Source organism: Oncorhynchus clarkii, chromosome 27, assembly GCF_045791955.1.
Source record: "Oncorhynchus clarkii lewisi isolate Uvic-CL-2024 chromosome 27, UVic_Ocla_1.0, whole genome shotgun sequence".
Classification (NCBI taxonomy): domain Eukaryota; kingdom Metazoa; phylum Chordata; class Actinopteri; order Salmoniformes; family Salmonidae; genus Oncorhynchus; species Oncorhynchus clarkii.
The window spans coordinates 4,783,652-4,844,599 of record NC_092173.1 but is presented as its reverse complement, the minus strand read 5'-3'; the positions used below and the strand labels follow the sequence as shown (position 1 = coordinate 4,844,599).

At 44.2% G+C, this 60,948-nt stretch overlaps 3 protein-coding genes across 8 annotated transcripts in view; all 3 read right to left on the bottom strand.

The window, feature by feature from the left end:
• Positions 1-1,238: 1,238 nt before the first annotated feature.
• On the bottom strand, positions 1,239-18,159 carry LOC139386166 (calpain-9-like). Its single transcript, XM_071131625.1, has 22 exons — positions 17,929-18,159; positions 15,924-15,993; positions 14,886-15,004; positions 12,482-12,615; positions 11,980-12,151; positions 11,434-11,517; positions 11,224-11,309; positions 11,072-11,149; positions 9,133-9,326; positions 8,577-8,779; positions 8,469-8,480; positions 8,170-8,249; positions 7,946-8,068; positions 7,818-7,854; positions 7,653-7,727; positions 7,514-7,559; positions 6,868-6,929; positions 6,548-6,616; positions 5,850-5,928; positions 5,551-5,667; positions 1,769-1,821; positions 1,239-1,380 (listed from the first exon to the last, which is right to left on the bottom strand). The coding sequence occupies exons 1-22, from the start codon at positions 18,124-18,126 to the stop codon at positions 1,354-1,356; spliced, it is 2,118 nt and encodes a 705-aa protein (XP_070987726.1). The 5' UTR covers positions 18,127-18,159; the 3' UTR covers positions 1,239-1,353.
• Positions 18,160-44,264: 26,105 nt separating this feature from the next.
• LOC139386308 (B-cell lymphoma/leukemia 11A-like) lies at positions 44,265-56,727 on the bottom strand. Of its 2 annotated transcripts, none has more exons than XM_071131823.1 (3): positions 56,468-56,727; positions 54,364-54,705; positions 44,265-47,718 (listed from the first exon to the last, which is right to left on the bottom strand). In XM_071131823.1, the coding sequence occupies exons 1-3, from the start codon at positions 56,517-56,519 to the stop codon at positions 45,962-45,964; spliced, it is 2,151 nt and encodes a 716-aa protein (XP_070987924.1). In that variant the 5' UTR covers positions 56,520-56,727; the 3' UTR covers positions 44,265-45,961. The 2 variants fall into 2 exon arrangements, with proteins under 2 accessions (XP_070987924.1, XP_070987925.1); XM_071131824.1 differs by having other exon boundaries at positions 44,265-47,715; positions 56,468-56,671.
• Positions 56,728-58,079: 1,352 nt separating this feature from the next.
• Positions 58,080-60,948, bottom strand: part of LOC139385602 (CLK4-associating serine/arginine rich protein-like) — a 21,601-nt gene continuing 18,732 nt past the window's right edge. For 4 of the 5 annotated variants that reach the window (XR_011628972.1, XR_011628973.1, XM_071130808.1 and 1 more), the window contains exons 16-21: positions 60,442-60,502; positions 60,280-60,338; positions 60,066-60,112; positions 59,894-59,979; positions 59,468-59,492; positions 58,080-58,797 (exon numbers count right to left, since the gene is read on the bottom strand). Coding sequence is in view for 2 of the 5 variants with exons in the window: in XM_071130808.1 (XP_070986909.1) it covers positions 58,755-58,797; positions 59,468-59,492; positions 59,894-59,979; positions 60,066-60,112; positions 60,280-60,338; positions 60,442-60,502 (321 nt within the window). In the remaining 3 variants the exon portion in view is untranslated. Of the gene's footprint in view, positions 58,798-59,467; positions 59,493-59,893; positions 59,980-60,065; positions 60,113-60,274; positions 60,339-60,441; positions 60,503-60,948 lie in introns of those variants that run through there. The other variant, XR_011628974.1, reaches the window with a different exon arrangement.

Here is a 60,948-nt window from a genome sequence, read left to right as displayed (position 1 = left end):
CTGTGCGGTGTCAATGTATCTTTGCTAGATACCGTGTAGAAGAAATGAACAACAATTATTTTTAGCTTGCAAATATAGCTAGCAAGCTAACGAAAATACAGACATTCTCAAGTAGATTCTGTCAACGTTACATACTTTTACGAAGTAACTAGCCAGCTACATTTACTAGTTAAATTAGCTAGGTAGCTAATATGATTGTAGCTAGCTAATGTTACATCTGTAACTGACTTGGTACTCACCTTCATAGTTGTCTATGTAGCTTCCTATATACATCTTGAACCCCTTTTCGTTCTTGCTAGCTGGAGTCTCCGAGGCTGATTTAACAATTCGATGTACACCATTAATATTAATTTGAAGCAAGTCCAGAAGACACATAGTAACAAACTGAGATATAGTGGTAGTAATGTTATATCGTCGATAACAACTAGACTGACTTCCGTTCTATAGTATGCGCCACCGGAAATTGCCACAACGGTAGGAAGTGTGCTTAGAACGTTCAGTCATGGAATGTGCATAAGGGCTATTCAGAGAGAGAGTCACATACACGTCTGTCTACTATGCCCCCTTTCTGTTCCGAGGTGGATGGACTGTTGCCGCGGGCAACCTGTATGTAGTCCCCTAAAGATGAACAGGAAGCTGTGTCTGAGCAAAGCTTCTATTTTTGGAGTATCAGGAGAAAAGACAAGAGCATACATGCTTGTGTGTGTTTTTGTGACTTTGAGAGCACACAGGGTAACAGTGGGAGAAGGAGGCAGATTGTGAGACGGAGTTACTAGAGAGAGCGCGAGGGAGGGCGCAAATGAGGAAGGGAGCAAAGGAGGGAGGGAGCGAGGGAAGTAGCGGAGGAGGCGGCGAGTGCGTGTTGATGCTGTACGAGGCGTCAGTATGATAAGTATAGAGACGGTGTGTGCTGCGCGGCTGAGACATCACCTTCACTCCCTCACCAGGGCAGGCCGTACTCACCGTGTATGTGAGGCTGGGCTGTATTTATAAACACAGAAATAATTTTACATTATCAAAGCGGATTCATTTTTACAACATTTTTTATTTTTGGATACATTTCAACTACAGAGCTTCAACTACATTTTCACTATTTAAAACTCAAATAATGAAAGGTTAAAGAAATACTTGGCTGTAGAACTGAAAATACTTGACTCAATTGCTGAAAATACTTAACTGATATGCGTGGTATCTTATGGTGACAAAGGCCAGGGGCTGTTTGTGTGTGTGTGGTGTGCGCCTGTGTGTGTGTGTGGACGAGGGCGCCGGCAGAGGCATGATGTTATCATATGTTCCTGGTCAGATAGAATGCCCCTGCAGTGCCTACGCATGAACCCCCTTTACAGAGCATGCTCACACGGTCAGGAGTCGGAGCAGCCACTGTAAAAGAACATCAACTATTCAGGGTTAGAGGGCATTAGTAAGGGTATAGTCTGTATTAGAGGTGGGGTCAGGGTCAAGATACTGTACAAGTTAGGCTTGAGGATATGGTCTGGCACAGGACGGGTTTGGGTCAGGTTATGGTTCATGTTAACATATAGGGTTATAGTTAGGGTAAGCGTTAGGTTTAGGGTTGAACCGAGATTTGGACATGGCGCTAGGGTTAGGGTTGTGGTTTAAGCTAGGGTTAGGGTTGTGGTTTAGGCTAGGGTTGTGGTTTAGGTTAGGGTTGTGGTTGAGGGTAGGGATAGGGTTGAACCAGGATGTTGACATGAAGTTAGGCTTAGGGCCAGGGTTTTGGTTGATTTTAAGATCAAGGAGGACTCACAGTATTGATTCCTCCGTCTTTGACCTCAGGGTTGCTCTCTGATTTATACAGGGCTGGGGAGAGGGGACACAAACAAATCAAATCAAATGTTATTAGTCAAATGAGCCGAATACAACAGGATACAACAGGTTCACCTTACAGTGAAATGCTTACTTTACGAGCCCCTAACCAACAATGCAGTTTTTTTTAAACGAGTAAGAATAAGAAATAAAAGTAACAAGTAATTAAAGAGCGGCAGTAAAATAACAATAGCGAGACTATATACAGTGGGGCAAAAAAGTATTTAGTCAGCCACCAATTGTGCAAGTTCTCCCACTTAAAAAGATGAGAGGCCTGTAATTATCATCATACTATGACAGACAAAATGAGAAAAAAAATCCAGAAAATCACATTGTAGGATTTTTAATGAATTTATTTGCAAATTATGGTGGACAATAAGTATTTGGTCACCTACAAACAAGCAAGATTTCTGGCTCTCACAGACCTGTAACTTCTTCTTTAAGAGGCTCCTCTGTCCTCCACTTGTTACCTGTATTAATGGCACCTGTTTGAACTTGTTATCAGTATAAAAGACACCTGTCCACAACCTCAAACAGTCACACTTCAAACTCCACTATGGCCAAGACCAAAGAGCTGTCAAAGGACACCAGAAACAAAATTGTAGACCTGCACCAGGCTGGGAAGACTGAATCTGCAATAGGTAAGCAGCTTGGTTTGAAGAAATCAACTGTGGGAGCAATTATTGGGAAATGGAAGACATACACGACCACTGATAATCTCCCTCGATCTGGGGCTCCACGCAAGATCTCACCCCGTGGGGTCAAAATGATCACAAGAACGGTGAGCAAAAATCCCAAAACCACACGGGGGGACCTAGGGAATTACCTGCAGAGAGCTGGGACCAAAGTAACAAAGCCTACCATCAGTAACACACTACGCCGCCAGGGACTCAAATCCTGCAGTGTCAGACGTGTCCCCCTGCTTAAGCCAGTACATGTCCAGGCCCGTCTGAAGTTTGCTAGAGAGCATTTGGATGATCCAGAAGAAGATTGGGAGAATGTCATATGGTCAGATGAAACCAAAATATAACTTTTTGGTAAAAACTCAACTTGTCATGTTTGGAGGACAAAGAATGCTGAGTTGCATCCAAAGAACACCATACCTACTGTGAAGCATGGGGGTGGAAACATCATGCTTTGGGGCTGTTTTTCTGCAAAGGGACCAGGACGACTGATCCGTGTAAAGGAAAGAATGAATGGGGCCATGTATCGTGAGATTTTGAGTGAAAACCTCCTTCCATCAGCAAGGGCATTGAAGATGAAACGTGGCTGGGTCTTTCAGCATGACAATGATCCCAAACACACCGCCCGGGCAACGAAGTAGTGGCTTCGTAAGAAGCATTTCAAGGTCCTGGAGTGGCCTAGCCAGTCTCCAGATCTTAACCCCATAGAAAATCTTTGGAGGGAGTTGAAAGTCTGTGTTGCCCAGCAACAGCCCCAAAACATCACTGCTCTAGAGGAGATCTGCATGGAGGAATGGGCCAAAATACCAGCAACAGTGTGTGAAAACCTTGTGAAGACTTACAGAAAACGTTTGACCTCTGTTATATACCCTTTGTTGGCAATGACAAAGTATTGAGATAAACTTTTGTTATTGACCAAATACTTATTTTCCACCATAATTTGCAAATAAATTCATAAAAAAATCCTACAATGTGATTTTTTGGATTATTATTATTTTTCCCTCATTTTGTCTGTCATAGTTGAAGTGTACCTATGATGAAAATTACAGGCCTCACTCATATTTTTAAGTGGGAGAACTTGCATAATTGGTGGCTGACTAAATACTTTTTTGCCCCGTACAGAGTCAATGTGCCGGTTAGTTGAGGTAATACAGTGCCTTGCGAAAGTATTCGGCCCCCTTGATTTTTGCGACCTTTTGCCACATTTCAGGCTTCAAACATAAAGATATAAAACTGTATTTTTTTGTGAAGAATCAACAACAAGTGGGACACAATCATGAAGTGGAACGACATTTATTGGATATTTCAAACTTTTTTAACAAATCAAAAACTGAAAAATTGGGCGTGCAAAATTATTCAGCCCCCTTAAGTTAATACTTTGTAGCGCCACCTTTTGCTGCGATTACAGCTGTAAGTCGCTTGGGGTATGTCTCTATCAGTTTTGCACACCGAGAGACTGAAATTGTTTCCCATTCCTCCTTGCAAAACAGCTCGAGCTCAGTGAGGTTGGATGGAGAGCATTTGTGAACAGCAGTTTTCAGTTCTTTCCACAGATTCTCGATTGGATTCAGGTCTGGACTTTGACTTGGCCATTCTAACACCTGGATATGTTTATTTTTGAACCATTCCATTGTAGATTTTGCTTTATGTTTTGGATCATTGTCTTGTTGGAAGACAAATCTCCGTCCCAGTCTCAGGTCTTTTGCAGACTCCATCAGGTTTTCTTCCAGAATGGTCCTGTATTTGGCTCCATCCATCTTCCCATCAATTTTAACCATCTTCCCTGTCCCTGCTGAAGAAAAGCAGGCCCAAACCATGATGCTGCCACCACCATGTTTGACAGTGGGTATGGTGTGTTCAGGGTGATGAGCTGTGTTGCTTTTACGCCAAACATAACGTTTTGCATTGTTGCCAAAAAGTTCAATTTTGGTTTCATCTGACCAGAGCACCTTCTTCCACATGTTTGGTGTGTCTCCCAGGTGGCTTGTGGCAAACTTTAAACAACACTTTTTATGGATATCTTTAAGAAATGGCTTTCTTCTTGCCACTCTTCCATAAAGGCCAGATTTGTGCAATATACGACTGATTGTTGTCCTATGGACAGAGTCTCCCACCTCAGCTGTAGATCTCTGCAGTTCATCCAGAGTGATCATGGGCCTCTTGGCTGCATCTCTGATCAGTCTTCTCCTTGTATGAGCTGAAAGTTTAGAGGCACGGCCAGGTCTTGGTAGATTTGCAGTGGACTGATACTCCTTCCATTTCAATATTATCGCTTGCACAGTGCTCCTTGGGATGTTTAAAGCTTGGAAAATCTTTTTGTATCCAAATCCGGCTTTAAACTTCTTCACAACTGTATCTCGGACCTGCCTGGTGTGTTCCTTGTTCTTCATGATGCTCTCTGCGCTTTTAACGGACCTCTGAGACTATCACAGTGCAGGTGCATTTATACGGAGACTTGATTACACACAGGTGGATTGTATTTATCATCATTAGTCATTTAGGTCAACATTGGATCATTCAGAGATCCTCACTGAACTTCTGGAGAGAGTTTGCTGCACTGAAAGTAAAGGGGCTGAATAATTTTGCACGCCCAATTTTTCAGTTTTTGATTTGTTAAAAAAGTTTGAAATATCCAATAAATGTCGTTCCACTTCATGATTGTGTCCCACTTGTTGTTGATTCTTCACAAAAAAATACAGTTTTATATCTTTATGTTTGAAGCCTGAAATGTGGCAAAAGGTCGCAAAAATCAAGTGGTTCAAGGGGGCCGAATACTTTCGCAAGGCACTGTATATACATGTAGGTCGAGTTATTAAAGTGACTATGCATAGATGATAACACAGAAAGTAGCAGCGGGAAGGGGGGGGGGCAATGCAAATAGTCTGAGTAGCAATTTGATGAGATGTTCAGTCTTATGGCTTGGGGGTAGAAGCACACAATATTAAGGCTGAATATCATAACCTGCAACAAAACATAGCTCAACTAAGTGTGTGTGTGTGTGTGTGTGTGTGTGTGTGTGTGTGTGTGTGTGTTGAAATACCGAATAGCTTGCGCAGCCTGGAGACACAGGTCACAAAGCCATGGAAAGGCAGGTGCAGTTCCCCAGAGCCAAACCTCTCCCACATCAGCTGTATGACCTGGCCATCACACTGCACACCTAGCAGGAAGAAGGAAGAAGAGAGGGGAGGAGAGAATGATGAGGCAGGGATGAGAGGGGAGGAGAGAGAAATGTGATATTATCCATTCAAGAGTGGAGTGGAAGGTAAAATGTGAGTGAGTGTAAGAGGCAGAGAGTGAGAGTGTGTGTGTGTGTGTGTACGTGTGTGTGTGTGTACATACCAGCAGCCTGGAGGGCCAGACTAAGCTCAAAGGGGCTCATAGTCCCTGAAGAGTCCTGATCAAACTTGAAGAAGATGGACTGAAAGAGAGAGAGAGGTCAATGAAGGATGGTTGAGTAGCTGTAGCTAAGTAATATCACTAATTATAAACCGGGTATTTTGGGTCCTGGATGCTGATGGGCTAAAACAGCATTTCAGCCATGTGTATATCAGACAACATACCTTGGGTATGATGCAAGAACACTTTTATGTTGCTAACCAGTTTATAATAGCAACAAGGCACCTCTGTTGTTTGAGGTATATGGCCAATATAGTTTATTTAGTTTAGTTTAGTTTGTTAATTCGACCATTTAAAAAAACAAGCACACATAAAACTTGAAAAAGCCATAGACGCACATAAATACAATCATGGAGGATAACACACAATGAATTCTGGGACTTATTTCCACTGTGGTCCTCTTGAGACAAGATGGCTGGGTAAGATCCAACACAGTACGGCAGTGAAATAATTAAACAAAAACAGAGCAGAAGAACATCTATCTCATCATTCCAGTTACCATGGCTAAGGCCAGTATCCAGGCATTCCCCTTTGCATCGTGCATAACAACAGCCCTTATCCACTGTATATTGGTCAATACACTGCACCCCCTTGGGCTTTATTACTTAACATATTGGGTTTTGTACCTATAGCAGTCGTACCTGCAGACTGCGAAGAGAGGTCAGCACAGGCTCTGTCTGCTCTCGGGTCAGACTGCTACGCCCCCCAGTCTGACACGTGGGTTAGGGACAGCTCTCAGACACAGACAGAGGCGCTCAAAAGTACCAGGGCCCGTATCCACAAAGCAAATCAATGCTGATCTAGGATCAGTTTAGCCTTTTAGATCACAATGAATAAGATTAAATGGACAAATCCTAGATCAGCATTCCTGCTCTTAGATGCTTTGTGGTCCTGGCAAGAAAAACAAAGCCAGTGAGATGTAAGGGGAAACGCTGTGACAACTGGCCAAATAAAAGGATACTTCCTCTCCAAAGATGAGCTGTCTACATGTCTCCAGTGGCAGCTGGTAGTCTTTCTCCAGAACTGAGAGAGAGGGAGAGAGGGGAGGGGTGAACGAGGCAGAGGATTGTAATGGTATATTTAAGCAATAATGCACAAGGGGATGTGGTATACGGCCAATATTAAACGGCTACGGGCTGTTCTTATGTACGACACAACGCTGAGTGCCTGGATGCAGCCCTTAGCCGTGGTATATTGGCCGTATACCGCAAACCCTCAAGGTGCCTTATTGCTATTATAAACTGGTTAGCAACGTAATTAGAACACTAAAAATACATGTTTTGTCATACCGGTGGCATACAGTCTGATATACCACGGCTGTCAGCCAATCAGCATTCAGGGCTCGAAGCACCCAGTTTATAATAGCCATTAGGTTTCGCCTAGAGAAGTCATCTCTGTTTCCACAAAAAGTGTCTACCTGCTAGAGGAAACCTTGCTACTCTGCTCCCCCTACAGCCGTTTACTGGTACTGCACTGTAAGAATATTCCCCTCAAAAGGACCAACATGCAATAGTTGCACCCTTCATTACAGCAGTTTATGGAGTTCTGCAACATGGTTTGACTAAATTAACCTTATAATGACAACCTGAGTTCATGAATGATCTAACCTGAGTTAACCAGCTTCATGAACTCCTTAGCATTCAGCTTGTCATCCTGCCAGGGAGAGAGAACAGGAGGTTAAGACTGTCTAAGGGAGACATTTATCTTCTGTGGTTCAGTTAGATTTAGAGATGAGAGAATTCCTACCGGCCCCGCCACCTCATCAAAGGTCTTCTGTACTCTCTTGCGATCCTCTGGCAAGACTGGTGGCATTGACATGACCTGTGAAGGACACACACGCACAGACAGTTGGCTTGGTGAACTGGAGAGCAGGACTGCAGTAGAAGTAGACTTCAGTAAGGTTTAACTCACCATGAGGAAGCCAGTGGAGCAAGTGAAGTCTTGGGTCCTGGAATACAAGGAGGAGCACCATCAGTCTGTTACTAATTATCGTCATCATCATCATCATCACCCCCCCCCCCCCTCCCCCTCCTCCGTACCCCAGATTGTTGCCAGTCTTGGAGTAGACGCGGAGGAAGAATTCCGCGGGCTGGTTGGGACTGCAGGTGGAGGCCAGGATCACGTAGTGTCCCGGGTCCAGCCTCACCTCCCTCCACACAGCCCTACGGTGACAAAAGGCAAGAAGAAGAGAAGAACTTCTATTGACTGTTTTCGTGAAAATGTGACATATTTGCCGTGAAGACTGGCTGCTGAGGTACAGTACCTGAAAGGCTGGTACACCCCAGAACTCCCCACAGGCTGCTTGAAAGAGAAGAAGCTCTGGTCCAGACACAGGCCCCGGAGCTACGAGAGGGGGAGCGGGGAGAAGAGAGAAGAGAAGGAAAGGGGAAGAGAGGAGAGGAGAAGAGAGGGGAAGGCAGAGATAGAAAAGAGGGAGAGAAGGAGGTAGTGGTGGAGAGAGGGGGGCAGCAGACATGGTTGCTAGATTAAAAGCCATGTCATTGTCTAACTAATGAAAATATGTAGTTAAAAATAAAAAAAACTTTACAATAAAATACTCACCTTTGGAGGAACCTGCAGAAACAGGAAAGATGTCCGATTAACTGAAAATGTAGAACATTCACATTCACAGCACACACAGGGACAACACATTTTCCCTTTCTCTCTCACCCTGTAGATATGGAAGGCGATGTGGAGGAAGTTGATTTTCTCCTTCTTTCTCCGGTCTTTCTGCAGTAGTTCCACCAGCACGGTGCACTGCTTTGCCTTCTCCTTCTGCTTCTCTGCCACCTTCTTCTCCCCCGGGGTCATCTCTATATCATCATCATGCTCGGCAAGGACAAGCTGGAACTGCGGATTCTTCCAGAAGGATCCTACAATAGAGAGAGAGAGAGAGAGAGAGAGAGAGAGAGAGAGAGAGAGAGAGAGAGAGAGAGAGAGAGAGAGAGAGAGAGAGAGAGAGAGAGAGAGAGAGAGAGAGAGAGAGAGAGAGAGAGAGAGAGAGAGAGAGAGAGAGAGAGAGAGAGAGAGAGAGAGAGAGAGAGAGAGAGAGAGAGAGAGAGAGAGAGAGAGAGAGAGAGAGAGAGAGAGAGAGAGAAAGAGAAAGAGAGAGAGAGAGAGAGGGAGAGGGAGGGGTAGAGGAGGGAATGTTGATAAGGAAGGTGGTAAATGACAAGTAGATGAAATGACAAGCATTCTGCTTTTGGAAAAACACACACACACTCACGAGGGTAACTACAGCTCCCCCCTGCAGTGGAGCCCGATACCCAGGAGCCTTTGTGGGAGCTGAGGGTCCAGGCAGAGGGGGGGTCAGCAGGGGAGTCGGGGTCAGTGGATGTGTCCTCTTCCACTATGGGGTCAGGGTCCACACTACACAGCTCCACTGTGTCAAACAGCTTGTTGAAGTCCTCCGCACTGATCCTGACACAGAGCGGACACACACTGTCAGAATGTGTTTGTGTGCTGTTGTTGTAAAGTGTGAAACTAGATGAGATGTAGAGTTAGAGTGAGAAGCATTTATTAAAGTGTCACTTCACAATGATACAGTAGAGATTTTAACAACCACAATTGTGGACCACTCAAACCGTTTTGAGACACGAAAAGCAGTCATAGCCAAACGTGGTACAGTATTTCATTTGGAGTCATCTATAATACGTTCAGTTATTATACACTACGATACATGTATGCATAAACAAAAACAAAGTACAATAGATAAAAGGCGAGATTGGTCGATGTACACTGCCTTCAGAGAGTATTCACACCCTTTGACTTTTTCCACATTTTGTTGTGTTAGAGCCTGAATTTAAAATGGATTAAATGTATGTATTTTTTGTCACTGGCCTAACCACAATACCACATAATGTCAACGTGGAGTTATGTTTTTCTACATTTTAACAAATGAATAAAAAATGAAAAGCTGAAATGTCTTGAGTCAATAAGTATCTTTGTTATGGTCAGCCTAAATAAGTTCAGGAGTAAAAATCTGCTCATCAAGTCACATAATAAGTTGCATCACTGTCAAGTTCACTGTCAATTAGGTTAGTATGTGGAGTAACTACAATGTTGTAGATCCATCCTCCTATCACAGTCATTAAACTCTGTAACTGTTTTAAAGTCACCATTGGCCTCATAGTGAAGTCCTTGAGCGGTTTCCTTCCTCTCTTGCAACTGAGATAGGACGCCTGTGTCTTTGTAGTGACTGGGTGTATTGATACACCATCCAAAGTGTAATTAATAACTTTACCATGCCCAAAGGGATATTACATTTTTACACATCTACCCTTCTTTTTTGTGAGGCATTGGAAAACCTCCCTGGTCTTTGTGGTTGAATCTTTGTTTGAAATTCACTGCTCGACTGAGGGACCTTACAGATAATTGTATGTGTGGGTTACAGAGATGAGGTAGTCATTAAAAAGTAATGTTAAACACTATTGTTGCACACAAAGTGAAAAGAAGGAAGCCTATAGAGGATACAAATATTCCAAATCATGCATCTTGTTTGCAACAAGGCACTAAAGTAATACTGCAAAAAATGTGGCAAAGCAATTCAATACAAAGTGTTATGTTTGGGGTAAGTCCAATACAACACATTACTTAGTACCACTCTCCATATTTTCAAGCTTAGTGGTGGCTGCATCATGTTATGGGTATGCTTGTCATCGTTAAGGTTTGGGAAGTTTTTGAGGATAAAACAATAAATGGAATGGAGCTAAACACAGGCAAAATCCTAGAGGAAAACCTGGTTCAGTCTGCATTCCATCAGACAATAACCTAAAACACAAGGCCAAATCTACGCTGAAGTTGCTTACCAAGAAGAAAGTGAATGTTCCTGAGTGGCTGAATTATAGTGTTGACTTAAATCTGCTTGAAAATCTAAGGCAAGACTTGAAAATGGTTGTCTAGCGATGACCAACAACCAACATTTCTGTATTTCATTTTCAATAAATTTGCACAAAAACAATCAAACATGTTTTCACTTTGTCATTATGGGGTACTGCATGTTGATGGTTGAAAAAAAATAGCTATTTAATCCATTTTGAATTCAGGGTGTAACACAACAAAATGTGGAGTAAGTCAAGGGGTATGAATACTTTCTGAATGCACTGTATGTGTATGTATGTGTTTACGTATGTTTGTGTCTACGTGTGTTTGTAACCAGAACCTACCAGAACTCTCCGTCCTCACTGTTTTTCAGATCAATCCTTTTCTTCTCAGCAGCATCCACATCATCCCAGTCTTTACTCCTGCAATTACACACACAGGATTACATGCCTGTGTAATGACAAAATGAAACACACACACACACACAATTCCTCACTTGTCACTCCAGGGTCCAGAGTACTCCACAAAGCCCCAGGGATTCCTCAGCCTCAGCAACAAGGCCTCACCAGCCGGCTTCTTCACCTGAACCACATAAACACACGCACACACATGCACACGCACACAGACAAACAATTATTTGAGCAAAATGAGAAAGTGGATTGTTTTCTGATGACCTTAGCTTGGTGAAGCACAGTATGCTACATACCGTGTCAGTGTCTGTGATGGCGTAGGCATGGCCCTTCACCAGTCCCTCTGCAGTCACTGTGCCTATCTCACAATAGTTACTAGCCTGTGGAGATACACAGCACATAGAGAGCAACTCACCACAGGTGCTGCATACACAGTAAGAATCACACTTGCCATCACAGTAGCTATTGACGAAGGAGATGTGTGAGGAAGGTATGCAGCTATGTTGGTACAGCATTCATCATAAAGTCTATGAGTCATATTTGTTCCATGGAAAGTGACAAGGGGATACCTAACTGAATGCATTTAACTGAAATGTGTTTTTCGCATTTAACCTAACTCCTCTGAATCAGAGATGTGCGGGGGGCTGCTTTAATCGTCATCGGCGCCTGGGTTAACTGCCTTGCCCAGGAGCAGAACGACAGATTTTTACCTTGTCAGCTCTGGGATTCGATCCAGCAACCTTTCGGTTTCTGTCCCAAAGCTCCTACCTGCCAGGCTACCTGCCGCCCCATCGGGTGTGAGTGTGTGTGTGTGCGTTCCTGTGTGCATGTATGTGCTGTACCTGTATGAAGCAGCTGAGCAGGCTGCCACGGGACAGGGCAGCAGAGAGGGCTTTCCACATGACCCTGGGGGCGCGGGAGGAGACAGGGAGGGAGTAGGCTATGCCCCCTGTAAAATCCTCCATTGCCTCTGAGATATTACCCCCCTTCAAACTCCCATATGACCCGATCAGCCTGCTCCGAGATAGGAGTAGAGGGAGCATGAGAAAGGGGTGTGTGGAGAGAAAGGGGGAGGAGAGAGAGTGGCGTGGGAGGGGAAGGATTTAGAAATGAGGGAGATACATTTTATAGATGTACATGTTCTGTCATTTAGCAGATGCTCCTACTCAAAGAGCTGTACAATAAACACATTCAAATGAGGCTGAGACCTCATAAGAGCAGTGTCAGGCACACAGCCAGACACACACGAACGTTCAAATTATGTACGACATTACACACACACACACACACACACGGGTGCATGGACGCACGCATACACACACACACACACCCCGGTTGACTGACTTGGCATAGGCTTTCTCCACCAGGGCGCTCCAGTACTCGTTGCGGGTACAGGAGTAGCTGAAGAGCAGGCGGCCCTCGCGTACAGGTAGCCTGTCATCCACTACCACCTCCACCCATTCACCATACTGCCAGAACTACATGGGGGGGGTATGGATAGAGAGGCAGGCATAAAGAGGGTGGACGGGGAGGGAGGAAGCATGAGGCGTAAGGAGGAGGATGTAGGGAGAGACGGGAGAGGGAGGGAGAAGGGAAAGAGGGGAGGGGGAGAGACATACATTTGATATCTTGCATAACAGTGGGCAAGTACAAGCCTGCATCACTTGCCCATAAGCAAGGCTGTGTGTGTGTGTGTGTGTGTGTGTGTGTGTGTGTGTGTGTGTGTGTGTGTGTCAGGGTAGTAGTTACCTACAAGTCTGTACTACACTCCCAACATGACCCTTCCAGGTCTACTCATATGTACCCTTTTTCTCCAACCAATGAGTTAAGTCATGCCACACATACTTCACTGAGAGGGCCAAGTCACCTGATAAAATATTAACGCGGTCCGTCAATCTGAATAACACATTTTTACAAATCCCCATCAAAATCTGTCAATTTAAGCTAGTGATATCTGTTTTTTTGCTGATTGTCTGAGTCTCAATCCAACGCATCTGCCGATGTTGCACTTCCACATCTGAGGTGAAAGGTGGCAGAGCTAGAGGGATGTTTTGTCAGACCATGAGACATCCCAGAAATCGGTCTTCTCACGAAAACGTCTATAGCGTCCGAACCGCGCCCTACAAACTAATGTGACCCCCACCGTGGAAAGGGGAGATTCTCACAAACACCATGGTGTTCTCTTTTTTTTCAAAAGTCTGAACGCTCGGATCAACTCTACGCCTCGGCCAGAGCGTCCGGTGTGCACTCGGAACACTCCGAGAGTTTACGAATGGACAATCTGACAACGCTCTGGGTGTACTCTGAGTGTACTCTGGCACTCCAGATTGAATTCACGAATACACCCGTAGTATAAACCAACCTTTAGTCTTGAAATCTTTGGTTGTTTAGTACATGGCCTTACATGTGAAACCTTAATGAGATGGGTGGGGCTAAGGTTTAAGAGGGTGTGAACAATGCTGAATGGGTGTAGAAAAAGAAGAGCTCTCCAGTAGGTGTATCAAAACATTCAAGGGACATTTTCTCAAAAGTGATGTTACAAGTTTATCAACTTTCAAAGCAGAATTACTTTCCCATTGTACCTCAACTGTAGTGTATGATATACCATTTTCTAGCTCTGAACCTCTACTTTTATCCAATGTAAAAAAAAAAACACAATTTCAAATCTTGCTACATATGACAGAATCGAGCCGGTCGGTCACAAAGGGGTCCTATAATTCTAAATCAAATAGCTAAATGATCCATAGTACGACCATCTTAAAACAATTCCGTATGTAAACTTAGAACCCCCCCCCCAGGGGTAGAGCAATTAGAGAAAATCACCAAGGCATAACTCATGACCTCTATGATGTTTTAATGTTTTTCGTGAGACAATGTTTTAATTATCAATCTCTTTAACCTGACACAATTAGTCCAGAGAAGAAGCCTTTGAGGCAAATGTAAATTATTAAATGATAATGACGATAGGGGCAAGTGTGCAGAGACGAGAGCGAATGGGTTAGAGGTGTGTGCACAACGTGAGTGTGTGTGAGTGTGTTTGTGTGTGTGTGTGTGTGTGGGGGGGGGGGGGGGGGGTAATTAAAGATCACCCTCATTAGTGAAGAGGTAGGGTGAGGGGGGAGGGGATCATCAACTAGATTTTGCCTCAGGATGATTTTTTGAGCGCATTGTTCAGGGGGCCTGAACATAATTACAAATAATTTGTAGACTGCAAATTGACCACAATAAGCCCAAACAGATATAGTATTTGACTAAAACATAAGCATTTCAAACCTTGTTTTCAAACCTTGCGATACGATCACATTATTCATCTATTATGCGTGGGAATACTTTGGAAAAGATTTCCAAAATTAAAATCACTTGGACCTGATTTGCTGTTGTTTTTATAGTCATTTATGTCCAACTATGAAAAAATATATATATAAAAAAATGTGTTCACCAAATTTGGCCCAAGGGCTGCCAGTTGGGAAATCCTGATCTAGTTACACCACCCTTCTCCCATAACACACACTCTCTGTCATAACACACACTCTCTGTCATAACACACACTCTCTGTCATAACACACTCCTCTGTTCTCTTTTTATTTCCACCATATTGCAATCTTCAGCCCTGCTTTTACTATTCTCGCTCTTTTACAAGACATGCTACTCTAATAAGATAGTAAGGAACATTCTCAATGCATTCACAAAAAGTGAGTATGCAGAACACATGTACACTGCAAGCTCATGAACCCTCCCCACGTCTTACCATGAAGTGGAAGATGCCAGCATAGGATTCTGTCAGGCTCTGATTAGGTGGTACCACTTTGACAAAGAGATTGGGGTGCATGGTAAGGCAGGACAGGGCAGCCAGAAGCCAACAGTCACCTATTAGAAAAAGAAAGAGACAGGTCAAAGGCAATATGCATGTTAACTAGCAGTATAGGTTTGATTTGATTTCAATTGATTCTACATGTATATTTAATTTCAAATAATATCCTGGGGCTTGTGGAAGATATGCCACTGCAGCGTTCCCACACTCACACTTTCTCCCTCACAAACACACCCACCTGCACACACACACACACACACAAACATGCCTGTACACACACAGACCCATTCCTCTCTAACCGTAAACAGCTGCTCTGTGTATTCATGTAGAGGAAAGAAAGAGGTGTTGATGATTGACGCACGTATGCTCACACACACACACACACACACAGACATACACACACACACACACACACAAGGAATGCCACATTGCCATCAGATTCATCACACAAACCTTGAGGACAAAATTAACCAAGCAACAAGAAAGCAAGATGAGCATTCTCACCATTTCACACAAATCAAAAACAGACTGGGCATCACATGAAAAGCGGTCACAAACAAATCACAGAGTTATTTTTATGGGAGGAAGGGGGTGTGATCACAGGGTCCCGACTCCCTTTAGACCAACAGATACTCCGAGGATGTTGGGACTGGGAGACTGGGAGGTGGGAACACGAATGTCACCCCCGATCCCCCTGCCATTGGGCAACGTGTTTGGAGCGGAGGCCCTGGGGCGATGTGGAGGGGTGACATATTCAGTGTGATTGATAGTGATCCTCCAGAATCACTGAGAAACTGAACCATACAGAGAAGAGAACCAGGATCTCTCAAGCCCATTCCCAGGAGAATAGGTTTGGAGAAGTGAGGGCAATCGGGTTATAGAGGAAAACTGTGAGTTGGAGTTAATTGTCTACGCGTTACTGAAATGATACTCCATCCTATGATGTTTCAAATACACACACACACACACACTTACCCAGCTGGCCCTGGCAGATATCGGTGGTACACGTTGTGTCCTCCACAAACACAGCATTGGAACTGATCTCCTGCAGAGAGAGAGACAAGGGGCAGATTTCAAGACTACAGTTTACCCCACAGCAGATATTGCCCTTTAGTCTGAGGGAATGTGAAAGCAACACAACACTCTCATTTCGTTCACATAACAGTTGACTGGACGATGACAAGGCAATGTTAATGATTTAAACTGCATCACACAGGTTGTTATCTCGTTATTCCATCTCTGTTCTGCTGTTAGAGATATCCTGTCCAGCTGTTTGGCTCAGACTCAGAGTGTGGTCTGTAAGTTCTCTTTCTTTTCTCTCAACATGATTCGTTCTGTCAGTTCCCTCTCTTCTCTCTGAACATGCTCCATCAGATCAATCTATCTTCCTCGGAACTAGACCACACCTGACAGTGAGTCAGCTCGGGTGTAGCCTACAGCACAGGTGTAGCCTACATCTGTCCAGGAGCAACATCCCAATTGTACACAACTAGACCTACTCATATCCTCATCAAACTCAATGCATAAGGTCAATATAAAAGTTAGAACATAGGCTGCAGATGTCCGTAAGATAAGCATGACTATCATGAGTAAGAAACTGGACTCTTGCAATATACAGGTAGGCTATGTTTATGAGCGTGACCACATGGCTGGCTATCATGTAGACCAGTGGTCACCAACATGTCGATCGCGACTGGTCCATCTTCAAGGTATTCCTACTCGATAACCAAACATTCCTATAGAAAAGCCAACGATAAAGGCTTCCGCGCATTTTTTTTGTTATTCCTGTTGCGCTGTTGATGGTAGATGCACTTGATTCAAAAGCCCTGCGCACTGGGTAGGCAAAGTGTTCCATTTTGAAACATTTCATTTGTCTGAAAAGACATGGCCCGAAAACGTCACCCTGGCGGACCGGGAGATCTGTGGCTAAATCGAGTGCGCCTCTACTGCGCTGGCCAATCGGATAGCACAAATCACCGTGCCTACAGCTTCCACACCCTGGCCACCGCAACGTTTGATATTAGCCTATGTGAGATGTAATAACTTTTAAAACGATGACCAGAGAGAGACTGTCAAATAATACAGCAAATAGCTGCTGTTCCGAGTGAGTTCACGCCTACGTTTTTATTCAGTAGTGTCAAAACGTTTTTCATGTAACACTATTTTAAAACAAAACGTGCTTCTCCCTACTTTCACTGGCGCTGCAGCTGCAATGAATGAGTAGCCAAATGTTTTATTATAATTTCGTCCTGTCTATTTTAATATCAAGGAATATTTCACTTCCTCTGTTCTGGGGAACAACATGAATTTGTGCATGAGCCCGAGGCAGTGTGACTTGAGTTTCGCCATCAGGTGGAAGAAGGTGTCCCCTCTCTCTGGTCAGTCACACCAGAGGAAAGGAAGGAGGAGAGCAATGGGCGGTGAGATATCAGGGACTGCTGCTCTCACCCTCCGCTAAAGACCAATGCCGGGTTCAAAACAACTCGGAACACGGAAATCTCCCGACTGCAGTGTATTCAAGACAATTGGGAAATCGGGAGAAAAAAAATCAGACTAGGAAAAGTCGTGTTTAACCGTTTTCTAACTCGGAATTCCAAGTCGGAAAATCTAGAACTCCGATTTTCCGACCTGAAAATCACTGATGTCATGATTTGAAAGCACCATGACCATCAGATGCAGCTAGCATCAGTCCAGTAAAATAAAAATGTTAATAATTTCAGTTGCTACACCAACTGAACTATTTTGTTATCAAAGCTCCTCGAGTTTTAAAATATAATATGGTCTGAGGAGAACAATATTGGAAGGCCAGGCATATAGCCAATATGCTGTGATCATGTATTAGGCCTACTGCATAAACCTCATTCCTACAGAACAGTTTTTATTAGGTTAAACATTCTGTGCGGTAGATCTCGACTTGCTTTTTGACTGCGAAAGTGATCTCGACTCACTTGATGTAAACACCGATAGGACGGTAGCCTACCTTGGGTCGCAGCCACTTGACCTCCTTTTTGGGGTCTGGGTCGGTAGGCATACCGATGGAGCTCTGGTCCGGGGTGAAGGTTGGGTCAGAGAACAGTGAACCGGATTTAACGCACGCATCTAGGAGGGCTACATAGTGCTGGTCCCGAAATTGAACAGGGTTGGCAATGGAACCAGTTGCGAACCCCCGAGTCTCCATTTTCAATGGTAAAGTTGAGATCAAAATAGCAAATGTCTATGCTTATTTTGGGGGGACTTGTACAACAATCCCAGTTCTTAAATACACACACACTCACTCACCCGTATGGAGACATACGGGCGCCTCCCTTAGTCGAACCATTCCAGCAAGGTATGCAGAGCCTCCGGGAAGTTTGGAACGCTCCCATTTATTTAACGCTATCAACGTCAATTGTGATCGAATCAACATAACATTATCCACATTCAATGCAACATACTGAAACAAAACGAACTATGCCAGACTTAGTGTGTGTGTGTGGGGGGGCATATATTTTATGGAATTTTCCAAAAATTATACCCGCCTACACAAGAGATTGTGCAGAGCGCATCGGAGTGGGATTCAATTGCATTGACTGGCACAAGCGAGTAGATTACTCTTGTGTTGAGATCATAAACCCCACCGGTTTTGTTGCCTTTTTTGAATTTTATTTTAGCGTTAATTCGTGTCACATATCAGTTTGCAAAATAAAGCCGCGTACAAACACTGTATTTTTCTTGCTTTCTTGAGTAAGGCAGCTCCAAAATGCAAGATGTGTCCTACCTGAAAATCACTGACGTCATGATTCGACCTTGTTTTTTTCCAAGTTCCCAGTTGTCTTGAAAGCTCCATAAATCCAGAGAACGACCGACTCTCATGACAAAGTTAATGTCTTAATCGAAATTAAGGATAGCCTCTTATCTTCTCATCGTTCCCTTATGCCATAGTTTGCACATCTCAATTGATATAAGCCTACTGCTTCTATAGGTCTATAGGTCTATCTCATCTATCTCATCAATATCTTATTCATAATTTTAGGCAATGTTGGAATGATGTCATTGTTTTGCTGACTTTGTGTATTATAATTTGCACATGTGCTTTTCTTGACAAGGAGGAGATACTTTATAATGTTGTTGGGTCTGTAACCATGTTTACCAGTGACCTTATTTTCCCATTCAAATATTTGTTTTCAACAAAAAGTTCAGTAATAAACCCATGTAATTCCAGTTGATATTGTGAGGGTTGTTTTGTTTGCGCAATACACTCTGTGCGTCGGCATATTGTATATAAAAGTGAATCTTCATGACTGTATTTTCCTTCCTTTTTAGATCACATAGGCCTAATAAAATACTTCAAATGCTAGGCTAACCGTTTCTCTCTCTCTCTCTCTCTCTCTCTCTCTCTCTCTCTCTCTCTCTCTCTCTCTCTCTCTCTCTCTCTCTCTCTGTGTATGTGGTGACTTAATCAAAGAAGAGTAAAGTTAAGGCCTCAACATCTTGCTGCATTTATCTGAATTAACATCTATCTGAATTTCTGTCAGTGTCCATTTTGAAAGTGCTGAACGAATAGGCCTACCTCGTTGCAGCTAGTTTGCTTGCACTTGCTTGTATTTAGAGCAACGTTTTAATGATATAAGAATAAACATTATGAATTTACTGAACAGAAATGTAATCATGTTTGTGTATCCTTTTGACCTTGGTTGTTATTGAAGGAGAATGCAGTTCTTATCGATTTACACAAATCCACAAGGAGTCAGTAGTAACCACATTTGTTTAAGCTCTGCTGATAGCCAGGTGTAGCAGTGGTAAGGTGGTGCTGAAGGAAAGCTCTGCTGTTGGGACAGCTTTATGTAGGCATTAACAGTTTGTGGGCACCGTTTGTCACCGTTATAGTGCAATTAATGTATTGTTTAGTGTTGTGTTGTGTAGGTATGCATCTAAAAAAAAATGCAGAGTTTGCCCCACCAAGATTTACATGCTAAAATCGCCACTGGTAATAATAATAATTTTAAGGGAATAATAATGCATTTTATTTGATTAAATGGTTTCTTGCATCAAACACAATACAATAACATGTTCAGTTACCTCTTAGTCTGGAGGACAAGTGAATGAACAGGTTAACGTCAAACCCTGCACGTTTTTTCAAAGGTGTAATGGATTGTCGACATTGAACACCCCGGATTGGCTACTACTGTTGGCTGAATTAAATTACTATTTCCTTGTTAAAATTTTCTCCATTGTTTTTTATAGTAGGCAACTGATATGCCTACACGATTATCAAATAGCCACAATAGTTACTAAAAGCAGGTAGGCTTCAGCCTCAGTGTTCATAGTAAACGCGCACCGGAAGTTGCACAGAATTTTCACAACTTCAAGTTTTGCCGAACTGAAATTTGCTCAGTGCCCCAAATTTGTTTGAGGGAACATTGGATCTGACACTTGTTTTGTCCACACGAGGACTCGGACTCTCAAAAGAGCCCTACAGTCTGTCACTGGGCCGTTCTCCATCACGCCTGATTAAATCAACGATGAGAACAGGAATGATTATGACCAGAGCTAAACAGACACAAAGAATAGCGACTCAAACCCATAGAATGGTCCCTTTTAACTCCATTATCCGCCTGCCCATTCTCTCCGTATGGTCTTTGAGGCCGGGATTATACACATCCCTAATAACAAAGATCGCCGACCCGCCCTACCCATGTCGACACTCCCACGCCTTCTGCGACCCTTTTGATCCCACGAACCGCAGCCGTCTGACGAAAACGGTCGCCGCAACTATTAAAATATATATACATTTTGTTTTTGTTTTTCTTAATAAATAGGTAAAGGAAATGTACAATATGAACCAACATAAATGAAATAAATAGAAATAGAAGATGACAGATCACATTTCAACATACCGCTAGGCTACATCAAATGTAATTATACAATTCTACAGCGCAAATACTATTTTTGTTACTATGTAACTTGAGGGAACTTAGGCTACACATTCATAAATTAAGACTTGAAATCTGGGCTTCTTTGAAAATGTACATTTATGAATATAGATTTTACTCAGAAGTAAAAAAAAAAAAAAAAATATCATACAATCTTTTAGTCAGCTGGAGTCTGGGTAATTGCTTGGTGCCAGGAGCTGACTTTGTACTGTAGCTTATTATTTATCGATCATTTACATAATTTTCTGTGGTCAGGCAATCCGATGTCGATTAAATGTGAATGTTGATTAAAAAAGTATGAAGAACAGGCTGTGTGTGTTCTCTCTCACTCTCTCTTTCTCTCACTCTCTCTTTCTCTCACTCTCTCTTTCTCTCTCTCTCTCTCTCTCTCTCACTCACTCACTCACTCACTCACACAGCCTATATTTAGGCACCATAATTGGGGAGGAAGGGCCCGTGGTAATGGCTGGAGCGGAATGAGTCGAATGGTATCAAACACAATGTTTGTGTTCGATGCCAAACACAAGGTTTGTGTTCGATGCCATTCCATTGTCTCCGTTTTAGCCCTTATTATGAGTCCGTCCTCGCCTCAACATCCTCCACTGATAAACCCTGAATTGCTGATGTTATATTTTGGCCAATAAGAGGCTTTGAAGACACCGGCAGCCATTTTGGTAGCAGTCCTCCATAGGAATAAATGGAATTCAAAAGTACATGTTCCTCTTTGTTGTTGTTGTGGGGACAGTAACGTTATTACTCTCTAAAACAAATACTCTAAGGAATAGGTTTTTATAAGCAAATATATATTTTTATGTTCAGTTCACATATCCTAATATAATTTAGAAGTAGGCTAAGCATTAAGGTGTCCGTAATAAAAACTAATAGATAGTAGACCTTAATGCATTTCTATAGAGTCCAAAATCTTTTTTTACTTTGGGAGGAGTACCAAAATGGCTGTGTGGTGGCTTTAATACCTTGTCAGTCATCCAACGTTTATAGGCCTACACATCATTGGCTAAAACCAGAGAGTAAGAGGCAAGCGAGAGGCGAAGCGAGAGGGTTTACTCGGCCCAAAATCTGTCCACGAAAATAAGACCACGAAGTTTGGGCATTTTTTTATGTAGGTCAATGAGAGTGTCAAACTCAACCAAAAAGGTAATAGCTAATTTTCTACATGAGGGTTATTCGATCTAATTTAAGTTTTGTAATGGTTCGGTTGTTAGGAATGCACTGATATAATTGGAGGCATGTTGCATTTTGTCAACTTTGAAAAAATACTACTTTATATCGGAGATGTGCCTGTTGTTCACATGCGTATCTGCCCTCTCGTTGCTAGAATGGTGCCACCTGATCTCGCCTCCTCTCGCCTGTCTTCCGTCTTTGAGGACATGCATTTCCATTGTTAGAGTGGTCACTCGACTATGTTTTCTATATAATAGATCATCTTTGCTAAAACTGTCCTCGCAATCAGACCAGTCAAATCAAATCAAATTGCATTAGTCACATGCGCCGAATACAACTTTAAAGTGAAATGTTTACTTACGAGTCCCTAAAAATATGAATAAGAATAAGAAATAAAAGTAACAAGAAATTAAAGAGTAGCGAGACTATATACAGGTTAAGGGGGGGGGGGGGGGGGTGGCGCTCCAGTACAGCTTGCTGTACGGTAGCAGAGAGAACAGTCTATGACTAGGGCGGCTGGAGTCTTTGACAATTTTTAGGGCCTTCCTCTGACACCGCCTGGTATAGAGGTCCTGGATGGCAGGAAGCTTGGCCCAGTGATGTACTGGGCCGTACGCAGTACGGTCGGAGGCCGAGCAGTTACCATACCAGGCAGTGATGCAACCAGTCAGGATGATCTCAATGGTGCAGCTGTATAATATCCTTTTGAGGATCTGAGGACCCATACCAAATCTTTTCAGTCTCCTGAGGGGGAATAGGTTTTGTCGTGCCCTCTTCATGACTGTCTTGGTGTGCTTGGACCATGTTAGTTTGTTGGTGATTTGAACACCAAGGACCTTGAAGCTCTCAACCTGCTCCACTACAGCCCCGTCGATGAGAATGGGGGCGCGCTCGGGCCTCTTTTTCCTGTAGTCCACAATCATCTCCTTTGTCTTGATCACCTTGAGGGAGAGGTTGTTGTACTGGCACCACAACGGCGAGGTCTCTGACCTCCTCCCTATAGACTGTCTTGTCGTTGTCGGTGATCAGGCCTACCACATGTGGGGTCTCCTGATGTGAGCACCTTTCTCGCACTACCAGACTGCAATCGATAGTTGTCTACTACATTTCGTCACTAGAGGGCAGTCTGTCTCCACTAGATGGGCGAGAGGGAACTGGAGTTGGGGCCTATACAATTTTGCAGCACTAAGAGACAATAAAGCAAGAAAAGTTATGTAATCCGCAAATGTTACTAGCTAGCCATAAATGGGAAAAGAGAGATGCAGAATATGCCTACGAATAGGCCAAAGCTATTTCTTCTTTCCTTCTATGACTATAGCCTATGTTCATCTAGGCTTACATGCATGAACTGATCGTGTAGCCTAGGCCCATTGACCCTAAGTAGCCTAGCCTATTCAGTTCCATAACACTGTCATAGGTAATCCGCAGGTTAATTGTTCATATATAAGTGACGGACTAGGCTCAATTGCCCTTACAAGGTTGATGCCCGTTGTGCAAGGTTCCATGAGGAATCGGTCTTGGGAAACCCAAAAAACATTTGTTTTTTTGCCCTAGTACTACACAGCTGATTCAAATAGTCAAAGTTTGATGATTAGTTCATTATTTATATCAGCTAGGTAGTGCACCCCTTGGGGTCCCCAGGACTGAGGTTGGGAAGCCCGGTGTTAGGATTAGACCAATGTTCCCTCTAAACTGCGTTCAAGGGAGAATACAGGCGAGAGAAAATGGCCGAAGCAGATTTTCTGTTTGAATCAGATAGCGTGTTGAGTGGAGATGAGAGGGAGAATAATTGGATTTCAGTGGCAAATGCAAAAGGAAATAAGAGAAGTAAAGTGGTAGTGGAATCTAGTAAATTCCAGCCTAGTTCTGATTTTTGGAGTAAGGGATCGATGTTGTTTTTATGTTGCTCATAAAATGTCTTCAATGTAGGGCTCATAACATGTATTTAATGTATGGCTCATCAGGCTCCGGTCACATCAGACTTTAATTTTCATGCCGAACAAAGCTCTACTCAAATCCATACATGTTAATATTCTTTATACGCTTTAGAATTACACTTCCGGTTTGGGCAGGCTATACCAGATTACCCGGGAGAAAAGTGGTTATTCTCAGGATGGAACATTTGTAATACCGGGAAAATATTCTACCCTAGTCTGTAGTATATTCTTTAGATGTTTGGGGCTGCTGGTGAACCATGATGTGCATAATTAAAGTGACGCTGAAATAGAGCACTTGCCAGAGACTTTTGGGTGTCTATAGGTTTCCATCCAATTGGCAACATATTTTCATGCAAATATTCTAACATCTGCCTAAAAACAATATGCACATTTCAAGGTTTCCTTTCCGAAAATTTGGCGCGGGGCAACGTGACCGGGAAGATTTAAATGTACCATACATTTGAGAAATTGACCAGACATCCATATGCATTCAAATCCGACTTGGCGCAGTCAGCACGATAAAAAAAACTAGGGATATTGGCCAAATTATCCACATTTACGTGTCCTTAAAAAACAGCCTATAACAAATTAGAAAAACACGATTGCTTGTGTTTTGATATGTTGCATATGCAAAACTTTATAGATTTTTTTTATTTCCTTTTTAGGCTACTTTCCTTTAAACAATGATTGTCCACCTCACGGTTCAGCTGTTGGGAGATTTGAACACTAAATGCATCAGGGCATTGCATACATAGGCCTATAGGCTTAGGTGTATACTGTATGATATTGATATTGATATTGATATATATATATATATATATATATATATATATATACACAAAATATATGGCCTTTATAAACAATAAAAAGCTTAGGCTTAGCCCCAGAGAGAGAAAGATAAGAGATATGCCCGCGGCATGCTAAGACACCGACATGCTTGTATTTATGTTAGATGGTTACTGTGTCTGCTATACAGATATCGATGTACAGAAAGAAGCTAATGCGTACATTTTTTTTATCAGAATATTTTGTATTAAGATAAGCATAATACTGTTAGATTATAGGAGTAACTCTGGTAGGCCTGAAACATTCTTCCTCACCTTACATTGAGAACCAGTCTGTCGGGATCAGTCTTAAACTAAATACGGAGTACACAATTACAAATACAGATCTAATTTAATTTAGCCAATGAAAACGTCTCAACAGAATTAAACAAAACAGGTTTCACATGTTTAAAGAACTGGTTTCGATTAATAAATAGGCTTATAACAATGATATACAATAATAATAATAATAATAAAACAAATTATTATAAATACATTTTACTTCCAAAATTGCATCCTACTTGAATGGGGAGTTGTGTAGCAGCCTGCATTCTTTTCATCTTAGTCCACTACAATATTACAATTTATATTAAATTGCCCTTGTAAGCTTTTCACTATAAGCATACTGTTTTTCCTTTTTCCATGGCTGCGCTGTTGTTCTCTCTCTCCTCAGCAGCAGGCGCATGTGTGCGCAAGACGTGAGATAATGGTGCTGGAGCGAGAATTCAAGGTGTAGGCTGTGATAGACAGCCACTACAATTCGGCCTGCTACAATTTTATTTATCTGCTTTAAAAACAAATCTGCCAAATGCTGACAATTACCAGCCAAGGGAAAGCCTGGAGCATTTTCCCATTAGAGTTGTGTTTCCATCAAATTTACTTGTTGCAGATACTTTACTCACATAAAAAGGTTGGAAGGAAACCTGGTTAATGTCAAGCCATTTTGAGGATGCTGGAATTGTATCTTGGATGAATGAATGTGCGCATGGCTACAGGATCATTTTGAAGTAGCCTAATCAGATTAAAACATTGTGACTGGTAGTGTTTATGCCACATATACATTTAGAAAGATACATTATAAATATTTTAGGCTATATTTAAGCTTTAGGTTCTAGGTGCGTGAGGAACAGCCGAGGAGAGGAGGCTGGGCGTGTTAAACTTTTCTGAGGAACTGGGCCTGCCGGGAGCATATGTGGCCACATGCATTATTATAGGACGAGTTGGGAGAATGATGATCTGCAACAGACAGTAGTAAAAATACAGCCGGACTGGTCTGCTACTTTGCCTTTCCTAGGCCTTATATATAAACTGTCGAGAGTAGACCCACCACTGATCCAAATCTAATGAAGCATTCAAATCACAGGGCTTTTGTTGCAGATTTTTATGGCAGCCTAGAGTAGGCTAGAATGCTGTACTCACATGAAAACAATAATGCAATTATTAATTGCATTGTGGTGTTGTAGGCTAGTCTAGGTAGGATAATTGTATTGTCCCTTAACAAGATCAATAGGGGAGATTGTTGAGCTGTGTGTGTCTCATGTCTTCACTGTTCTTTCATGTGCAAGGATGCACCTGGCCTTTCCTCTGCCTATCAGCTATTCCTATTTGTTCTTGTCAATTCATTTTTTTTAAATGATTGGTAGATCTGGACAAACAATCCACCTACCACTACTGTCACTTTGAATGGTGGATAGAGGGCAGGATAAACCATTAGACTGATAGACTATACTGACCTGTGGTATAGTAAAAGTTAGCACGTGGAAAAGGGTAGTGTAGTGTATAAGGGTACCAAAACACCTTGATATAGGGGAGGTGTGTGCAAGCAAATGAGGAAATGTGGCTAGGATGTAAGAAATTATATATAGTAAAACCTGCAAGAGCCAATGTAAACCAGGAAAACAACGTAGTACCCTCCCCTGTGCCCAATAAATAACTACACATCCTTCCCCAAAGCAAACTTTTTTTTTTGACAACCCTCCCCTATTTTGGACCATCCCTCCCCCCAGTAAATTGTGATATGTCCCTTATTTCTCCTTGGCTGTCCCATCTATGCCCCCTCCACTCAACCTACACTGCCTTTCCAGCTCAACTTCATCCCAAGATGACGACTTTCAAGCTCCATCATTAAAATGTTTTGTTTGCTCTTTTACGTTTTATGTGTCTTGAAAAGCGTTGTATGTCAAATGTATGTGTTTTTTTGCTCAAGGTGTTTGAAAAATATACAACAAGATCATCCCAGAATTTGGATATTAAAAAAGGTGACACATCGATTCAGATTCATTACCACAAAAAAATGGGATTCTTGTCCACATCTGTGAACTGTAAAGGCATTTATTGGATATATTATGTAGCGCCTTCAAATGTACTTCTCTAGCCTTAACTCAGGAATCAAGGTAATACCCAGATGCAGACATGTCGAATTGACAATGGTTTAATATTCCAACAGGGGCAGGCAATAGACAGGTCAAGGCAGGCAGGGGTCAGTAAACCAGAGGTGGGGCAAAGGTACAAATCGTCAGGCAGAGTCAGGGGCAGGCAGACTGGTCAGGCAGGCGGGCTCAGAGTCAGGACAGACAAGGGTCAAAACCAGGAGGGCGAGAAAAAGAGAGACTGGGAAAAGTAGGAGCTGAGAACAAAAACGCTGGTTGACTTGACGAACAAGACAAACTGGCAATGAAAAAAACAGAGAACGCAGGTATAAATACACAGGGGATAATGGGGAAGATGGGCGACACCTGGAGGGGGGTGGAGACAATCACAAGGACAGGTGAAACAGATCAGGGTGTGACACCTTATTTGGTATACAAAACCTGTAAGGCTTTCACCATGCTTTTTTTCAAATGTATGTTGTCAATTACTGAATACGAATAAAACTTTCCTCTTGGTGTCACCGCCAATAGTATTGTGTCAACTGCACAAATTAAGACATCACTTTTGTATGGTAAAACTTCAACATAAAAATCTGCATTTAAAACAGTGCGAGGATGATTTTTATGCAGTGTCCATTTTTTTGTGTGCTTATAAGCAAATGCAACAAGGACGTTATGAAAACAATTAGAAATATGTTTTACAAAAAACTTTAAGACCACTATCAAAAAATACAATTTTCAGACTGATATGTCCACAATATTGGGCTGTAGAGGGAAACTGTGCACCAAGGTAAAAATGGGGATGGAAATACTCAGTAGGGTCTGCAGAATCAGTAGAGTCTGTTATTTCTTGGGGGACTGAGATCTAAATACCCAGCAGCACTTTCTACTCCATCCATTCCATTGACCACAACGGAATACACTGTATACATGTATGAGTTACATATTGGCTTATACATAAAAAAATAAAACGATTCTATGTGCCGAGGTAAAAGTGGGATTGGGAATATTCAGTAGGGTCTGTAGTTAATAGTACGCTAACTCTATATCTTACATTTAGCTATCTAAATTGTGTGCTGCCTTAAATTATGCAATGCAAAGTAGTATGAATTGGCTATAGATTGCAGTGCAAAGTATTTGCTGTGGATTGTAGTGATTAAAAGCAACAAAACATTTGCCTGACCATCCATGAATGTGACCACCCAGGGAACATAGTCCATCTCAACTATTCCTGTGACCCACCTATACTGCAAGGTAGCTAGTAAGCTAAGGAAAGATGACTTAAACTACCACTTTTTGGGGGGTTGTTATGTGATATTGTCTTACTTAGCATTTGAATAATATATACCAGTCCTACACAAGGCTGCACAACTGTCAAGACAACAGTTTAAGGCTATAGCCTTTGTCCTCCATAACTCTGGTGTGTGCTATTTGTGCCATTACTACAATTTGAATTGTGACATTGTGATTGCATAGCCCTTCGCTTGTTATCACTCTTGTCTAACACATCATTCCTGCTCTCTGTTACAGAAACCAATTTACACTATTCACCATCATTCTCTGCGTGTCTCGCTATAAAGTTAACGAGTGTGTTGATCTCTCTGTGAGGTTGCCTAATTCCTTCTGACTGAGGAAGGGTCAGTGTGCTGTATATACCCACTTTTTGTACAGTTACTTGCCCCATTCTCTTCTCCTCTCCCGGGTTTCCTTTGTTCCATCTCTACAGAACCTACAGAGTGGGTCTGCAGCGTCAGACAGCAGATACCTCCAGGGCTCCTTTCTCAAGGTCCAGATTTGTCTGCCTAGATCTACCCAACATCAGACATCCATCAAGATGCATCCTATTCCTAAATCTCATCTACCATAACATTCTAGTTAAGTATTTTCTCAGTAGATCTTCCCTAAACACATTTCTCCTCCCTCCTTAATCTCTCCCCTCTCTCTCCAGATGACATCCTGCGACTAGTGAGGTCTGGCCGCCTGACAACCTGCTTGCTCGACCCCATCCCCTTCTCCAGACCATCTCTGGAGACCTTCTCCCATTCCTCACCAACTCATCCCTGACCACTGGCTGCGTCCCCTCTGACTTCAAAATGGCAGAGTTGCTCCCCTCCTCAAGAAACCAACACTCGACTCATCTGATGTCAAAAACTATAGACCTGTATCCCTTTGTTTTGAAAACACTTGAGCATGCGTCTCTGATCAACTCTCTCATTATCTCTCTCAGAACAATCTTCTTACCCTAACCAGTCAGGGCAGGTCACTCAACCGGGACTGCTCTTCTCTGTGTCACGGAGGCTCTCCGCACTGCCAAAGCGGACTCTCTTTCCTCTGTTTTCCTCCTCCCAGGTCTATTCACTGCCTTCGACAATGTGAAACATCAGATCCTCCTCTCCACCCTCTCAGGGCTGGGTGTCTCAGGCCCCTACCTGGCAGGCCGCTCCTACCAGGTGACGTGGAGAGGATCTGTGTCTGCACCACGTACTCTCACTACTGGTGTCCTCCCGGGCTCGGTTCTAGGCCCTCTCTTATTCTCTCTACACCAAGTCACTCGGCTCCGTCATATCCTCACATTGCTATGCGGATGACACTCAACTACTTTTCCCCTTCCCCACTTCTGACACCCAGGTGGCGACATGCATCTCTGCGTGCCTGGCAGATATCTCAGCTTGAATGTCGGCCCACCACCTCAAACTCAACCTCAACAAGACGGAGCTGCTCTTCCTCCCGAGGAAGGCCTGATTGTTCAACCTCTCCATCACGGTTGAAAACTCCACAGTGTTGCCCTGCCAGGGTGCAAAGAACCTTGGCGTGACCTTGGACAACACCCTGTTGTCCTCTGCAAACATCAAAGCAGTTACCCCCTCCTGCAGGTTCATGCTCTACAACATCCGTAGAGTACGACCCCACCTCACACAGGAAGTGGCGCAGGTCCTAATCCAGGCACTTGTCCTCTCCCGTCTGGACTACTGCAACTCGCTTTTGACTCGACTCTCTCATGTCATCCTGCTCCTCCGCACACTCCACTTCCTGCCAGCCGAACTCGCATCCACTACAAGACCATAGTGTATACCCACGGAACAGCAAGAGGAACTGACCCTCCCTACCTTCAGGCTATGTTGAAACCCTATACCCCCCAACCCGAGCACTCCGTTCTGCCACCTCAGGTCTCTTGGCCCTCCCACCCCTACAGGGAGGGCAGCTCCCGCCCAGCCCAGTCTAAGCTCTTCTCTGTCCTGGCACCCCAATGGTGGAACCAGCATCCCTGACCATCTTAAGAAAACATCTGAAACCCTACATCTTCAAACAGTATCTTAAATAATTGTCCTCCTCACCTCGATGCCCCCGCCCACAAATAAACCAAAAAACGTAACCAGCACTTGCACTTAACCACCCCCAATAATAAAGAGATGCTCTGCTTTTTTGACACCACACTCCAAAAAACAGGTTTTGCAGGTTCTAGTTTGGTCTAATCTTGATTATTGTCCAGTCGTGTGGTCCAGTGCGGCAAGGAAAGACCTAGTTAAGCTGCAGCTGGCCCAGAACAGAGCAGCACGTCTTGCTCTTCATTGTAGTCAGAGGGCTGATGTAAATACTATGCATGCCAGTCTCTCTTGGCTGAGAGTTGAGGAGAGACTGACTGCATCACATTCTTTTTATGAGGAACATTAATGTGTTGAAAATCCCAAATTGTTTGCATAGTCAACTTACACACAGCTCTGGCACACACACTTATCCCACCGGACATGCCACCAGGGGTCTTGTCATAGTCCCCAAATCCAGAAAGAAAGAAAACGTACAGTATTATATAGAGCCCTTATTGCATGGAACTACCATCCATCTCCTATGGCTCAAATAAACAGCAAACCTGGTTTTAAAAAACAGATAAAGCAACACCTCGCGGCAAAACGCCTCTCCCCTATTTGACCTAGATAGTTTGTGTGTATACATTGTAGGCTACGTGTGCCTTTTTTTTTTTTAATGTATGTAGTTCTTTCCTCGAGCTGTTCTTGTCTAACGACGTTCTGTATTATGTCATTCTGTATTATGTTTCATGTTTTGTGTGAAACCCAGGAAGAGTAGCTGCTGCTTTTGCAACAGCTAATGGGGATCCCAATAAATAGATAATACCCCCCCCCCCCCAATTCTTCTAAGTAATTAAGGAAGAATGTACTCTGATATGTGGTTGTCCCACCTTGCTACCTTAAGATGGATGCACTAACTGTAAATCGCTCCGGATGGATGAGCGCGTCGGCTAAATGACTCAAATGTCCTCACCCCTCGCTTTCGTATGACTTTAGGCCCAAGGTTGTGATGAGAGAATAGTTGAGAACACGTATGACTATTGGAGACATTGGCTTGTAAATTGGATGGTCAGTATCGAGAACTCATAAATCTGTCTTCTATCAACGAGCAATGTAAAACTGAGATTAAGAGAACGTTTCCCCGGATCCAGATTCCGGGCTAAATAGCCATGATTTACAGTATAATTGAGATTGAGAATGCTTTATTCCAGGATTTACACTTAATCTGTGTTTGGGAAAACGTTAAACATTAATCTATTACAATGTGTTTGATAGACTGAAATGCATAGCGTAATTCATGATCATTATGTTTAGGAAAAGCCCATGTTAGCCTCTCAATATTTAACCCAAGTCAAATTATCTGTGTTCTTGTGTCCTCTTCCGTATAGAGTCTTTGACCCTCAGGAAGCGTCTCCTCTTCGTGTCTGGCCTAGAGGACATCCCTACACTGGGCTTCCCCACACAGCCTAACTTGGGAGTTCCTACATGCCCGCTGGGAGAGACGGGTAGTTCCCCATGCTGGACCAGAGGTCAACACCTGCACTATGGTCCTCTGTCTGCCGACACAGGACCATTTAAGGAGTTTATGACATCTTGCATACTCGAAACACTAAGGTTGGCTTGGAGAAAAACTCACTGGAGCATCACGAACAAGTAAATACAAGGCGGCAATATACCTGGATCTGGTCTATGACTGTTGTTTTCTTGTTGTTGACAAGCATGTTGTTATCCTATGGTCAGTACTGTGGCTATATGAGACATGTTTTAATTACCCCTGAGTGGGCTAACCCTATTGGCACAATGCGTAGGATGTATTTGTTTCACGCCAGCAACCCGGGTTCAATTTCCTGTCTGTAGCCTACATAAATTGTGCAGGGAGAACACGTTCACTTGAAATGCCCGAGATGTTTCCGCTTGGACTGGCTTGACATGTCATACCTGATCTACATATATATATATATATATTTACTCCTCTGATACAGATACTTCCCTCTCTTTTGAGCTTTGTCTCGGTCCATAATAGTCTCACAAAAGACTAACAGCCTGTCTCATCCCTGGTTTGCAGCTCTGTCTCCGTGAACCTCTTTAGCCAACCGAAAATCAACTAAACAAGCTGGATGTTAAAATACAACACAAACAAAGATGAAGTGTTGGAGAGGGCATACAACCTCCCAGCAGAGGAATGTGATTATGGGGTCCTAAAAGGGGTCCTAAAATTCTAAATTAAATAGCTAAATGATCCATGGTGTGACCATTTTAAAACAAAAGTTTAGTAAGGGGGAGGGGGAAACTGAAAGGCTTGGAACTCTCTTTTTTATTGGTCTATTAACTAATTTACCGCATGGTGATGTCCAACCTCATAGTGTGGAAATGTATAAATGTCAAACACAGGAACTTCATATTTTTGACTGCACTGGGCCTTACTGTTTCATAAGCCTGCCATCTTGTGGTAGGTTGCTGCAGCTGCAGCTATTGTCTTGTCCATTTTGGGTACTTAATCTGGGAATACAGAGAGAGCACCTGATGCAATATTTATGCCAGCCTCGGCAAACAAATACTTAATAATGATGATGATACATTTGTGTGTGCATTTGTGTGTGTGTACCTTCTATGGCAGCTCCTTTATTATGCTTGGTGTGTCCCGGTCCCTCGTATCCACACACACACACACACACACAGTGGTAGCAACTACACTTAGGTCCAACGCCTTGAGCGCCTGGCCTACACTAACACACATACACACTTGACACACACGCACACAGTGGTAGCAACTACACTTAGGTCCAACGCCTTGAGCGCCTGGCCTACACTAACACACATACACACTTAAAACACACGCACACCCTTGCCCAGCTCGAAAGATAACTTATTTCCTTGTTCGAGACTAGAGTTAAACAGGGTTCCTTCCAGCAGCATGCCAACACAGTAAACAAACACCTTGTCCTCAGCCAACAAACACCCTGTCCCTGTGCTTCACTAACTACAGAGGGGAGGGAGGGAGAGAGAGAGAGAGACACTGAAGGTCAGTTGTGCTGTAGCAGTGTGTTGCACAGTCAGCCTGTGGTATTTTTTATTTAGCCCATCCCCTTCTCGGACAAAAAGTAACTTTGCCCTTACATTTTTGCTTTTACAGGTTTTTTTGTTTACACACATTTGACATATTTTACAAATATATACAAATATATATATTTTTTAAATATCTTTTTTTTTTTTTTATATCTTTTTTTTTTTAAATACCTTTGCTATGAGACTCAACATTGAGCTCAGGTGCATCCTGTTTCCATTGATCTGTTTATACCTGTGGTAAATGCAACCTTGATTTAACTAGGCAAGTCAGTTAAGAACAAATTCTTATTTTCAATGACGGAGCAGGTGGAACGACAGATTTGTCAGCTCGGGGGTTTGAACTTGCAACCTTCCGGTTACTAGTCCAACGCTCTAACCACTAGGCTACCCTGCCGCCCCAATTGATTGGACATGATTTGGAAAGGCACACCCCTGTCTATATAATGTTCCACAGTTGACAGTGCATGTCAGAGCAACAGGACTGTGTCAAGGCACAAATCTGGGGAAGGGTACCAAAACATTTCAGCAGCATTACTGGTCCCCAAGGACACAGTGGCCTCCATCTTTCTTAAATGGACAAAGTTTGGAACCACCGAGACTCTTCCTAGAGCTGGCCGCCAAACTGAGCAATTGGGGGAGAAGGGCTTTGGTCAGGGAGGTGACCAAGAACCCGATGGTCACTCTGACAGAGCTCCAGGGTTCCTCTGTGGCGATGGGAGAACCTTCCAGAAGGACAACCGTCTCTGCAGCACTCCACCAATCAGGCCTTTATAGTAAAGTTGCCAGACGGAAGCCACTTCACAATAAAATGCACATGACAGCCCGCTTGGAGTTTGCCAAAAGGCACCTAAAGGAATCTCAGACCATGAGAAACAAGATTCTCTGGTCTGATGAAACCAAGATTGAACTTTTGGCCTGAATGCCAAGCGTCACAACTTGAGGAAACCAGGCACCATCCCTAAGGGTGAAGCATGGTGGTGGCAGCATCATACTGAGGGAATGTGTTTCAGCGGCAGGGACTGGGAGACTAGTCAGGATCGAGGGAAAGATGAACAGAGCAAAGTACAGAGAGAGATCCTTGATGAAAACCTGCTCCAGAGTGCTCAGGACCTCAAACTGGGACAAAGGTTCACCTTCCAACAGGACAACGACCGTAAGCACACAGCCAAGACAACGCAGAAGTGGCTTCGTGGCTTCGGGACAAGTCTCTGAATGTCCTTGAGTGGCCCAGCCAGAGCCTGAACTTGAACTCGATCGAACATCTCTGGAGAGACCTGAAAATAGCTATGCAGCGACGCACCCCATCCAACCTGACAGAGCTTGAGAGGATCTGCAGAGAAGAATGGGAGAAACTCCCCAAATACAGGTGTGCCAAACTTGTAGTGTCATACCCAATAAGACTCGAGTCTGTAATCACTGCCAAAGGTGCTTCCACAAAGTACAGAGTAAAGGGTCTGAATACTTCTGTAAATGTGATCTTTCCGGGTTTTATTTTTAATACATTTGCAAAAATGTCTACAAATCCGTTTTTGCTTTGTCATTATGGGGTATTGTGTGTGGGTTGATGAGGGGGAAAACAATTTAATCCGTTTTAGAATAAGGCTGTAATGTAACAAAATGTGGAATAGTTGAAAGGGTCTGAACACTTTCCAAACGTGCTGTATATTTTGCACGAAAAATTCAGTTATAAATAATTTTGTCTTAGTTGAGAACAAATTGTCATCCAATAGGCTTTGCTTAAATTTACAATATCCCCTTTCATGTGGAAATTCTGTAAGAGTTATGTGAAGGCCAATTAGATGGTGGTCCTATCAATACTTTTTTTTAAACTTTTGGTGTCAGCGAGAATGACAAAAAAAATGTTTTTTTTTGTAAGTAATACATTTTAGAATAAGGCTGTAACGTAACAAAATGTGGAAAAACTCAAGTGGTCTGAGTTCTTTCCGAATGCACTGTATGTCAATGATATTTGGGATCTCCTTAAGGGCGTGTGGTAGTGTTACTGTATGCTGTGTAGTAATTTGGGCTGCTGTTGTGTTTAGGTCTCGGGCTTTGGGCTCTAAACCTGTTCAAGAAGTGATAGGATTTGTGTGATGATGTGGAAATGTAGGAACTGTCTGAGACAAGGAGAGGTCTCAAGCATAAGGGACAATAAAGGTAATTCATAAATACCTCATGAAAATGTCAGTTGTCTGGTTGAGTGGGAGATCAGTGCTTAAACCGGTCAAGTCATCCTGTGTGTTAGCTATCTCAGAGGACAGCCTACTTGATATCCGAAGGCAATGCGAGTCTCAATCATTGTAAAATAAAAGGAAATCCCTGTGACATCTCACATTCATAATTGAAACACTTTAAAGACGAAAATAATTTAAAACGGTTGTTTCACACGTTAACACACCACACACACACCCACAACTGAAATGCATTGAGGGAGATGAGATTTAGGAGTATGATGTATCTTGATGGAGGTTGGATGTCTGATGTTTGATAGATCACGGGGGAGGACTCTGGATGTTAGGAAAGGAGCCCTGGAGGTATCTGCTGTCTGGCGCTGCAGAACCCCTCTTTAGATTCTGTAGAACTAGAACAGAGTAAACAGGAAGTGGGGAGGAGAACGGGGACAGATGCAATAGAGAAAATTCACAGGTAACCGTAGATCAAGTGGCTATATAAAAGGGGTAGTTCTAGTCATCTAACTAGTTATCTTGCAGTACAGATGGGTCAACGGAATGGTTGAGATGGACTATGGGCCCCGGGTTGTCATATCCATGGTTGGTCAGGCAAATGTTTTGTTGCTTCTAATCAATGCAGTCCACACCGACTGCTTGCATAATTCAAGGGCGCACACAATTAGATAGTAAGATATAGAGTTAGATTACTATTAACTAACCTGAGCTACTTCAGTAGATGTACACTTCACTTTCATAACACACATTAACAGTGCTGTAAAAACTAGCTAGCTGGATAACATTTCCATTATTCATACAGTACTAGTCAAACATTTGGACACACCTACTCATTCAACGGTTAATCTTAATTTTTTAAAACTATTTTCTACATTTTAGAATAATAGCGAAGACATCCAAACTATGAAATGACACATATAGAATCATGTACAGTTGAAGTCTGAAGTTTACATACACTTAGGTTGGAGTCATTAAACCTCATTTTTCTACGACTCCACATATTTCTTGTTAACAAACTATAGTTTTGGCAAGTCGGTTAGGACATCTACTTTGTGCATGACAGAAGTCATTTTTCCAACAATTGTTTACAGACTTCCCTTATAATTAATTCATTGTATCACAGTTCCAGTGGGTCAGAAGTTTACATACACTAAGTTGACTGTGCCTTGAACCAGCTTGGAAAATTCCAGAAAATAATGTCATGGCTTTAGAAGCTTCTGATAGGCTAATTGGCATCATTTGAGTCAATTGGAGGTGTACCTGTGAATGTATTTCAAGGCCTACCTTCAAACTCAGTGCCTCTTTGCTTGTCATCATGGGAAAATCAAAAGATATCAGCCAAGACCTCCATCCTTGGGAGCAATTTCCAAACGCCTGATGGTACCACGTTCATCTGTACAAACAATAGTGCGCAAGTATAAATGGGACCACGCGGCCATCATACAGCTCAGGAAGGAGACGCGTTCTGTCTCTTAGAGATTAATGTACTTTGGTAAAAAAAGTACAAATCAATCCCAGAACAACAGCAAAGGGCCTTGTGAAGATGCTGGAGGAAACAGGTACAAAAGTATCTATATCCACAGTAAAACGAGTCCTATATCAACATAACCTGAAAGGCCGCTCAGGAAGGAAGAAGCCCCTCCAAAACCACCATAAAAAGAGCCAGACTGCGGTTTGCAACTGCACATGGGGACAAAGATCGTACTATCTGGAGAAATGTCCTCTGGTCTGATGAAACAAAAATAGAACTGTTTGGCCATAAAGACCATCGTTATGTTTGGAGGCAAAAGGGGGAGGCTTGCAAGCCGGAGAACACCATCCCAACTGTGAAGCACGGTGGTGGCAGCGTCATGTTGTGGGGGTGCTTTGCTGCAGGAGGGACTGGTGCAAAATAGATGGCATCATGAGGAAAGAAAATTACCCCAATGACCCCAAGCATAATTCCAAAGTTGTGGCAAAATGGCTTAAGGACAACAAAGTCAAAGTATTAGAGTGGCCATCACAAAGCCCTGGCTTCAATCCTATAGAAGATTTGTGGGCAGAACTGAAAAAGCGTGTGCGAGCAAGGAGGCCTTCAAACCTGACTCAGTTACACCAGCTCTGTCGGGAGGAATGGGTCAAAATTCAACCAACATATTGTGGGAAGCTTGTGGAAGGCTACCTGAAACATTTGACCCAAGTTAAACAATTTAAAGGAAATGCTACCAAATACTAATTGAGTATATGAGTATATGTTGGGTTGTGTTTTGGAGGAAGCATTACTCTTGACCTTCGTCTCTCCCGAGCCCATTCACTGTCTTCTTAGCAAGCAACTCCGGTGTAGATTTGGCCTTGTGTTTTAGGTTATTGTCCTGCTGAAAGGTGAATTAATCTCCCAGTGTCTGGTGGAAAGCAGACTGAACCAGGTTTTCCTCTGTTATTTTGCCTGTGTTTAGCACCATTCCATTTATTTTTTATCCTGAAATATTTAACGATCACAAGCATACCCATAACATGATGCAGCCACCACTATGCTTGAAAATAGTGGTGGTACTCAGTAATGTTTTGTATTGGATTTGCCACAAGCATAACACTGTATTCAGGACAAAAAGTTAGTTGCTTTGCCACATTTTGTACACTATTACTTTAGTGCCTTGTTGCAAACAGGATGCATGTTTTGGAATATTGTTTTTCTTTACAGGCTTTCTTCTTTTCATTTGATCAATTAGATTAATATTGTGGAGTAACTACAATGTTGGTGATCCATCCTCAGTTTTCTTCTATCACAATCACGGTTTCCTTCCTCTCCGGCAACTGAGTTAGGAAGGACGCCTTTTTCTTTGTAGTGACTGGGTGTGTTGATACACTATCCAAAGTGTAATTAGTAACTTCACCATGCTCAAATGGATATCCAATCTTTGTTTTGAGTTTTGTTACTCTTCTACCAACAGGTGCCCTTCTTTGCGAGGCATTTGAAAACCTCCCTGGTCTTTGTGGTTTAATCTGTGGTTGAAAGTCACTGCTCAACTGAGGGACCTTACAGATAATTGTATGTGTGGGGTACAGAGATAAGGTAGTCATGCAAAAAATCATGTTAAACACTATTAATGCCCATTGAGTGAGTCCATGCAACTTATTATGTGACTTGTTAAGCAAATGTTTACGCCTGAACTTATTTAGGCTGACCATAACAAAGATACTTATTGACTCAAGACATTTTAAATTTTCATTCATTTGTAAAAAAAATAAAATCTAAAAACATAATGGACATTATTCAAAGTGTGTAGGCCAGTGACAGAAAATCTAAATGGAATCCATTTTAAATTCAAGCTTTAACACAACAAAATGTGGAAAAAGTCGATGTGCAGGGGTACGGGGTAATTGAGGTCAATCTCTACATATAGGTAGTGGTAAAGGGACTAGGCAACATTATATTTAGTAAGCAGCAGCAGTGTATGTGATGAGTCAGAAGAGTTAGTGCAAAAATAGTCAATACAGAAAGTCTGGGTAGCTATTTGCTTAACTGTTTAGCAGTCTTATGACTTGGGGGTAGAAGCTGTTCAGGGTCCTGTTCGTTCCAGACTTGGTGCATCGGTACCGCTTGGCGTGCGGTAGCAGAGAGAACAGTCTATAACTTGGGTCTTTGACAATTTCTAGGGCCTTCCTCTGACACCACCTGGTACAGAGGTCCTGGATGGCAGGGAGCTCGGCCCCAGTGATGTGCACTGTCCTCTGTAGCGCCTTGCTGTCCGATGCCAAGAAGATGCCATACCAAGCGGTGATGCAGCCAGTTAAGATGTTCTGCAGCTGCACCATTGAGAGCTTTTTGAGGATCTGAGGGCCCATGCCAAATCTTTTCAGCCTCCTAAGGGGGAAGAGGCATTGTCATGCCTTCTTCACAACTGTGTTGGTGTGTGGACCATGTTAATTCATTAGTGATGTGGACACAGAGGAATTTGATGCTCTCGACCCACTGCACTACACCCCCGTCAATGTGGATGGGGGCATGCTCGGCCCTCTATTTCCTGCATTCCACGATCAGCTCCTTTGTCTTGCTGATGTTGAGGGAGAGGTTGCTGCCCTGGCACCACACTACCAGGTCTCTGACGTCATCCCTATGGGCTCATAGTTGTCGGTGATCAGGCCTACCACCGTCATGTCCTCAGCAAACTTAATGAAATGGTTGGAGTCGTGCGCGGCCGCGCAGTCGCGGGTGAACAGGGGACTAAGTACGCAACCTTGAAGGGCCCCAGTGTTGAGAATCAGTGTGGCGGATGTGTTGTTGCCTACCCTCAACACCTGGGGGCAGCCCGTCAGGAAATACCGGATCCAGTTGTAGAGGGAGGTATTCAGTCCCAGAGTCCTGAGTTTATTGATGAGCTTGGAGGGCACTATGGTGTTGAACGCTGAGCTGTAGTCAATGAACAGCATTCTCACATAGGTGTTCCTCGTGTTCAGGTAGGAGAGTGCAGTCTGGAGTGCAATAGAGATTGCGTCATCTGTGAATCTGTTGAGGCAGTATGTGAATTGGAGTGGGTCCAGGGTGCCTGGGATAATGGTGTTGATGTGAAAGCCAGCTTAGTAGGAATTAATTCGATCTTAGTCCTGAATTGACGCTTTGCCTGTTTCATGGCTCGTCGGAGGTCGTAGTCGGATTTCTTATAAGCATCCGGGTTAGTGTCCGGCTCCTTTGAAAGTGGCAGCTCTAACCTTTAGCTCAGTGCGGATGTTGCCTGTAATCCATGGCTTCTGGTTGGGATATGTACGTACAGTTACTGTCGATGCACTTATTATGAACTTATTAATGAAGCCGGTGACTGATGTGGTTAACGCCTCAATGTTGTCGTATGAATTACCGGAACATTTTCCAGTCTGTGCTAGCGAAACAGTCCTGTAGCTTAGTATTCGGTTCTTCGGATGACTTTCATATTGAGCGCGTCATTGGTACTTCCTGTTTGAGTTCTTGCCTGTAAACAGAAACCAGGAGGATGGAGTCATGGTCAGATTTGCCAAAGGGAGAGTGAGGGAGAGCCTTGTATGCGTTTTCAGGTGCTTAATCATACGCAAAGTACAGACAGGAAATGATCAAGAATACTAACCTTCCGATGACGCCGCCACTACCACTGGAACAGGACGTCTTTGTGTCTGAAAATCCATATTAAAGTCATTCAAAAAGCAGACATGTTTTGACACGCTCAGACGAACGGTTGACAGCGGAGTTATCCACAATCATCGCTAACTCCTCCTTCTTCTAGCACAAATCAGGGCCCACTCAGATCTGGCTTAGCTAGACATCCAGATCATGGCAGTTAGACTGTGTGTGTGTCCTGGAAGAATGGATCTGGGGTCAGAGGAGATAGCTTGTGTGTTGCTGGGGGGCTAGAATGACCCTGTGACTGGCCCTCAGGTGTGTTTAGAGCAAGAGAGAGACAGAGAGAGAGAGAGTGTCAGGTTTATAACCAGGGTCACCAGGTGCAGAGGGCACATGTTCATGTGTTGGACGTGTTAATAGATTGCTGGTTATTGGGTGGGTGGAGGTGGCAGTGAAGGTTGTATTTTTTATTTATTTAACTAAGCAGGTCAGTTAAAAACAAATTGTTATTTACAATGACAGCCTAGGAACAGTGGGTTAACTGCCTTCTGCAGGAGCAGAATGACAGATTTTTACCTTGTCAGTGCCGGGATTTGATCTAGCAAACTGTCCCAGCGCTCTAACCACTCGGCTACCTGCACCCCTTATGAATAAGTAGCTAATGGACGAATGAGACTGAAGGTGCGGGTTAGAATGTCACGTTGCTTCTATCTTTCTCTATGCTGGTCATAAGGGTGTATTGAGGTGGGCGGAAGAGGTCGAGATTCAACCAGTGGATACGAGTTTCCACTGAAATGACAGCACTCCAAAGAGAATTCCAGCGAATATGTTCACTGTGTCAATAGCGCTAAAAATGACAACAGGCGTGATGAATAGAGTGAAAACAAAGCAGTTGAAATGTTCCAAGTTTTAAGCACGGCTTCGACCACTGTGGGTCCTGACAAAGAGTACGAGACGTCGACCATGAATGGAGAGATGGAGACGGTGGCATCTATGACGTACGATCAGTGTATTAGGCTACAATTCACTCAAGAGAATCAGGCAGATACAGATGTTCAGTTAGGCTATTCATTGAAACTGTACTCTTGAGGACGACAACTTTAGGAAAACACTACTAAACACACATCTCAATGCTGGTAATATTAGCCATTGTGGTGAACTTCAGGCTTCAGTGTAAAAGGCAGTTGTGTCCATTGAAATCCTGTGGATCCTAGACCAGGGGTTTGCCGTTTGCTTTGTGTGATGACCTTCAGCTGAATGGCAGATATCAGACTTCCTGCACAGTTCTTCTCATAATCTTGTATCACAGCGTCCCCACCTTGTCATAACTATCCCCCAAACAAGTCCGGCATGGCCACTCTCATACGGTCCTCCCCGCCATTCAATATCATTACCCCTGAAGAATGGACACCATCTGAATGCATTGTTCCCCCTGCTCATTACGTGGTGTTGAATGGCACAGACTGGATTGACGGCTGGGACCGTGTTGCCTCTCACCCATCCTCTCACACTCTCACTGGGAGAGTTAGGTGATGGAGGGGAGGGGTGGAAGGTGGGAGAGTGTAATTCCAGGGTTTAGGTTTCACGTTGTGGTCTTTGTTGTGGGGGGGAGGGAGGTGGAGATCGTGGGAACGAAGGGTCAGCCTAGTCATTCCCAAACGCATCTCTCCCCTTTCTCCTCACACCTTTGGTGTGAACCCTCACCCCTGCCCTGCCTTCTAAACTGTACCCCCCTTTTCCATTCTGTTCCCCATGAACAGGGGAGGCATGGGGAGGAGGATTGGATGGCATACGTTAAGACATATAATTAAAGAGAAGGGAATTGGCTTTTTACATGACAAAGCGTAACCTCACTTCTAATTTCATTTTCTAATTTGTAGCTCCAGGTCTGCCCCATACAATACCACAGTGTATCACAGAACGGCATGTCTGTCTGTTAAGATAAGACATCCAATGATGAAAGTTATCAATACGACAGTGAGTTTACCCCTTGAGATTACACTAATACTAAAGAGGCAAAGACAATATCATAAATGTATCCCATGACTGCATGGCCATAAGGCAGAGGAGGTAACCATGACTGTGCTGTTAGCTCTGTAAACACTTCAATTGGTTCAGCTGGAATTATTTTGTACACACACACACAAAACGCTCTTAGTCTTGCACAACCGTGATGGCTTTCTGGCCTTTTCACTGCAGGTGCAATGGCAGACATATATGAAGTGTTCCACAAGTGTCAAACCAGAGGAGGCTGGTGGCAGGAGTTATAGGCGGACAGGCTCATTGTAATGGCTGGAGTAAATGGAATGGAGTCAAACACATGGCTTCCATGTGTTTGACTCCATTCCAGCCATTGCAATGAGCCTGTCCTCCTATAACCCCTCTCCCTGTCCCTGTCCTGGCCCAACAAAAGCCTTCTCTGTAGAGCGGAGACACGGCTATTAGATCTCAAAGTCCATGCCCTGGGCTTGGCCCTGGTCAGACACACACACACACAAACGTGCACGCACACCCGCGGTCAGCTGATGGATTTCTCCGCACCCTACCCTGCTAGCGGACAGCCCATCTCTGTTAAAGTTCAGAGAGGTGTGAATGGGGCAGGGTTGGTCATTGTTACTCCGGTACAGAGGCGTGGACTGGAGGTGGCTGGCAGGAATACAAAGGGCCGGTTGAGGGTGGGAAGGTATGCACTTACCATGGCTGCTACCGCACTGCTTTGTATCACCTTACCTTTACGTAAACTGGGTCCTTTCAGGCAACGAGTGGCGCAGGCGTACCCACGTAGCGTATCGGCCCTGGCTCCAAGGGGAGCAGTGGAGGTGGTTACCTGCCCTCTCACCCTCTTTGGGGAGAAGAGCGGACCAACTCGTCTGGGTCTGGTCCAGGAAATGGCTTTGGTTCTCTACACAATAGTAATTGATAGTGGGGCGTGTGTGTGCGCGCATCTGGTGCCCCCCCCCATCCGCCCTGCTGAAACCTCATTAAAAAGCCTTGCTGTTAATGAGCTATAGGATCATAGAGCTGCCTTCTCATTAGAAGGGGCAGGGCCAAAGCTATAGGATGCTGGCGCAGTCAGCAATTACAATGCTTACCCCTTGCAAGCTCAACCCCCTGGCACCCAGCACCCCCTAGAAGCCTTCCAGCTTGCCCATCCCATCCCAGTTCCCTGGATATGTAGCCTTCCTACCCGTACTACATAAAGTTCAACTGGCCTAAAGATTGTGTCCCGTCACCGCCTTTTTTAGGAACTCTTTCGGTTGTTGTTAGTTTGATCTGTGTGGGTCGTTTCTCTGTGGACTGACTTCAGTCATCCTGAGTTATGAATGTTTAATGTCACAGCACTGGATGGGGGGCCCCTCTATGCTCGTTTACATCAGTCTGATGTTTCAGGAGCGGGTTCGCCATTCCTACACTGTGTGAGACCGAAATGCGAACAAGCACACAGAGAGAGAGAGAGAGAGATCGCTTTGCCTCAATTCTTTAATGAGACTCCTCATAACCAGGTCAATGACAAAATGGTGTCAAGTTTACAAAGACAGTGGTGTCGTTAGCCTCATTGTAGTCAGCACAGACAGAGAAAACCAAGAATTCTGGGAAACTGAGTTGAGTTTGAGGCATACAGCACAGTCAATTGACGATACCAGTGGCAGCGACATCTGCGAGTGCCATTCTATGCACATAACATGGGTCCCTGAACAACTACACTCCGCTCATGTCCATCAAATCGTACACATTTGACCCCGTCACTAGTTTCATACACAACGCAAAGAATTGTTTTTTTCAAAGTGTCCAAAAAATAAGGGTTCCCTGCCGCCAGTGTATATTGACATCAATAATGATAACGTAAGTAGTAGTCAGTAGTCACAAAATAGTTGGTGACACTTCACTCAAACCATGTTCTCAGCCACTATAGCTAAAAGGTTAGCCACAGTTATCTTGCCTTCCGCTGCGTGCATCGTTGTCATGGGCATAGGCTCCGTTTCCAAGCAAACAGCTGGTCATGTTTCGGTTGTAGTTAGCGAGGCATTTGACTGACAGTTCAAGTCAAGTGTTACCAAACAACTTCTCTGCACACAAACACACACACACACACACACACACACACGGTGTTACCCACAAAACTCTCCCACCCATCAAATTCAAACCATTTCAAATGGCAGCACAACATGCATATGCGCAAACTTCAAGGGGTTTCCCGCGTTTTATAAAGGTAAACAAAAAAGGAAAGAAAAAAGATCATCCAATTATGAAGTACAAAAGGAAATAAATCCACACCCGTTTCATTTGTAGTCAAAATGGCAGTTTCTTTATGCTTAGCAGCTAAGCTCGGAAAACATCAGCAGATGAGACGTATACACATTGGATGAGACATACACACAGAGGAACAACAGAACTTAGCTGGGCCTCGCGAGCCTTGTAAACTTTACATTAAGTGGCAAGTGTTGTGTCAAAAGCTAAATCTAAAAAGGATACAGAGAAACCGGTTTGGGTTCGTTTCCCCTTTGAACCCATCTCTGTCCAAACAACTAGTCTGTGGACGAATTAGAGTGTGACAACCACCCTGCCAGTTGTCACCACAGCAACAGAACAGGATATGAAAGCCTCACTAATCATAGTAATCTCATGCCACTAGATATATAAAATAAAAATCATAATTACAAGCCCTTTTTTTGCTTTCTACATTTGACAGTTCCTATTGGTAATCATCACTAGTACGTCGACTGAGTGAACCAATCATTTGACCACTGGTGTCCACTTCCTATATTGTGCTGGAGCATGGTGATCAACTTCCTGTGATCTGGTGGACTGTGGTGGTTGACTTCCTGTTCTCAAGTCCTATTTGCCGCCCTCCTTTCCATTGCATGTCAGGGTTTTGTGCTGTGGTCTAAGTAGGCGGGTTTGCATATGCTAATTATCAGCTCAGCCAAGACGTGACGTACCTCAGCATGGCATAGATAGGGAATTAAGAGGAGAGCAGGCTTGGTACCTAGATTCCAGTTTGAATTGATTACCAGTTGAGTGCTAGGAAAGGTTCATTACAATTCTATGGATATTTATGTTGGTCAAAGTGGTTGGAATGAGTGACAGTCCAAGCCAGTGCTTTTGAATGTCTTGGTCAGTGTACAACATTGTGATATGACAGCTAAGGTGGACCAGAAGTTTACGCTGAGCCCACGTCCGCACGGCCTTCAGCAGGAAGCTCACCCACACTATCCTCCACTACGGCTGGGCTGACAGTACCATCCACCTCCCCTTTCTGGTTCTCCTCAGCCTCCAATCCCATCTCCACCATGGCAGCCATGTTGTTTTCTGTCTGGTCCGTAGTGGCTTCATCCTCCTCCATCTTGATGACCACCCTGTCATCCATTTGGACAAGGGCCCAGTTGACATCAGCTGCGCTGGCCTGGGTGTAGGTCCCGACGCTGGCATGGCTCAGCCCGTGCACCTTCTTCAGGTGTTTCTCCAGGGTGGCGTACACAGTGAAGGGCACCCCGCACAGCTGGCACAGGAATGGGGCGCGGGCCCCGTGGGCACCGTGGGTCTTCATGTGGCGTGTGAGCTTGGAGCTCTGGGCGCATGCGTAGCTGCACAGGCCACATTGGTAGGGTCGTTCTCCCGTGTGGCTGCGCCGGTGCACCGTCAGGTTGCTGCTGTTCCGGAACTGTTTCCCACAGTACTCACAGGCCTCCTCCTTCTTCTTCTTCCCTGACCCCCCGTCGTTGCTACCACTGTTACTGCTGATGACGCCGTTTCCTACTCCTCTCTGTTCGCTCTCCCTCTGCCACTCCTGGACCACCTCGCTGCTCCCGCCTGCAAACCACTCCTTCTCTCCATCCGCCATCTCTCCGTCCCGTTCGCTCTCCCACTCCCCCCCTACCGGAGCCCTGTCCTCCCTCTCCGGCCGTTTGGGGGTGCAGTTTCCGCTGGCAATGCCACTCTCCCCACTGCCCCCAGTCTCTCCGCTTTCCAGTGACCCCTCCGAGGGGCTGGCGCAGGGGGACGCGTGCTGGGGCTCCTCTTGTCCCTCCACCTCATCGTCCGCCAACTCTCTCTGGGGTTGGAACAGCCTGAGCAGGCTCATGTCTGGACCTCCAGGCTGGGAGGAGAGAAGGATCAGTCCAGAGTCTGGGGAGTGATGCTTGGACAGGGACAGGTCCACATCAGAGGTCTCCCTCTCTCCTGGTGCTCCACTCAACACCGCTTCTCCTGCCCCCTGCATTATAAACCTCTCTCTCATCCCCTGCCGACCCCCCTCATCCTCCCCTACCAGCCCCACCTCCATCCCCTCGTAGCCCCCTCTACCCACGCCCGTCTCACTGCGGTGACTCCTCATGTGGCGAGCCAGCTGACCACTCTGGGCAAAGGCCTGGTCACACAAGCCACAGTGGTAGGGCCGCTCGCATGCGTGGGTCCTCCGGTGGGCTGACAGGCTGCGGAGGGACTGGAAGCCCTGGCCACACAGCTCACAGGGAAACCCCACCTGGGCGGGTCCACACTGGGGGAAGGAAGATGCGGCCGGGGGGGACGGCGACGGAGAGGGGACCAGAACACCAGCGGTGGTGTTACCGCCCTCAGCCAGCTCCCTCAGGCAGAAGTTGAGGGCCTGTCGTTCTCTGGAGGAAGGGGTGGAGCTGGCCTGAGAAGCTGGCCTGCGGTTCTGCCGTGGACGGAAGATGTGGGGCAGACGCAGAGCGGAAGGGTGGAAGGCGGTGGCCAGGGTGTGGCTCAGTTGACAGGGATCCAGGGTGGCTGCAGGTTTGGAGTGCTGGTGACCCCCTCTTCCCATCTTCTCCTCCTTCTCCCCGTCCTCCTGGTAGATGCTGAAGGAGTGTGTGTGCTGGGCGTGTTGGAGCAGGGCCCAGGCAGAGGGCAACACACACTCACACAGCTGGCAGGTAAAGCAGGACGGCTCTTCTGCTACAGAAACAACAAACAGTAAGTAAGCCAAAACATTTTCTTGATCTGAAAAAATGTAAGGGTTCTCAATAGGTTTTAGTAAAAAAGCACACTTCAGACAGTGGGAACGATTGTGGATAGCTAGAATATAAAAAGGAACACAGCCCAAACAAAGGCAGTCTGTTTATGGCAATGGTTAGGTGCAGAGAAACTAAACTTGTTCAGTCAGTGAAGAGTGAACGACTACAGCAAGAGGGAAGATGCTTAACATTCCCTGGGTCAGGTCTACAGGAGAAGGTAGTCTGAAGTTCAAAAATATATATATTTTTTTAAACGGATGAAAGATGAAAAATTATGAAGATGAAAAATATGAAAGATTAAACATAAAAAAAAAAAAGGAAGGACAGAGACCAGCAGAAAGGGGAGATGGATAGTTAAGTACATCTGGAGACATTTTTTAAACGTGGTTAGCTTTGTCTCTTAACCGAGAGCCACTCTCCAATTAAGCTGCAAATTGCTAATTAGCGGAACCGAGAAAACGAAGGCTTTATGTAAATCAGGGACTGACTCAGCCAGCTTGACAAATGAGGCCTTTTTGCATAAATCTAAATTGGAAAGAAGATCCTCAAATTGAGGGGGGGGAAATGTTACATTTTTTTTTCCAAAGCCGATTCTGGTATAAGCCTCTTTCTTGTTTCCTGAAGTCAAAATCCTTCTGTATTTTACTGGAGGGGGAGAAGAGAAAAGATGAAAAAGAAAGCAACCCTTTCTCCGTCTCTCTGCCGGGGGAGGATAGGAGACATGGTGGACACATCCTTTAACTTAGCTCGAAGAGATGAGTAAAGTAGGAGAGAAGTTGATAAGAGAAAGGATGCAGCAGTGCCGCTCGAGAAACACCACAAAAATGTCACCCCTTGGATTGTACTTCAGACCCATCCTCCCACCCCTCAGCCTCCCTAGCCCTCCAAATCTCTCCCCGAGGAGGAGGGGGGGGGGGTTATCTCGGGGTCCTGGAGTGAAACACAATACCCAGACGGTTTCTCATTCGCTCTCTTTTTTTTGTAAGGATTCCCATTTGGCCCGGGGGTCGCACTTGAATATTAAGCAGAAGCAATAAGTGCTAATTAAAAATGCAGATTGGCTAGGAGCACTAACGAGCAGCAGGCAGAATCGCTTCTCCCGAGGGAGAGAGGGGGAGGGAGGAGAAAAGAGTGTGTGTGTGTGGGGGGATTGGAATAGGGCAAGCGAGAGAGTCTGTTGAAGATGAGGGGGGGGGGGGGGGGGAAATAATGTTAGAGATGAGAAGAAAAAAAAACAAGTAGAATAAATGCCAAATAAAACGAGACATCCTAATACCCCATCACGTTCTTCCATCTCTCTCGATGTGAAGGGACACCTATCTGTTGTGGGATAACTACTCTTTCACTTTGAGTAATCTTCCCCAAGCAGACAATCACTGTGGCGTGTATTCATGGATGCCAAGGGAAGCCAGGCTTCCACAAAACATTTTAAAAATAGTATGACAGTTGCCGACCATAGCGCTGAATGCAAGGGAAGTCAGTGAGCATTTGGCCTCCCTTGATATATAAAAGCATAAAACAATAGTCAATCCGCATTGAGCTACACTGTGTACTCAGTTGTGAATGGTCCTGGCACACCCACCGCACCCCCCCCAAAAAAAGTCAAGTGTAGTCAGTTTGGATTTGGCTTCACTCTAATCACGTCGGCAGCAAAATGGTATTGACAGAAAAAAAAACTTGAATTGTTGCATCTTGTTGTCCTCCATTGGCTAGCTATGGATGGAGATAGGTATTTGGATTATCACAGCGATTCTGATCTAACCATAAATTCATACGTTGTTACCCTGGCCTGAGAGGATGGAAGTTCAACATGTAGCTAGATGTAGCAGGCTAATGTCAACTACCTGGCCTGGCGCATGGTTGCCCATGAAAGGACGTTAGGCTACCGAGCAAGCATTTTAGCCAAGAACAATAAAAAAAAAATAAGCATTTCCTATATGATAGAGTCATAGACCGTTTTGACATCTTTTCACGTAGGTTGTAATGTTTTTTGGGATGGGGCTTCCCCAGTGATTTTTACCCACTCACCGCTACTGCATAGTCACTCTCCTTCCCACGATCAGAAAGACCCACAACACGTAGCACAGTACAGTACTGTATTAAATCCTAGCATACCACATACAAAACGTTTCACTTTGAGTTACTTCAAAAATGTCCAATGCAGACGCTTCTTTTTCAATATCCAATCATTTTGGGGTAAAACTGTAGTGCCTTAACTGTCATTGTTTCAATTAAAATTGGAAAAAAAATAAAATAATAATAGCTTCTTAGCAAAGAGCAATTTGTCAAGCAAGAATTTAACTAGGACTGTCTAGGAGTGGTCTAAGTGGAGAGGGAAAACTGAAAACTAGCTGTTATTGGCAGAGAGGTTGGAAACAACTCCATCCCACCAAAACAGGCTGAAATTAGGAGAGTGATGGAGTGCTGCATCAGATGACCTGGCTGCATCAGATGACCTGGCCTCCACAATCACCTGACCTCAACCCAATTTAAATGGTTTGGGATTAATTGGACAGCAGAGCGAAGGAAAAGCAGCCAACAAGTGCTCAGCATGTGGAAACTCCTTCATTCCCCATGAAGCTGGTTGAGAGAACGCCAAGAGGGCGCAAAGCTGTCAAGGCAAAGGGTGGCTACTTTGAACAATCTAATTTTGATTTGTCGCCCTAACCAACACTTTTTTTTGTTACCACATGATTCCATGTGTTATTTCATAGTGTTGATGTCTCACTATTATTATACAATGTAGAAAATAGTCAAAATAAAGAAAAACCCTAGAATGAGTAGGTGTCCAGACTTTTGCCTGGTACTGTATATAAAACACAGGAAAATCACGTTTTTGACTGCACTGGGTTTTTTTAAATGTATTTTTTTCATTTCAGCTTTATTTAACCAGGTAGGCCAGTTGACAACAAGTTCTCATTTACAACTGCAACCTGGCCAAGATAAAGCAAAGCAGTACAGTCAATAACACAATAGAAAAATCTATATACACAATGTGTGCAAATGGAGTAAGAAGACAATAAATAGGCCTTAGTAGCCAAGTAATTACAATTTAGCAAATTAACACTTGTGATAGATGTGCAGATGATGTGCAAGTAGAAATACTGGTGTGCAAAAGAGCAATAAAAAAAGTAAATGAAAACAATACAGGGATGAGGTAGGTAGTTGGATGGGCTATTTACAGATGGGCTGTGTACAGCTGCAGCAATAGGTAAGCTGCTCAGATAGCTGATGCTTAAAGTTAGTGAGGGAGATATAAGTCTCCAACTTCAGCGATTTTCGCAATTCGTTCCAGTCATTTCTCTGCTGCCACTGGAAGGAAAGGCGGCCAAAGGAGGTGTTGGCTTTGGGGATGACCAGTGAGATCTACCTACTGGAGCGCGTGCTACGCGTGGGTGTTGTTATGGTGACCAGTGAGCTGAGATAAGGCTGAGCTTTCCTAGCAAAGACTTCTAGATGACCTGGAGCCAGTGGGTCTGGCGACGAATATGTAGCGAGGGCCAGCCGACGAGAGCATACAGGTCACAGTGGTGGGTGGTATATGGGGCTTTGGTGACAAAACAGATGGCATTGTGATAGCAAACTGGATGCAGTCTGAGTAGAGTGTTGAAGGCTATTTTGTAAATGACATCGCCGAAGTTGAGGATCGGTAGGATAGTCAGTTTTACGAGGGTATGTTTGGCAGCGTGAGTGAAGGAGGCTTTGTTTGCGAAATAGGATGCCGATTCTAGATTTAATTTTTGATTGGAGATGCTTAATACGAGTCTGGAAGGAGAGTTTACAGTCTAGCCTGACACCTACAGTTGAGGTCAGAAGATTACATATGTTAGAGTCATTAAAACACGGTTTTCAACCACTCCACATACTTCTTGTTAACAAACAATAGTTTTGGCAAGTCGGTTAGGACATTTACTTTGTGCATGAGACAAGTCATTTTTCCAACAATTTTTCACAGACAGATTATTTCACTGTATCACAATTCCAGTGGGTCAGAAGTTTACATACACTAAGTTGACTGTGCCTTTAAACAGCTTGGAAAATTACAGAAAATTATGTCATGGCTTTAGAAGCTTCTGATAGGCTAATTGACATCATTCGAGTCAATTGGAGGTGTACCTGTGGATGTATTTCAAGGCCTACCTTCAAACTCAGTGCCTCTTTGCTTGACATCATGGGAAAATCAAAAGAAAAAAGCCAAGACCTCCACAAGTCTGGTTCATCCTTGGGAGCAATTTCCAAACGCCTGAAGGTACCACGTTCATCTGTATAAACAATAGTACGCAAGTATAAACACCATGGGACCACGCAGCCGTTATACCGCTCAGGAAGTAGACGCGTTCTGTCTCCTAGAGATGAACGTACTTTAGTGCGAAAAGTGCAAATCAATCCCAGAACAACAGCAAAGGACCCTGTGAAGATGCTGGAGGAAACAGGTACAAAAGTATCTATATCCACAGTAAAACGAGTCCTATATCGACATAACCTGAAAGGCTGCTCAGCAAGGAAGAAGCCCCTCCAAAACCGCCATAAAAAAGCCAGACTGCATTTTGCAACTGCACATGGGGACAAAGATCATACTTTTTGGATAAATGCCCTCTGGTCTGATGAAACAAAAATATAACTGTTTGACCATAATGACCATCGTTATGTTTGGAGGGAAAAGGGGGAGGCTTGCAAGCCGAAGAATACCATCCCAACCGTGAAGCACGGCGGTAGCAGCATCATGTTGTGGGGATGCTTTGCTGCACTTCACAAAATAGATGGCATCATGAGGAAAGAAAATTATTTGGATATATTGAAGCAACATCTCAAGACTTCAGTCAGGAAGTTAAATGGGTCTTCCAAATGGACAATGACCCCAAGCATACTTCCAAAGTTGTGGGAAAAAGGCTTAAGGACATCAAAGTCAAGGTATTGGAGTGGCCATCACAAAGCCTTGACCTCAATCCTATAGAAGATTTATGGGCAGAACTGAAAAGGCGCGTGCGAGCAAGGAGGCCTACAAACCTGACTCAGTTACACCAGCTCTGTCAGGAGGAAATGGGCCAAAATTTACCCAACTTATTGTGGGAAGCTTGTGGAAGGCTACCTGACATGTTTGACCCAAGTTAAACAATTTAAAGGCAATGCAACCAAATACTAAACTTCTGACCCACTGGGAATGTGATGAAAGAAATAAAAGCTGAAATAAATCACTCTACTATTATTCTGACATTTCACATTCTTAAAATAAAGTGGTGATCCTAATGGACTTAAAACAGGGAATTTTTACTCAGATTAAATGTCAGGAATTGTGAAAAACTGAGTTTAAATGTATTTGGCTAAGGTGTATGTAAACTTCCGACTTCAACTGTACATGTTGTCATGCACCATTGACTCATTTTGTTATTAAAAGTGATCTTGTTTTGCTTGGTGGAGATACGGTACAGCTTTTGGGTAGTGCACGTGGGTAGCTCTTTTGTATAAGCCTGTGGGCACGAAGAAGAAAAACACAGAGAGAGAGAGAGAGAGAGAGATACCGACATGGAGAGAGATAACATGAAAACAAAGCAGCTAGAGAGAGAGAGCGAGTTAGAAAGAGAGAACATGTAAAACAGGCAGCGAGAGACCGAGAGATAGACAGAGAGCTGTTGAGAGAGAGAACATGAAAAACAGAGAGCGAAAGAGAAAAACAAGAGAAAGACACGGACAGACGGAAACAGAGCACGCAGCAGTCCCCTGAGCGTTACACAAAGGAAGGAAGTGCAAGTGGCTGTTTGTGTGTGTGTGTCTGAGAAAGAGTGTGTAAGGGTCCCAGTTCCAAAAATATGCATATGAACAAAACATTTAAAATATATATATTTTATTGTCACATACACAGGATAGGTGCAATGAAATGTTTTACAGGGTCAGCCATAGAAGTATAGAGCTCCTGGTGCAAATGAAGGTTAAGTGCCTTGCTCGTGGGCACATTGATAGATTTTTCACCTGATCGGCTTGAGTATTCAAACAAGCGACCTTTTGGTTGCTGGTTCAACGCTCTCACCGCTAGGCTACCTGTAGCTCTAACAGTGGCTACCTGCCGCCCTAAGTCTCATCTAAATGCAGATGATTGGGATGCCCATCTGATGGACAACGTACACCTGCACTGAGAAGCCATGCCAACACACCAGAACTATGGTGACATTATCCTTTTAAACATGTTGTGAAGTATGACCACACCACAGCCCGTTGTGACACTATCTCATCGTCCCTCTCAGCTTAGCACAGCCAGTCCTCCAGTGAGTGCAGGCCGTGTTATTGCGTGGCCAGAGAGCACAGTGCCTTGCCCTACGTGTTTACCTGGCCACTTCACCTGAGAGAGAGTGTCAAGGAGATAGAGGGGAGCTCAGGTGCATCGGAGCCCTCAGGGGCCCCCTGGGGCCTCAAAACACTGCTGCCTAACCTTTCCACACAATTACCCAGCGCGTCGCTAACTCAGAGGCCTCTGCAGCACAGCAACGCCCAGTTAATGAGCTGGACTGGAAGGGGGGGGGGGAGAAGAAAACAAAAGCAAGAAATATATATATTTTTTAAAGTAACTAATTAGGGACCTGCCGGCACTCACCTGTTATGTTAGGCTCCACCTTCACACTATGCTCCTCCGCTTTGGACCTGTCCGTCACTCTCCTCAGCTCCACAAACCCAGCCTCTACCTGAGTGACAGCACCGCGTTGCTGTGTCCGGTTGGCTGGGGAGGGAGGGGTGTGAGTGTTGGGGCCGTGATTCCGGGAGCGGCAGCCCCCCTGTTTGTGCTGGATGAAGGCCAGGATGCGGGCGAGAGGGAAGGCCTGATCGCACTGCCCACAGGTCAGTAGGTCACGACTCTCCTCACGACCCCTGACCTGGGGAAGGGACCCCCACTCCTCTAATGGCGAAGGAGCGGCAGTGTCCGAGGGCTCAGGGGCATCTGAGAAAGATGAGAGAGGAAGATATAAGAAAATAGCAATGACTTAGAGCATGTATATTCTTAGTAAAAATTTTTTTTAAAATAAATGGATACCAATCCCCCAACGTTCACGCCTGTCAACACACTCGCTCAACAACTAGGCAAGGAACTGACCCGTTTTTTCAGTGAGAACGTGAGTGGCCATGACTTGAAGATGTTCAGATTCACTCGGGGGCTCGAGGCCAAATGAATCATTATCACGAAAGAGAGTTATGAGTCGAACGTGAGATTACTGAAATTAAAATGTATGCTTTAGATTTTAGCACCTCGCAGGGAAGTAGTCTAGGTTTCAGATTCAACTCCAATTCCAGTCTCTCTCATCAGAGCCATAAACGTAGGCTACAAAATAAAAAAATGTCCATGACTCATTTATGACCCATGTAGACTCAGCCAACAGCAGAGATGGTTAATGACTGTTGGTCAGGTTTGGAGTTGTTCCAGACAGAGTTGTTTGACTGGTCCTCAAAACTCGATAAAAGAGCGGAGGGAGGGAGTCAATACGGTCATGGGGCAGCATGGTAGCTTAGTGGTTAGAGTGTTGGACTAGTAACCGAAGGGTTTCATGTTCAAATCCCGAGCTGACAAGGTACAAATCTGTTGTTCTGCCCCTGAACAGGCAGTTAAACCCACTGTTCCTAGGCCGTCATTGAAAATAAGATTTTGTTCTTAACTGACTTGCCTAGTTAAATAAAGGTAAATGTACACACACACACACCTTAACGCTTGGAAGGGCTTCACTTGCCAGGACATGGCCGAGTACAGGACAGGTACAGACAGTAGATTCGGGCTGAGGAGCTCACCAGTGGTTACTCAAAAATGTCACCTTTCCTGTTTCAGTGCAGACAAGCTAGGCGCGGTTGCACGCACATATGAATAGTCAAGGCTTGTGGTCAAACTAGACACGCTCTACAGGCCTTCGTTAGGGAACAGAGAAAGATGCATGTTCTTTCAGAGCACTTCAGTGTTTTAGTCAAACGCATGCCCACAGTCCCCTGGAGAAGAAAAACGTTCTCATAGAACCCCGTATCATTTTGACATATAGATCATTATGATGGCCTACATAAGGCCTAGTCAAGTGTATGGGGAATCCAGGATATAGTTTTTGAAGAAACGGAGATAAGTGAAAAAGGAGGTCAGTGGGGTTGTTGTGAGGGCAGACAATATCCATCTCCTCTCTCGCCTTGTCATACACGTACGGTGTCTTGAACACGCGGTCTGCCCCACAAGGAAGCGTTCGCGTGTGCAAAATAGGAGATACTTCAAAAACAAAATAGGAGATAATTCAAACAGTCTCCACAGACAAGACATAAAGAAAACCCAGGGGAAAAGACAGTGGACCAGCAAGGAAATAAAGTATAACGCCGTGTCCCCTTTCAAGAACACAGAGCAAAAATGTTTATTTATTGCTTAAAGAGACCTGTGTGTAGCCTATGAACATATTTCATTTATTTTAACTGTATTTGTTACAAAACTGAGTGTGGCCTATATATCAGCTCTGTAAAAAAAAAAATATATATATATATATTTTTTTTTTTGGATCAACTTTTATCAATGATTCAACTTCAATGTCAAGGTGCGCATACCAACATAGCCTGACTGATACAACCCCCCACCCACCAACAAAAAAAAAGAAGGTTAACATGAATACGTCGTATATGAAATACATACAATGCATATAGGCTACCTCTTATTAGGGAACTATGGACATGGCCTCTCAGCTTACCTTGAATTGCACTCAGGTGTTGCGGTCGGCTGCCTTGTTTGCGTCTGGACATTCTGCTTAATCGCACCAGTCAATGTTCTGCCGGTGCATCCACACTCCGAATCGGAATCGAATTTTAAAAAGTATCAAGTTGATAAGAATAGCCTTGACCAAATGACTGTGTAGCTCTATGGCACCGACGGGACGTCGTAGTGACTAACTGTGCACCAGCCAGTGTTCAAGTTCAGGCTACCAGCCCCACAGCGGAGGAAAGGAGGGGCAGGGGCATAGGCGCCGCCCGCCACTATACTACACCGACCCGAACCCGCCCTCTATACAATGTCACAGACAGTTTGTTTTACAATCCTTTTACAGACCAAACAATTGATTGCCATTCAAAAATCACATTTCCCTAATTCCTAAACATAACCTCCTTTCCCTAAAATAAACTTCCTTGTGGGGGACCAGAAAAATGCATCCACTTGTCCTAATGTTCATTGTTTTACTATCCTTGTGAGGACTTCTGTTCCCCACAAGGATAGTAAACACCAAAAACATGATACACACACTCTCTCTCTCTCTCTCACACACACACACACACACACAGTCCTCCTGCAGTGGTGTCATCATAGTCTAGGCTGGTTTGGCTTCTATAAGCAATCAATAATAGTGACCTGTTTTATTTCAGGAACTACTTTATGCGAGGATATGGAAATGCCCTTTGCAGAATACATGGGATGGTGGGGAGGCAACAATAGGATTTTACAGCTGCACAGCCACTTCCTCCTTGCACCCCTAGCCTCTATGCAGCCTACTGGTTATAGCTACTTGCTGAGGATGTGGGTGAGGCGGAAGTGGCTTTATCAAGGCAGCTGAAGACAGGTGTTTTGCTGTCCGGCTAGTTTCGAAACCAAAGTAAACGGTCTGTTAGTTTCTCCTTTCGTTACTCACCAGACGGGACATAAAATACAGTGGCGGGGAAAACCCATAGGCCTGACCGTAAACTTTTACAAAGACAAACTAAGTAGCCTAGGCTCTAGCCTATCTTGTTTGGAAAATGATTCAGACAGGTTAGGAGACAATATAGCTAAGAAGTATTGTGTTAAACATTGTAAATGAATAGCTACAACGTAACCAGCACGCTTGACAATGTAACACATGCGGACAAAATGTGTGTTAAACGTAGGTTATTTGACGAAACTAGCTATTTAGCGCCACCTGGTGGCTAAAAGTAGTCATTCAAATGGAATGTTTAAAGAACTTCACCTTAGAAGTAGGGTAATACTTATAAATGCCGACATAAGATGTCAAGCATTCACACTCATCACTTAGTGAATTGATCTTATCAGTAGGCTAAAGAACAACAGTTTCAAAAAATGCATTATACACTGTATAATTGTACATGCTAAACAGTACTGAATCTTACATACAATAACCAAACTACTGGCTTGGTAACTGACTTTAATATAACCAAGCCCAAACAACTTTAATCAAGTGTTGGACAAGACACTTTGCTTCTTGTCTCAACAAAGCCTCAATAGTGAAGTTATGCCTTCGGCACCTTTATAATGCATGTATGAGAGATAACGTTCCAAGTAAAGACACACCAAACCAATAGACCTACTACATCAGATACTTTTGTGCGCTTTATTTGGACTTCCCAGTTTGACATCTTATCATAGTTGGACTAAAAACAAACAAAAAAAGACTTCATCTGTTAGCTCAGAAGAGTACAATCATGTCTCAATTCACAGGGTGAGCAGTTGGGGGGGCATGGCATACAAATTATTTTTCATACTCACACACGGGGTGTATTTACAACCCCTCAGGATTTCATTAATGTTCACTCATTTGAAATCAAAGAAAATTATGTACACAGATGAAGGTCAAATTTCAATCCGATTCTTTTACATCCCATTCCTGTGATAAGACAGTGATGCCAACACCCCCTTCTCAGAGAGAGATGGAAGGGACGGGGGAAAGAGCGCTCAGAGATAGAAGAGAAAAAGCAACTTAAGGCCATCATAAAGGAGAGAATATGTATGCAGAATTACTGAGATACTGAAATGTGTCCAGATGTGACAAGCTGTCAGCAATAACGTACAAAATCCGTCACTCATAGCAAACTCCGGCCTCCAATTCAGTTCCTCCATTTTCCTCTCTCCATCTCCACCTCTCTAATTCAGTCTCTCTCTACCACTCTTCCATTCAGGACATGGTCCCCCACTCCTCTCATCTCTTCACTGGAAGAGTAGGCAGAGGAGAGGGTGAGGAGGGGTGTGAGGGTTGGTGAGTCCCAACGGTATGTTTAGTATCGGTAATATGGACTCCTCGACCGGGAACGGGACCTCCTGGAAACCCGAGAAAAGAGTGAGTCTCAGGTGACACAGTGCTTTTTAAAAATGTAACTAAAACTTCCATATTTCTGTCGAGCACACATGGTCTAAGTGCAGCACTGCTGTAGAGTATTGAGACTGACAGTGTTAAGCCTCATCTGTTTCTGATGTACTGAGACTCCGGGTTCAGTTTGTCCCCACTCCCCAATACCACAGCCGGCCTGGCAGGCCACACACTCCCCAGGGAGGACTAGGGACGAGGGGGCCTAACATTAGCACTGACAGCCTTCTGTGAGAGTATGCATGTTTTTGATTGGGACAAAAGAGTTTGAATGTGGGTGCGTGTGAGGGAGAGAGAACACATTTGAATAGGAGTGTGTGAAAGGGAGAGAGAGGAGGAGAGAGAGAAAGGAACAAAGAGAGTATGTCTGTCCTGTGAGTCACAGATAGAACACTGGAGATCATGAGCGTTACAGAAAGGGAAAATATATATTCATATGCTCAACATTGTGTTAAATCACTCTAAACTGTATATGGACTTCAGTGATCTTACACTTCCCCATCGCAGGGCGAGAAAGAGTTGTGACAGAACGCAGAGGGACAGTACGATGTGCTACTGAGATAAAAGTGCGTGAGAGGCAACATCCTTCCTCAAGAGGAGAGACTCTTGTGGTTTTTCACATACCTTCTGGATGAGCTGTGGTCGCGACCTGAGGGACAGACAAGAGGACAGACACTGGTGAAGGAATGACCACCAACACAACAGCCTGCCAGAAAGTTCAATAATAACACTGTCACAATTAGTACTGAGCGACTGTGCCATAGTGCCCCAAACATTTTGGGGGCGTATTTTCTTACCTTTTAACTCTGCGCTGTTGGGAAATGGCTCGTAAGTGAGCATTTCACAGTAAGGTCTACTGTTGGCCTGTTGTATTCGGCGCATGTGACAAATCAAATTTGATTTGACTTGACAACTAGTACTGAGCCACTATCACAGGCTTATGGGCTGCGTCCCGATTCGACACCCTTTTCCCCCAAAGTGTGCAATTGAACACTTCCTGTCATGGATTTAACAATGATATAACAGTAAGGGGTGACTCACTGAACTCACCATATTTAGATGGGGAGGGCGAGTGGCTTTGTCGTCCGTACTGTCTCTCCCACTCGTCCCTCTCTTTCTCCCGACGCTCACGCTCCCTGGAACACACACACCACCGTTTAACCAGAGTCATACGGCACCACAATGCAGCATCACACACACACACACACACACACAGTCTTACTTCATGCGGATCTTGCGTGCCATGGCTCTGAGCTCTCCCTCGCGCTCCTGTAAAGTCAACAGCCATGAGGGCCAATGGCAGACAACAACATATATATCAAAGGACTGTCTTAGGGGTAAACTGTCTGTTTCAAGAAACTTCATACATTATGCTATAATTGGGGGGGGGGGGGGGGGGGCTGGCTAGCAGTTCACAAACACAATTCCACACGCACCGCTCGCTTATTTTCCTGCTGAGTGACTTTCGCCTGGGCTGCTTTCTTATCCGCCTTGGCTGAGGGAGAAACAGAAGAGCAGAGGAAGGATGAATATGTACATACAAACACAGCATCAAGGAGTTGTAACTGACCAAACAGAGTCCAGTCTTGTCTACTCACACTGCCTGTTGAGGGCCTTCTGCATGCGTATCTTCAGCTTCTCCTGCGGGGTCATCTTGGGCTGTAAGAGACAGGCGCGCATCAGCACACACACTCGCAGGGCAGGAGCGCAGGGTGTGTGTGTGTGTGTGTGGAATTAAGGGGACACGGTCAGGTGGGGGTATAGAGTCGTAAATAACGTGAGCCGTTTGTCATCTCCTGTCCTGTTTTCTGCTGGACTGGTAGATCCGGCTACGTGCGGCGAGGAGGCCCGAACTCCGTGGCCCGCAGCTGTTGTACCCAGTAGCAGGACAGGATCACATTACATGGAACTGGACTCTTAAGTATTACATGCCTTATGCATTTCCATGTATATAACATGTGAATGTTGCGAGGACAGCTAAGGGTAAGAGAGTTGGGGGGGGGGGGGGGAAGAACAGAACAGTCTGGCAAATGTTGGCCACAAGTAGCGCCAGCAGCCCTCCCCTCCCCTGCACATTCCCTGCTTACACTTCCTGGCCAGGTAGG

What these genes read in the sequence shown, in the direction of transcription:
- LOC139386166 (XM_071131625.1), bottom strand. Translation starts at nt 18,126, where the DNA reads ATGGAGACTCGGGGGTTCGCAACTGGTTCCATTGCCAACCCTGTTCAA. An exon ending in GGGGAGCTGTAGTTACCCTC is followed by an intron (nt 8,780 to 9,132) that starts GTGAGTGTGTGT and finishes TCTCTATTGTAG; the next exon opens with GATCCTTCTGGAAGAATCCG. An exon ending in CCTCTCTTCGCAGTCTGCAG is followed by an intron (nt 5,929 to 6,547) that starts GTACGACTGCTA and finishes TCTCTCTTTCAG; the next exon opens with TCCATCTTCTTCAAGTTTGA.
- LOC139386308 (XM_071131823.1), bottom strand. Translation starts at nt 56,519, where the DNA reads ATGTCCAGACGCAAACAAGGCAGCCGACCGCAACACCTGAGTGCAATT. An exon ending in ACACCTGAGTGCAATTCAAG is followed by an intron (nt 54,706 to 56,467) that starts GTAAGCTGAGAG and finishes CATCTTTCTCAG; the next exon opens with ATGCCCCTGAGCCCTCGGAC. An exon ending in GGTGGAGCCTAACATAACAG is followed by an intron (nt 47,719 to 54,363) that starts GTGAGTGCCGGC and finishes TTGTTTCTGTAG; the next exon opens with CAGAAGAGCCGTCCTGCTTT.